This window comes from Castanea sativa, chromosome 8, assembly GCF_040712315.1.
Source record: "Castanea sativa cultivar Marrone di Chiusa Pesio chromosome 8, ASM4071231v1".
NCBI lineage: Eukaryota > Viridiplantae > Streptophyta > Magnoliopsida > Fagales > Fagaceae > Castanea > Castanea sativa.
In genome coordinates, this window is record NC_134020.1 from 23372732 (window position 1) to 23444820 (window position 72089).

The 72089-nt window shown below is 37.0% G+C and overlaps 3 protein-coding genes and 1 pseudogene across 4 annotated transcripts; 3 read left to right on the forward strand and 1 right to left on the reverse strand.

Annotated features, from left to right (window-relative positions):
- Positions 1 to 5620: 5620 nt before the first annotated feature.
- Positions 5621 to 29505, forward strand: LOC142607243 (phototropin-1). Of its 2 annotated transcripts, XM_075778667.1 has the most exons (23): positions 5621 to 5831; positions 7369 to 8113; positions 9673 to 9855; positions 12927 to 13018; positions 15816 to 16098; positions 16240 to 16459; positions 16595 to 16665; positions 16854 to 16960; positions 17070 to 17119; positions 17206 to 17310; positions 17611 to 17670; positions 17750 to 17839; positions 18351 to 18427; positions 19065 to 19149; positions 19644 to 19724; positions 19866 to 19969; positions 21415 to 21464; positions 21932 to 22038; positions 22189 to 22311; positions 27544 to 27595; positions 27875 to 27987; positions 28826 to 28966; positions 29133 to 29505. In XM_075778667.1, exons 2-23 carry the CDS (start codon positions 7371 to 7373, stop codon positions 29235 to 29237), a joined length of 3042 nt encoding a protein of 1013 aa, XP_075634782.1. In that variant the 5' UTR covers positions 5621 to 5831; positions 7369 to 7370; the 3' UTR covers positions 29238 to 29505. The 2 variants fall into 2 exon arrangements, with proteins under 2 accessions (XP_075634782.1, XP_075634783.1); XM_075778668.1 differs by lacking the exon at positions 5621 to 5831 and having other exon boundaries at positions 7217 to 8113.
- A 2412-nt stretch (positions 29506 to 31917) lies between these two features.
- On the forward strand, positions 31918 to 36782 carry LOC142607969 (BTB/POZ domain-containing protein At5g60050). The gene is made up of 2 exons (XM_075779662.1): positions 31918 to 32858; positions 35567 to 36782. Exons 1-2 carry the CDS (start codon positions 32190 to 32192, stop codon positions 36515 to 36517), a joined length of 1620 nt encoding a protein of 539 aa, XP_075635777.1. The 5' UTR covers positions 31918 to 32189; the 3' UTR covers positions 36518 to 36782.
- Positions 36783 to 41801: 5019 nt separating this feature from the next.
- Positions 41802 to 42506, reverse strand: LOC142606035 (uncharacterized). The gene is made up of 2 exons (XM_075777449.1): positions 42111 to 42506; positions 41802 to 41987 (listed from the first exon to the last, which is right to left on the reverse strand). Exons 1-2 carry the CDS (start codon positions 42504 to 42506, stop codon positions 41802 to 41804), a joined length of 582 nt encoding a protein of 193 aa, XP_075633564.1.
- An 11959-nt stretch (positions 42507 to 54465) lies between these two features.
- Positions 54466 to 59172, forward strand: LOC142606036 (E3 ubiquitin-protein ligase NLA-like; annotated as a pseudogene).
- The last annotated feature ends 12917 nt before the right edge of the window (positions 59173 to 72089 follow it).

Here is a 72089-nt window from a genome sequence, read left to right on the forward strand (position 1 = left end):
AAAAATTTAAAAGCTTAGTTTAGATGGGACACGTTGCGCTAAATTTGATTCTAATTGAATTTTAATTTAAAATCGAATTGGATTTTCTCTCAGATTTGTCTATATATATATATATGACATTTATGCATTTGTTAATCATCGAAATAACTAGGAGTGAGATTCGATCAAACTCAAAAAATGAACCTAAGTTAAAGAACATTAAAAATCCTGTTAGAATCCAAATTAGATTTTAATTAAAGTCTAATTTTTCCCATGTGTCCAATTAAAATTTTTTAATTTTTATATTAAACGAGTTAATTCAATGTAAAAAAATTAGGAGTTCAATATTTTAAAGCCATAAAAAAATCCCAATCATATGTCTAACTCTATATATAAAATTAAAAGAAGATAAAGTTTGCATGATTTTACTTTCGTGCCATTTTCTTGTTTAACTAGAAATAATTCAAGTTTTATTGGCAATACTATGAATGTGTTCCGTTGCTTACTAAGTAGAAACATGTGTGTGTATTTTTTTTTTTTTAAGTTGGCAAGTTTTTATAATTTAGTTTTCATTATAATTGAGTTGGTAAGTTTTAATAATTTAGTTTTCGTTATAATTGAGTTGGTAAGTTTTTATTGATTCTTGTTTAAACCCACCACTAACACTTTTTTATTTACTATTAGTAAGTTGATAGTTTTGAAATTTTGTGTGTTTTTTGAGTTATTGGAATCAAAGCTCACATAGGTCACCAAATAGTCCATTATCCATGTCCTAATCCAATAGTCCAATGGTCCATCGGGCTAATGGGCAGTCAATAACTCAGAATTCATAACAAAAATATATCGGAGGAGTATGAAAGATTAATCTTGAGACATTATGTAGGAATTTCTTAAGGGAACTCCCCCAACCACTAAAATATTTAAAGTGATTGTGTTAAACTTAGTTTACTAAATATATATTTTTCTAGTAGTCTAGCAACTTTAATTTAACCATTTGACATTTTCTTTTATTAAAGATAAAAAAAACCATTTAAAGTCTCAATAAAAAAATTAAATTGGTTTCCATCAACAAAATAAAAATTAAATAGATTTGATCATAAAAATTTTGAATTAAGTTTAAATTCTTTGATTCTTTCCTTATAAAAAATAATAAAATAAGATGTTAACACAAGCCCATAGATAGCCCATTAGGCCTAACCTAATAGCCCAACCCACTAAAGATAAAATGGGCATTGTTCATGGGCTGAGGTTTTCTCTTTTGGCCCAATCTGACCCAGCCCGTTAACTAGTTAATAGCCTACTATGCGCAGCCCATTATGCTCATGGGCCAAGTAAAAATGGGCCAATCTAGCCCATTAACAAACCCTAAGCTCACTTATCACATGTGTTTAGCTTCTAAGATTTCGAGCTTGGTTTCTCTTATACAATTGAGTTATTTAAGGTGCGTCAACAACAATCGGTCTTCTTTGGACCAATGTTAAGTTTTGGGATTGACTCCTAAAAATAAATACAAATCTATCAAAGCTACATGCGGCTACACACACATGCAAAAAGGATAAAGTACAAACTAAACCTCTAAAGTTTGGGGGTCTTTGAATTTTACACCATGAAATTATATTCTGTTTATATCAATCAACCCTCTGTCCATAATTTATGTGGCATTTAATGGAAAATATAGGCAGATGAGTTGTTGATGCAAATTAAATATAACTTTAGAAAATAAAAATTAAATTATAAAACTCTAGGATATAAAATTCAAATACTTTCAATTTTAAGAGTGTATACTTAAAAAAAAAAAAAAAAAAAAAAAAAAAAAAAAAAAAAAAAAAAAAAAAAAAAAAAAAAAAAAAACCAGACAAAAAACAGTCGGGGTGTCCAAAATAATTTCTCCCACACAAAAAGTGATCACGTGATTCTCAAAAAAAAAAAAAAAAGTGATCATGTATTACGGGGACATCTTGGGGCAAGGAAGAGCCCATTTCCAAGGCCCAAGGTCTTGGGTTGCTTTGAGAGTACCTCTTTTTCATATCTCACTGTTCTGAGAGTGCCCCCCGGGCCCCGAGAGGGTCTAAGACTCAAAAAGTCTCACCAAGAGAGAGAGAGAGAGAGAGAGGGTAAAAACAAAAACAAAAGGGTCATGACACGTGAACACCCTTGATGAGTATTGAGGCTACATATGAATATGATTCTGATTTATGATTCTTTCATTGAAGTGGGACCAGCATAGGTTCTAAAATTTTCAAGTGGGGTCTACCAGGAAAAGGGCAATACTTAGACCAACAGGGACTGTTGGATGTGACCCCTCAAAGCTGTGAACGGATAAGATGGTTTTTTGCAAAAGTGGTTCACGTGGCTTGTGGACCACATGTGGGGTTCTTATCAGCATTACCTATAAAACTGCTTTATGTTACGTGCTGTGTACTCGCTTCATTTTAACGCCCGGTATCGTTTATATTTTTATTGTGAAAACACACATTTTCCTACCATACGTCCCAAACAAACCTTTTTGCAGCTACCATTTGAAGATCAATCAATGTACCACTACCATGCCCACCTTACCTCTTATATCAAGTGTCATGCCAGCTGCCTTCAAAATCTTTGTTTGCCAAAGTGCTTTTCACGTGTAGTTTCAGATATGTAAAAGCATAGTACAATAGGCTTACTCATTTTCTTTCTAAAAAAATAATTCTATCCGTAGATGTTAATATATAACAGTATAAGTATAAGCCAAAAAACTTGTTCATATGAACTAGATGTTGTATTTCAAGCTGATTTTGTTTATTTTTATTTTTTAATCTTAATTTAATTAAGGGTGAATTTGCAAAAAACCACTAATATTACAGATTTACATGTTTGGATGGAAAGAAAAAAAAATGAGGGAAAAAGAGAAATATGAGAAAGGAAAGGATTAGATTTCTTTGATTTGGTTTAACGAGAGAAGAGAAAATGAATTGTCGTGGAGGATGCAATTCCCATGGGACCTACTTTTTTGTTATGAGCTCAAATTGGGCAGTAACAAACTAAGTGCATCCACACTAGTTTGTTTAAATTTTTCTGCTTATTTTACACTAAGAAATTACTTTTTTTATATTTATTTTACACAATTACTTTTACTAAATAATCACATTAAACTATCTATTTTACACTCTGTTTTAATTAAATAATCATTTTAATATTTTTTACCTTTAATTTTTCCCATTCTCTCTCATCCCTTAGGTCTCTTGTTTTCTACATTCTCTTTATTCTCTCCTTCCCTTATCTCAATGTCTCTCCTCTCTTCATCCTCTCATCTCTCAACTCCCTCATCTCAAACATCTTGCTCCTCTTTGCTCTTTTTCAACGCCATCCTCGCCCTTCCTCTCTCTCAATTTGAATTACCATCAACCCACCACTAATTTTTACCTTTTTTCTTAATCTGACCCAGCCAAGATCCCAACGTTTCTCTCTTTCAATCTGATCGGCAACAACACGAAATCACATGTTTTTTGGGTTGAAGCTTTTATCGCTTGATCTCACCCATGACCCAAACACGGGTTTTTGGGTTAAGGTGAAATGGGTCGAGATGAAGTTGGGTTGAGGTGAAACGGTTTTTTGGGTTGAGGCAAAGATTGTACTGCAATTTTCCTTTGAATTTGGGTTAATTTTTTTTTATTATAGTTTAATTTTTTGTTGATTTTGGGTCATTTTTGTGTTAAATTATAAGTTGTTGTGATGGGTTGTGGTGGTGATGGTGGGTGATGCTATGTTGCGGTGGTGGTTGGACAATGGTGGGTGGTCGATCGGTTTTTTCTGGTTTAGAGGAAGAGGGAGAGGGAGAGGGAGAGGGAGAGAAAGAAGTCAAATGAAGAAAAAATAGAGGTGAGAGAAAAAAAATACAAAATAAATGATATGCATAACTACAGTACTCGTGTATATTTACACGGTTACTATAGCAATTGTGTTAATTTACACAACTTTAAACAAGCCGATGTGGAAGAATTTTTGGGTTAAATATACAAATTTGGACGCTTTTTGTATTTTGCATTCATTGGTGTGAATGCTCTAGCAATGGGGAAGAGGGAGAGAAATTCGGTGATTTCAACTTTTATATCTTAAAATTACTAATATATCCCTCATAAATCATAAAGTGTTTTATTATTTATTATAGAGATTAAAGTCTATAAGGACTTGGTGTAAACTTTTTGGTTTATACTTTTAAATAAAGACATGACACATTATCATATTACTAAAACATAAATACATTTGATCACACAGTATAACATCTCAATAAACATCATATTTTAGTTTTTAAATAAATGGTTGATGTGATGTTATTAGGTATAATAAGATATTTCAAGTTTAAGTAAAAAGTTAATGTGACAATTTTTTTTTGAATGGTATAAAATATGAGCTTTATACCCTATTCTTACTAAATTCAGACTCTTTATTTTATGGAGAACAAATATTAAAAAAAAAAAATTCCTTTCATTTCTCTTTGGAAATTAAACAAAGGAAAGATAGAATATTTATCTCTTCTTTCATTTTTCATTTTTCATTTTTCTTTCTTTTCTCTTTATTCATTCTCTTCCTCTTTTTTCTCTCTCTTGCCTCTTCTCAACTACAACCAACTATAGAAAAGTTTATTTATTTACTTTACATAGCCACCTTAACAATATACTCTACATCTCAATCTCCAATTTACAATACACCATATAAAAATAATTTTTTTTTGGTCTCTCATAATGAAGATCAACACAACCCAAATAACCCAACCATCCCAACCCATCATAAAACCCAAAACAGCGCCACCACAACCCACACCTAGAAATCACTGGCAACAAGTAGGAACCCATAACTAACCAACATCCCACAGCCAAGTCTCAATCGAGTAACCCTTGATGCCAAACAACCAACTTATCACCACTAGAACCATCGTGCCAACATCGAGGTCAAGAACTACCACGCATTGGCAAGAACCATTGTGTCAACACCATTGTGATCTATCCCACCAAAGCAAATTGCCACGATCCACAACAAGAGAGGGGAGATAGTGTTGTTTGACTAAATAAGAAGCAATTTGAATTTTTTTACAAGATCTAGTCTTCTAATAGAAGAGCATTGTAGAAATTGCAAAATGCATAGCCGGATGTGAGGGATTTTGCTTCTCTTTTCATCTACAACACCCTCTATAATAGCCAAACTTTTTTTAAAAGATGGAATGAAAATACTTTTGTCCAACAGTAAAAACTTTCCACCTAAAACAACTGAGACTCTAGAAATATTGCCACCACGTACCTCTCACTAATTCAAGCTAAAGGGTTTTTTTTTTTTTTTGTTGTTGAGAGAGAGAGAGAGAGTGAGAGTGTGTGATTGAAGGTGAAAGGTTGGAATCTTGATAGAGGCAATTAGCCGAAATGATAAGTGATTAATTAAGGATACCTAACCCTATGATTTGCGAAATAAAAAGTGAACCGTAAATAATGCCATCCAACATCAGCTTTACATGTGCTAGGTGTCCACTCACGAGTCACGACACGCTTGCAAGTGACCATACTTTGCAAGCCTTCAATATAAGCATAAAATATCTATAGAGACTCATTTCATTTTATTACCAATGCACAATTAACTTATATTTATCTTATCCACCTGTCTGATTTGATTTTGGGCGAAAACATTAAGTGAGACATGGACACACAAAGCAGCATTGGCTAGGGAGTAACCGGTCGGTAGAGCCAGCAACTTCCAACGTGGTTGACTGGAGAAGATCATTCTCTTCTGCTCCTTCCAGCTTCTTCTTTTGTTCCTTTTCTTATTTGCCAACCCATTTCCAGTCTGTAAAATAAAGAAACACGAAATCACAACAACTACTTGAGGTAAGAGATTTAGTCAGAGAAAGAAAACAACTATTTGTTTTCCTGTATTTGTTTCCAATAATTTCATATAACTGATGATAAGTTTGTTGAAGAAGGCACATAGGAATACGTGCTAGAGCCATGTGAGGTTTTTGGTGTACAGGGATGGGTAGCGAAGATCTTTTTAACAATCATTCTTTTCTCAGTCTTTTCTCCAATTAAAAAGTCTTTCTTTTCATTATCTTCTCGTCGCTTCTCTCACTGTAGCTCTCTTTAAAAGTTAAAACCCTATCTCTTCTTTTTCAAAACTAGGAAGGGTATATAACCCTTCATATCAGCTTCTTGTCGTTGAATTTCATTATTTGTTTGTCAAAAAAGTCCAAGTTTTCCGTTCAAGTGAAAAACCAAGTCCTGATATATTTCAGCAGATCACTCAGCTTTGTTTCAGGTACTTCTATAGTTCTATTGTTTTCACTTCCTTTGATTTTTAGTCATAAACTTCAAACTGCAAACCCAGCCTTCAGTTCTGAAACTTCTTCCTGACAAGTTTTTCTTACCATTTGGTCTCTAAAGATCATTATCCAAGTTATAAAAAATCTGTGTTCATGTTCCAAACGACTTTCAAGAATCTGAAACTTTGTGTTTATAATATGTTCTACTTTCTCTTATTCTCATGGCAGCAAAGAACTGAGTTTGCACGGCTTTAATTAGCAAACAAAACTACCGGCATATTGTCTTTGCTCATTAGGTACAAGTTGTGGAAATTTTCGCTCTTCCTTTGTCCTCCCTGAAACTTGAAAACCCACCAACCTGATCTCACTAGACAAAACTACCCTCAAATATATGAGGTGCTCAGTTTCTCTCCTGTCACCAAACTACAATCAACACAACTTACTAATTTAGTGAAGGAAAAAAAAGCATGAACTGACGAAAACACCCATGAAAATATATATCACTTCCTAATCTAGTTGCTCATTAATTACGCATTCCACTTCCAAAAAAACATCACTTTCCAAAGTCCCCAATCCAGTTCATACCATATTAGCAATACCCCACCATCCACATCGCACAAAAACATGTTTACATAGGCGTCTTTTACTCTTGGTTAGGATTCCTTCAAAACGGGTCAGATGAGACAAACCCAATATGTATATGTATAGTAGCTGTCTAACATAGAGTATCCATCTGGACCCGGATATTTCAATTCAAACGCTATCAATAACAAAAGCTACCACTTCTGTTTTTTTTTTTTATACCCTTATCAAGCGAAAATTTTATGTTGTGATAGGTATATAAATATCTCCCTTTGTAATTAATTATTTCATGGTTCAGATTGAATTTTGAAACTATATTTAGTCCCACGACATTTAGAAGTGACGTGTGACATTAGCCTATCACATACAAAGTTTGTACACCATTAGATTCATAAAATAAAATCTTTAATTTGTAAAATAGACCTTTTCCGCGTTTCTAGTTTTATTCTACAACCACATCTCTTCTTCATGTTCATTACTGGTAGAGTAAAACTGTCATAACTATTATTATGAACCATTTGCAGAGATGGAAGAAGAATCTGATAAGCCAACGACTCTGATACCACCATTAACGAGAGACTCACGTGGTTCGCTCGAGGTGTTCAATCCCTCAACCTACTCCACAACCGGGCCAACCGACAACCCAGCTGGTTTCAGTTCCCATCCCACGTGGCAGAACTGGAAAGAGCCACGTGTCAGCATACCGGAACCGCCGGACCACCAGCTCTCCTCCAAGTCCAAGTCCGGCAGAGCCGAAGAAATCACTTCATGGATGGCTCTCAAGGACCCAACTCCACAATCACCACCATCTCAACTGTCACAGCCGCCGCTGACCCAGAAAACCTTGTCTGCATTCATCAACGAAAACACTTCGGTATCGGCCGAACCGGCGGTTACCGATACGGCGGCGGCACAGAGAGCAGCCGAGTGGGGATTGGTTCTGAAAACCGATACGGAGACCGGAAAGCCGCAAGGCGTGTCGGTGAGGAGTTCGGGTGATGAGGCGAGTAATAATAATAATAATAGGGCGGGTACTTCGAGAAGAAACTCGAACAACTCGGTGCGTAGCTCGGGCGATTTATCGGACGATCCGAGAGGGAGCAATAATATTCCGAGAGTTTCGGAGGACTTAAAGAATGCACTATCGACTTTTCAACAAACTTTCGTTGTATCGGATGCAACCAAACCCGATTATCCGATATTGTACGCGAGTGCCGGGTTCTTCAAGATGACTGGTTACACTTCCAAAGAGGTCGTAGGAAGGAACAGGTACATTTTTTTCTTACTATTGCTGATTACTGATTACTATTGCTTTCGCACAAACGACGTATTTTATTCACTTTTTGTTAGGAGATAGTGCGAGATATTTTAAAATTAATTAATTTAATTTTTAAAGCCAATTTAGTTTTGGTTTTTTTTTTTTTAGGAGATAGAATTTCTACCTTCACTTAATCTAAGTATATATGTCTGTCTAGCATAATCTAAGTGTATATATCTGTAAAACTCTCTCTTGGAGACTTGAATTCTGACCCTTGCTCCCACACTCCACAAACATTTATACTTGTGGAGTGACCATCACACCAAGAGTGCGCGGTGATAAAGCTAATTTAGTTCCTAAATATTCTTAATTTTATTAAAAAATTTTATCTTTTTCTATTTTAGGAACTAAGCTGGATTTAGAGATAAATTTACCTTTTTTTTTGCTTTAAATGAATTGGTTTTATTATATATTTAGTTTTAAACTTTGGTTAAGAATTATTTTTTTATTATAATTATAAATATGTAGTTTCACAGTGTTTTGATCTTTAATATTCTCTCATAAGTAGAAACAAAACACTAAAATTAATATACTTGCAATTAACTGCTTGACTAAATTATTAACTTGGTATCTAACTATGGGGGTAGAGTTCAATCTGGATCCTCAAGTATTAATTATGTCAATATATTCTCCCAACTCCCAAGTATTAATTAAAATTGTTTTAATATATAGTCTCTCAACTTTTAAAGTTAAGTCAATTACATCCGTCACTTTCATTAATATTTTAATAAATTAATAAATGGAATATACATTAAAGGGATATTGTGAAAATTGTAAGATTTTCGAAAATCAAGTTAATTTCAGCTATTAACTTTGTTAAAATTTAAATAGAAAGGAAACTCATGAACGACCTGACTTGATTTCAGAGGTTTTAATATTTTCTTTCATAATGATTTTGATTTCAAAAACTAGGAGCCTAACTGAATTTTGATATTTCGAATGAAAATGTTCATGGTATAATATTTATTTTTCTATTTAAAAAAAAAACCAACTAAGATACTAAATTTATACAAGTGTGGATCAAATTAATAAGGGTTCGGTAACCATCTATTTGGAAAAATTTTTATGAAAAATTGAAAAAATTGCCAAAATAATAAATCACTTTTTCAGTTATGCTAACAAGTGCCCTTTTTCGGTTATGCTAACAAGTGCTCTTAGGGTATTGGATAATAATGAATTTTAGAAAAATTTTGATATCACTTTTATTGGAAATGAAAAAAACTGTCAAAATATTAATTTTTTTTTTCACATTTTTTTTTTCTAAATGAATTATTTACCAATTTTCTAAGAGTATTCATTAGTATTTTTATTTATTTTTTTATAAAAAGTTTTTTAATATGGTATATTAATGTATGTCTGGAGGGCATATATTATTAAAATTCAATTAATAATTGTAACAGATAGTACCTACCAACCACCGTATTCGATTTCGAGGCTACCAAACATGTAATTAACTGTTATAACGGTAGTAGAAAAGGGGGTGTTGATAACACAAAATTGGGTGGTCCAGCCGGTTTTTACAGGGTGCAGATACGGACCCAGAGGATGTGGCTAAGATAAGGGAAGCGTTGCAGAGTGGGTCAAGTTACTGTGGAAGATTGCTCAATTACAAGAAGGATGGCACTCCCTTCTGGAATTTACTCACCATTTCACCCATCAAGGACGACACTGGCAAAGTCCTTAAATTTATCGGGTCAGTTTCTTTTCCTTTCTTATTGTTTTTACACACTTTTTTGTCTTTTCTTATTGTTTTTACTCTCTTTTTACGACAGTAGCATTAGTTTGCCGTCCCGTAGCTTAACTAGTTACCATCTCTCGGTATATTTAAAATATTTATGACTTAAATCCACACTCTCTGGTGTAACTATTGAATTAAAAAAAAAAAAAAACAAGAAGGTAAAATGCTGCATAAAATTATATCACTATGTTAGTGTGTAACTCAATGCTTACGATGTACAACAATAATTAGCGTAATAAAATATTAATGGAGAGAAGAAGGAGTTATTAGTCTTGACATTTTGCATGGGACAATGTTTCTCTCCAAACTACTCTTCAAGTTACTCTTATATATTTTTGTTGGATGTGAATTTTAAAAATCTAATAATTGAATTACATATTATTTATGTTCTTAATAGTTAACACACCTGTCAAAGTTTGTTCAAATCGGATGTTATTTACTATTTAAACAATAAACATATTTTTTATACATAATATTTTAATATAAAAATTTGAAATTTAAATAATTGTTTGATGACATAGCTATTGATTCTTAATTTTCTTAATATTTTACAAGTATAAAAGATATAATAATAAAGACAAATTTTAGCTACAAAATTGGTTCTATTACTCAATAAAATAAATTACTAAATATTTTGAAAATATAACTCTTGAATTTTATTTCTTTAAACTCTTAATACACATATCAAATTTTGTGTCCATCGGATATTATCTATTATATGATATATAATTTTATATTTTATGCATAATTTTAAATTACGAAAATTTGCAATTTAAACAATTTATTGATTATATAGCTATTGATCTTTAATTTTTTAGAAAATTTGCAAATATGAATGATATAAGAAGAAAATGTAATTTAATGGTAGATTTGTCAAAATTCACCTCCAACAAAAAGATATTGAGTAAAATTGTAGTTTAAAATTACAACCAATTTTATAGCTAAATTTTGTCATAATAAAAATATGCAATCTAACGTTAAGTTTTCAATATTTACGTCTAATAAAAAGAAAATATAAGAGAAGCTAATAAAAAAAAATATAAGAGAAGTTTAAGATGTTAAGGGTATGTTTGGTAAATGTTTTTTCTCCTTATATTCTGTTTTCAAAAACAATTTTCTATTTTTGAGACAAAAAACTTGTTTGGCAATCCAAAATGGACAGAAAACAAAAACTGTTTTTAAAACTCAATTTATGAAGGAAACTGAAAACATGCAAAGGCTGTTTTTAGTTTCTAATTTTCAAGAGTCAATGAAAATATGTATTTAATTTAATAAATCGATTTCATTTAATGAGTTACCAAGTAACAACATATTTTAGTATTTTTTATTTTTTCTTCAAAAAACTATCTTTTTAATTTCAACTAACAAAACGTGTTTTTATTTTAAAAATACAAGAAAATTATTTTTTCTATATAATCTCAAAAACAAACTTTTAAAAATAGAAAACAAAAACTACCACCAACTTACTTTTTCATTTTGCGTGGGGTTGTTTTAGTGATACTGTGTTAGACTGTTAGTTCTTACTCTCCGGCTTCCAGTTAAACTGTCAGTTCAAATTTGGTTAGATTTTCTCCTCAGTGATTAAAAAACTGAAAAAAGAAATTTACTTTTCCTGGCAACATGGCGGCCACGTCCTCCTTGTTGGCTAGAATTGTCATTTCGACAAATATTCATACATTCAGTTCACTGCCACAATTATTATTATTATTATTTTTTTCACAACCACTTAGGTAATATATAATTATTGATGAATGACAAAAGAGGTATCACTATGGGGCGTATAAACTCATATGAAAATGACCATCCAATCACAATTTATCAATTTAATAAATTGTTAATAAAGTTGGTCCTTAACATTGCTTCTCTTTATATTGTTATTTATATGATTAGAATTTCGACTAAAATGATTGACTTTCTTATTCTCTATTTAGTTTAGGCTTTAGAGATTACTGATAATTTATTACTATAACAGGAAGAGCTACAATTTTTATCCATCTAAACTTTTGAAATAAGTGACATAATATGGTCCATTACAAAATTACAATTAATGCATGGTAAACGTGATATTATTTGCCAAAAGTTTTGTAGTTGAATTGACACCTTCTCATATACAAAATGTTTCGGGAGAAAAGTTTCGAGCTACGAGATTAGACTTGGACATCTTTAGCTGTGAAACTACTCATATTTCTTTTCTTTTTCCCTCTAAATCACTAATATTTTAGTAATAAGACTTATATATACATAGAGCCTTGCTACATGCACCGAATTTTTTTTAAAAATTTTTTTTTTATAAGATAAATCCACATATGCCCTTACAATTCACCTCATGCCCACCACCATACATGAGAAAACCTACCATGCACCCCATATGAGAAGAGGATACATGCACCCAATGCATGGTAATACCACCTCACAATACACAGCAAACAGAGAGTGAAACATTATGCGAAATTTTTTGTGGCTATAGTTTTTGTGTGTATCGTCAAAATGAAAGAAACCTGTGGACTGTAGAGGCAAAACCACCAAAGGCTGGGACAACAAAGATTGCTGGCCGGACAGAATAATCTACTGTCAAAGATTAGCATGATTGATAAATTTGCTAATAATAAAGCACCATACTAACTTTGCTGCATTTGTTTCAGAACATAGCACATGAGAACTGACCAGACCTATGAAAAATAGGGGAGTGGCATCTTGTCTCATGAATGTTAGATATGTCACCCACAACCCCAATAATTGAGGACGACTTTTTTGGCCAACTGGGTCATTCTATGTCATTGTCCATTTGCAAGATTCAATGCTTTGTTGTTTAGCAAAAAAAAAAAAAAAAATTCAATGCTTTGTTTGTGATGAATATTTTCAAACGTGGCCCTAGCTATTTTCGAGTACCGGGCTTGATGGTTTCACTTATTACTAGTACCGTCCAATTTTTGATCGGCGGTGATAGAATATTGGACAGAGAATTATATGTAATCAAGCTTTGAGATGCTTATCTTTGTTTTTGTTCTTGTTTGCTGATTTGACAGAATGCAAGTGGAGGTAAGTAAGCATACAGAAGGGGCCAAGGATAAGATGATGCGTCCCAATGGATTGCCTGAGTCATTGATTCGATATGATGGTATTGCAACTATCCTAGTCCTATTCTACTTTACTGTTTCTTTCTTTCTTTCTTATATATATAGTCAGAAAAAAAACCAATACATGTAGTCTTTCTTTCTTATAATTGATTTGAGCTCATAATTTAGTGTTGGAAAATGGGGCACTTAGTCTAATGAAATTTAAGTTATCATTAAAAGTTACATTACATTCCACATAATATAAAAGTTAAAAGTTAAAACTTGTATTAATATTTTCTCTTCGTTTGTTTTGAAATAAAATATTTTCAAACTTAAAATATTTTATATGTAAAATATTTTCAGGTGTTTGATATATGTAAAATTTTTTAACCAAATACAAAAAAATCGATGGCTTAGCCACATTTTATAAAACATGTTTTATAAAAATTTGTAAAATGTTTTATCTTTAAAGAAGTGATAAAACATTGTACAAATTTTTTAAAAGGATTTTTGGTCCACGGAAAATATTTTACAAATTTAACCATATTTTACATGCCATCTAACACTTGAAAATGTGAAAACATTTTTCGGAAAAATATTTTACTTCAGAGCAATGTCTATTTTTCTTTGTGTTAAATGACTAAACTTTATTATTATTTTTAAAAAAATGACGACACTTTATTAAAAACTTTGGTAAATTACATAATTCCCCTATTATTTGAGTTGTTTTCAAATTAAACCTAAATTGATAAAAGTTTTAAAATTAAACTCAGATAAGTAGTGACTAAAAAATATCTAAATACCAAACAACAAAAAAAACTTCCATGATTTTATGAGACATTTGGTATATCATATAAGAGTTGTGAAATTATATAAATATATTAAAATAATTTACATACTCAAACTTTATTGCTAAAGTTTCAAAAAGTTTATAAAGTAATAATCCAATTAAAATTCTATTACCAAGATTTTTTAGAAATTTAAGATAATTTTATTAGTTTCATAATCTACCATAACTTTTTGTTTTAGTAATAAATTTTGGGTGTAAACATCATGTGATGTTTACACTATGTGACTCACTACATGCATTACAAGGTGTAGACATAATGTTGCCATGTGACCAATTATAAGTACATTAAAATGATTAAAATAGTTATTTTTAAGTGAAACTCTATTGCCAAAATTTAAAATAATCAAAATGCTACTCTAGTTAAAACTCAATTATCAAAAATTTTAAAATATCTAAAAGTGGATTTATTATTTATTTAACTTATTTTTAATCTATCATATATATACTATAAAAACTTAGATTTACACTATATGCATTGGTCAATAAATTAGAAGAATTTATAATATTGATTTTTTTTAGTTGTTATAATGATTATCGATTAAGTTATGCATCGCTTGACCATAGTTTTAGTTTGTACAAAAAAAGTAATTTTTTTTACAAATATCACCTTTGATTTTGGTATGAATGTTAATTTGTTTATTGGACTTTTAATTGAACAATCAACCACCTAATTTTTAGGATTGTGACAAATCAATTTTTTATTTATTAATATTTACATTAAATTTTTAAGAATTTAATCACTTTATGTGAAAATGGTTTTGCAACATTAGGTTTAAGTTAGCTTTTAATCATTTTTTTTTTTGAGGAATAGCATTTAATCACTTGAACATAAAAGAATGTTTGATTTGTACAAATATAATGTTTAGGAGGTTTATTTTTCAAATTTAAAGTTAAATTACAAAATTGATACTCATGACAAAGTCCATGGACGATTTTGCAAGAAAAAAAAAAAAATGTTTTGGCTCGGATTATCAATTACCATATACATAACTTTCTCAAAAAAAAAAAAAAAACCATATACATAATGCTTATTTTGATAGATCGTTGAAAAGTAGCACACATTTGTCTAATGAGTCATTTGGTAATAAAAGGCTGGCCATATATAAGTATAGAGATGGTTAAATAATGCAACAACTCTGTTGGTTATTATAGCTCAAGAATTAGTGTAAACTACAACAATCATTTTTTTTTTTTTTAAACTAAGATATCTGTTTTTTTTTTTTAAGATACTGAACTGAATGAAATCAGTTAATCAAGTCTAGAAAAATTAGTTTCTCAAAAAAAAAAAAAAAAAAAGTCTAGAAAAACTTGATTAAACTGAGATTAAATCTTGATGACAGGAATTTTGAGATCGCTCATGATGTGAAATACTCCATTTGTTTCAATGAAAAAATGGAATCTTGGGAAATGGAGGGATCCATTTGAGTTTGTAATCATAAATCTGCTAAATGGGACACAAGGCCACAAGCAGCCCCCAAAATGAAAGCACAAGCTAACTTCAACTATTCTGAAAAACTACAGATTTTATTTTCTCAACTGGTTTTCCTTAATTTCGCCACAAACATTTTCTAACTTGGTTTCCTAATATGTAATCCAGCAGTAGCCCAAGAAATAAGCATCAGTTTGATTGTAGAGATCAACCAAACTGTAAACAAACTTGTTATTGTTTTGTATCTCTCAATGTCTGTGCATTGATTTATTACCATCAAAGAAATAGTAGCATTTTCATTAGAATATGAGATACTACAAGAATTTTAAGATTGCCAGTATTGGCATAATGTGAGAGGACTAAGAAGGGTAAAAAGGAAGCAAGATGACGGGTGTATTGTCATGCTACTTCCTAAGGTATAATAATTTTGAGAGTGGTAAGGCATAACATTTGCATATTGGTATACAGTTTTGTTTCAAGATGTAATAAGTTTTTCATAATTGTTCAAGATATGCTTCTAAAAAATTAAGTACAATGATTTTAGACTTGATTGAATACTCTAATATGCTGTTTGTTGCAGCTCGTCAGAAAGAAAGAGCTACTAGTTCAGTAACTGAGCTTTTGCAGGCGGTGAAGAGACCTCGTGCATTCAGTGAATCAGCAAATCGTCCCTTCATCCGAAAATCAGGAGGTGGCAGGGAAGAGGAAGTGGAGAGAGCTAATCAAGTTCTAGCAAGGAGAAATTCAGAGAGTGTTGCTCCACCTAGAAGGAACTCACTTGGGGGTCCAAGAATTTCAATGCAGCGTATCAGTGAGTTGCCTGAAAAGAAAGAGAAAAAATCTGGTCGCGGTTCTTTTATGGGGTATAATCTCTTGTTATGAATGACTACTACAACTACTATACTTGCAAATTGTGTTCTCATATTTAACTTACACAATTTTTATCACTGCCTTTGTATAACTTGTGAACTCTTTTTCGTGTTCGCCTTCTATTCATTATTCAGGAAAATTAAGAAAAGTCAACCCAACAGTGATAACTTTGACTCTGAGTTTGCTGTCCACGATGATTGGAGTGATGAAGATGATGATCATGAGAGGCCTGACAGTGATGATGATAACACCAGAAAGAAGGAAATGAGAAAGGGAATTGATCTTGCTACTACACTCGAACGTATCGAGAAAAACTTTGTCATTACTGATCCAAGGCTGCCTGATAATCCCATTGTGAGAATCCTAATTAAAAGTCATCTCTCTTTTGGTCCAACTACGTTATTGTTGATTATGTTGTTTGGATTTCATTTTGCCCATTGGAGATGAAGATTTACGACGTTTAGCGTTTCTTATTTTTCAAAACTTCAGATTTTTGCATCTGATAGCTTCCTAGAGCTTACAGAATATAGTCGTGAAGAAATCCTGGGAAGAAATTGCAGGTGCGCCACAAAACTGTTTAATGTTATGTTTTCAAAATATGAAAAAGAAAAAAAAAAAAAAAAAAACTATTCAGCAGTACCAATACCATACTTTCAAAATGGAATAATAGGGAGTACTCTTCACTCTACTGCATTTTCTTAATCGAAGAAGATTCCACATGCATATATATTTTGTTTGGATTTTACAGGTTTCTACAAGGACCTGAAACTGATCCTGCAACTGTGAGGAAAATTAGAGAGGCCATAGACAACCAAACAGAAGTCACTGTCCAGCTCATTAACTACACGAAGACCGGTGTGCTAAATTTTTGCAATTTATCTACTCTATACACAATCCTTATATGAAATACTGTCTTAAATAACTTTTATCCCCTCCTTAATAAACACCTTCGCCCTCAATTCAGGTAAAAAGTTCTGGAACTTGTTTCATTTGCAACCTATGCGTGACCAAAAGGTACACACAACCTTAAATATTCTTCGCAAGGCATAATGTGATGTCTATGAGACAAATTTTTATCAGAATCTGTACTTGTTAACCAGGGAGAAGTACAATATTTTATTGGGGTACAACTAGATGGTAGTCAGCATGTTGAGCCACTTCGCAACTGTATCCCGGAAGACACTGCAAAAGAGAGTGAAAAACTGGTCTCTATTCTGTTCACATGCTTTTTTTTTTTTTAATATTATTTCTTTCCTATGTTTTTGAATTTCTCTCAGGTGTCAAGCTTATGTAAATGTCAATTTAGAGGTCTAATACTTTAGCATTGAATATGAAAGTTTTCTGCATACAGAATATTAGTTTATTAATATTGTTTCTTTTGTTTGGAAGAATGGAAATTCAAATTTCTTTTATGGCCAAATATGCATGTCGTATATAGTGTCAATTACTAATTATTGGAAATTGGTTGGTTTGCGGTAACAAATTTATTTGTCGTCCACCCTCAGGTCAAATCAACAGCAGAAAATGTTAATGAGGCAGTGAAAGAACTTCCAGATGCCAATTTGGTAATGTCCTACACTTAAACCACATGTTCTGAAAAGCTTTTGGGTGCACAATTATGAGAAGGGATCTTGATATCTGCAGAAACCAGAAGATTTATGGATTAACCATTCCAAGGTAGTTCATCCAAAACCTCATAGGAAGGACACCACCTCTTGGAATGCTATCCGAAAGGTATTTATCCCTGTAAATAGAGTCACTTGATCTTATAATGGCAAAGTTATAAAGTTTTTTTATTATTACTTCTTCAAAATAATTCAGCATTACTGTTAACAAATATAGGGCACAAACTAATGAAATTGAGAAAGTAAAAAGTACCAAGTCACTGCTTCTCAAATTTTTTTTTTTTTCACTTTATAGCACATGCCACATCTGGAATATATGTTCTCCCTTGTCTCCATAAATTATAAATTTAGAAGCTATACTTTAAATTTTCTACATTTGGTTCTGCATGCTATCATTTTGCTAGAAACGTTTGTAATTTATAGGTACATGCACGCATCACATTCAGCACATTTTACTTCACTCAATCTGCACTTTGCAGTCAGTTGATTAACAAGATAAGAATGTGCGATAATTTTTTCTGCATTCCTTGTTATCTTAAGTATTTCAATTTCTGTTCATCTCTTTTCTTGAATATCGTGTATATTTTTTATAGTTTGCTTACATAACCCTTATTTTGCAGATTCTAGATAGTGGAGAGCAGATAGGATTGAAACATTTTCGGCCAATAAAACCCTTGGGATCTGGTGATACTGGGAGGTTTGATCCTTTTTTTCCAATCTCCCCCTTAGTTTTACAGCAATAATAATCCTGGTATATATAATATGAGTCATAGAATATTAATGCCTGGAGACATAATTCGTATGACTGTATACTGTTACAAGTTACAACAAGCCATAGAATAGTAAGATATATATAAACCCCCATGACACCACAATATTAACTTCGACTTGTTTCTGATTCAGAATTGTTCTTTGACTTAACCTGCACTTACTGTGCTATTAGAATGAGGTCAAATCTTTCTTTCACTTCAAAAGCACTGTCAGTAGTATCACCTCAACTGTTTCGACCACGAAACAACTCAATGTAGTGGATGTTCATAACTGGTGTTGCTATACGCTATAAGTTGCGAGTATAAATGGCTGGTTTCAATAACTAAATCTAAGTAGTTTGAGTTAATTATCAGCTACCTAAAATTATTTGTAGGATGAAATTGTTTCTAATTTTGCTGAAAATGTAAGCTGAACTCAAAATTGCTTGGTAATCTTGCTAAGAACTCCTTTAATGATATTTACTTGATTTTTGGTCTGTTGCTGACTTCTTTTCCCCTCTTTTTTATCTTAACTCAAACTTCTATGGGTCGTGGAAAACTTTTGGCTTGTGACTGGCATGACAGTGTGCATTTGGTGGAATTGTGTGGAACTGGCTTGTATTTTGCCATGAAGGCAATGGATAAAGATGTTATGCTCAACCGAAACAAGGTATTAAAATTGATTAAATGCGTATTTCTTTTGCTTTCTTGCTAGAAGTCTAGTATACTTGTCATCACTTCTGCTTGTGACTAAACATGCCCCACCAGAGCCTGTTTTACATTATGTACTATTTTAGCTATGCGGTCTTCTCCTTCAACCCATTTTTTTTTTACCAACTGATTGAATTAGACTTTGAATTTTCAGCTTAACACATGCCCTACATTCTGTCACCCATTCTTTTATGATCCCATCGCATCTACATGTAATTACATAATTGAACTGGAAGATATTACCATATCATCAGGTCTTTTCTTTTACTTTTATAGCTTCAGTCAAAGGGACAGAGAATTTTACAACAAAAAATGAGCCAGCATTCTGATATCAATTTTTTTCCCCTGTATTTCTCTAGATGCTGAGTAATTTTTTATTAGTAATTCATAGATCATTTAGTCACAGCACCCTTCCTTATGTTTTACACAACTCCCTTCCTTCATGTTTCACAGGTGCATAGAGCTTGTGCAGAGAGAGAAATCCTTGACATGTTAGACCACCCTTTTCTTCCGGCACTGTATGCTTCATTTCAGGTTAGAAGTCCTCTATGACTCTTAGTACTGTATGAGACTGTTTTAAATGGAGAAACTGTTATGAGCTGCAGGAGCTAAATTGATTATTTGGTTAACAAGTGTAATAGAAAATTAGTTCTATTGATGGCATTTACTTTGCAGACCAAAACTCATGTTTGTCTGATAACTGATTACTGCCCTGGTGGAGAACTCTTCATGCTTTTGGACAGACAACCCACAAAGGCCTTGAAGGAAGATGCAGTGAGGTAAATTATTTGAAAGATAATTGCAAAACATTCCCAGCCAGATCAAACAGAGAGGAAAGGGCAGATCATAGTGCACAGATGTTTGAGAGCTTTCTATGAGAATATGACAATAGACTCAAATTATTGTTCTTCTAGTTGTGCAATCGGTTCTCTAAGCTTATTCCCTAGCTTATATGTCATATGGAAACTGCTTCAAGATCATATTTTCTTTCCATATCTGAAGTGATCCTGTTGTGATTTTGGGCTAGCAGAAGCAACCACATAAATAACAATATTTAATGTGGTTTGGCTAACTCCAAGCCTATATCAACAGGCAACAGCAACCAACATCCACAATCAATTATTCTCAATCAAAAATCACAAAGTAAACTCACATACTTACATACTCACACAGAAAACACTCACAACATAAAAAAATCTCTCACAAACACAAACTAACTCACAAGAACACAATCCCAAAGCCCTAATACTCTCAGTAACTCTCACACAAGAAAAAAAGAAAAAACATTCAAACTACTCTTTGAAGAACCCACTCCTTGTTCTTCTAAAAGTTTTCTCCTTTCCTCATATGGGAGGACTCTTGGGCAAAAGCCACCAAACCCTTTGCAAAAATGCTTATTTATAAGGTTCCAATTCTATTCATTGATGAACAATGAATACCAATTACTTTTTCAATAAGAAAATTTTCTTCCACACCAAGGAAACCCTTTTTGATCCCCATTCTGTAGTCTTAGTGTCTTAACATTTGGATGCCCAGGTTTTATAAATGAGAGAGAAATTCTTATTCAGCAGTGACTGAGAATCATTTCTAATTATGATGGAAGAAGATGGTAACTTCAGTTCAGTATGTATATACACATTTTTGCTTCCTTCTTCCTCTTCTTCTTCTTCTTCTTCTTTTTATTTTTTTTTAAATTTTTTTGGTGGTGTGTTTGGCCACTCTGATTTGGCTAACTTAAAGTGTTGGTTTTGTGTGTATGTATATGAATTTTTTTATTGTTAGGAGTTTCTGAAGTTAGAAACCGATGAGGGCCTTGCAGTATGAGTACTATAGATCATGTGCTTGCATAAAAACAATTTTTTTTGCATGTATTCACTCTTTCATCGGAGACTTCATGGTAATCTTGAAAGTAAAACTTACACACTAATGTTCTGAGCTTGAGCATGATGTTCAAATTTGTAAATAATACCTAAAAACTATTCAAACAGATTTTGATTAGTACTGTTATAAGTTGCAACTAATTGTTCTGAGAAATGCCCTGTACTGATCACTTAAGAATTGTTGTGTAAACATGAGAATGAAGAATTGTTTTTGTAAACAAATTCATTCTCATGGTAGTTCTTTCTCCGCATTATTTCCTATTAGTCAATCTATCAGGGTCATTATTCCCCTGACTTGTTGCTAAGTTTTATTCTAACTGACATGAAATCATTGATGATCGTAGATTTTATGCTGCGGAGGTAGTCATTGCATTGGAGTACCTTCATTGTCAGGGTAAGCTAATATTCATTTTGTATATCTTCTTTTAAGTATAAGTGATGATTTTCCATAAGTGAAAATTGGAAAACACATTCTCAGTTAACGAGGGATTTGTTGAAGTAACTCTATCTGAGACGGTTGACTAAAATAATACTTTATCCAATAGTTTTCAAATCCCATAATCCAGAGTATTTTTCTTCTCCACATGAGACTGTCAACGTGAACCTACTGATCACTGTGTGAACTTTTCTGTGATGCCTCCTGAAGTTTTTGCTCGTTCGGTCATACCTGCATAATGATATTTCAGATGCACAAATGATTCTAGTTACTACCACTTATGCTACTGAAAGCTTGCCAGCATATTTAATATGCAGTTTCTGATCCAAGTTTTGATGCACGAGTATTTGTGAGTTTAAAAAGTGCGAGTAATGCATACTTGCATCTTCATACTTTTACTGAGTCTCTTTCTGATTTTCTTACAGGGATAATTTACAGGGATTTGAAGCCGGAAAATGTTTTACTCCAGAGCAATGGGCATGTGTCCTTGACAGATTTTGATTTGTCATGTTTGACATCTTGCAAACCACAGGTATTCTAGTTATCAAATCTTGTTTGGCATAAATCTTCTCAGGACAAGGGGAATAGAGATATTTGAAACAAAGGATAATATTTGCATGGATCCAATATATTTTGAGACACATTAGAATATGTATGATGGATTGGTTGTGTTTTTTTGCAGCTTTTGATTCCAACTATAGTTGAAAAGAAGAAGAAAAGGAAAGGTCAACCAAATCCAATTTTTATGGCTGAACCTATGCGAGCATCAAATTCTTTTGTTGGCACTGAGGAGTACATAGCTCCGGTTTGTCAACTTTGAGCATATTTGTTTCTAATATTATTATGGTTGCTGGATTTCAAGATTTGCATGTTGCATATGTTTATCTTGAAGTAATTGCACAAATTGTTGCAGACAAAAATGAATATGCATCTATTGTTGCATTTTGAATTATTTTAGAAGTTCAAGTATTGAAATTTTATGTCGGAAGAGATGTGAAAGAACTCACCAGGAAAACTACACTGCTTTTTCTTTTTTCCTTCTGTTGGAAATAAAACAAAATATTGATGGGCCTTTCCTCAGTTACTCTCACAAATATTCACACACTACTTAGTGTGTAGAAAAGACTCACACTCACAAATTAAATAAAGAGAGAGAGAGTGGAGAGGGAAGAGTTAGAACTCTTTAAAGTTTTGTATTTCTCTTCAACTCTTGCTTAGAATTTGACGGATGAATGGGTTTATATAGTACACCATCCAACCTTTAACTCTCACTACATTTATTTTCTAACTCTTATATTCATAAATCTCACACATAACTTCAATAAACTTCCCACTACATTAACTTATGAAACTCACTTATTTATGAAGGATTAATTACAAACAAGTTTAACTTCTAACATCCCCCCTTAAACTTGTTTTCTTGATTACTCCAAGTAAGGCTCGCAGCTTGTTGAATGTGTCATACTTGAGTGGTTTAGTGAGTATATCTGCAACTTGATCATGTGACTTCACGAACTCAAGATGAACTTCTTTTCTTGCAATACATTCTCGAATAAAATGATACCTTGTGTCGATGTGCTTGCTTCGGTCATGAAAGACTGGATTCTTTGCAAGAGCTAGTGCAGACTTATTGTCCATAAATATCTTCGTAGCTTCTTCTTGAAACATTTGCAACTCTTTCAATAAACTTCTAAGCCACTTTGCATGACAAACAACGGAGGTAGCGACAACGTACTCAGCTTCACAAGTGGAAAGCGTCACGATTGGCTGCTTTTTGGACGTCCATGTAAATGCAGTATTACCCATATAGAATACAAAACCAGTAGTACTCTTTCTATCATCCGTATCTCCGGCCCAATCACTAACACTGTAGCCAACAAGTTTAAAATCTTTAGAGGGTGAATACAACAGTCCATAATTCAGTGTACCTTTTAAATAGCGAAGAATTCTCTTGGCAGTCTTCAAATGAGTCATCTTCGGTGCTTCCATGTAACGACTAACTAGTCCAACGCCAAAAAGAATGTTTGGTCTTGTGCATGTTAGATACCTTAAACTTCCGATCAAACTTTTGAAGAATGTTGAATTAACCTTCTCTTCATTAACATGCTTTGACAACTTCATTCCACATTCTACAGGGGTGCTAACTGGATTGGAATTTAACATCTCAAACTTCTCAAGAATATCATTTGCATAACCTTCTTGGGAAATAAAAATCCCATCCTCCATCTGCTTCACTTCAATGCCAAGATAATAGGCCATAAGTCCAATATCTGTCATTTCAAACTCCTTAGTCATTGCTTTCTTGAAGTCTTCAAACATACTTGGATTGTTGCCTGTAAAAATCAAATCATCTACATACAGACAAACAATTAAGATATCTCCATTTGTATGCACCTTATAATAAAGCGCATGTTCATGTGGGCATTTAAAAAACCCATTAACACAGAAGTATTTGTCAATTCTACTATTCCAAGCTCTTGGTGCTGTTTTAGGCCATATAGAGCTTTCTTTAACTTCAAAACTTTATCTTCTGCCCCTCTACAACATAGCCTATAAGGTACGCTCAACATAAAGTTCTTCCTCAAAGGTAGCCATTCAAAAATGCGGATTTTACATCCATTTGAAACATTCTCCATTGATTCGAGCTGCTAAAGAAATTAGCAATCGTATAGTTTCCAAACGAGCAAGCTGGGCAAATACCTCATCATAATCAACACCTTCTTTGTTGACTATACCCTTACACCAACAATCTTGCTTTGTATCTCTCTACCTCTCCTTTTGCATTCTTTTTCAACTTGTACAACCATTTTACACCAATTGTCTTCTTTCCAGTTGGAAGAGTTGCAAGCTCCCATGTATCATTCTTCTTTATTGCCTTGATCTCTTCATCCATAGCATTTCTCCATTTTTTGTCTCGCACTGCTTCTTCAAATCTGTAGGTTCACAATCGGCAAACGAGACAAAAAAGTGTTACATCATCGGTAATCTCTGTTGAATCATAAAGATCCTGGATACTTCTCATTTTTCTTGGTCTTTCACTAGAACTTCCTTCTAGTAAAGATGATGATGATGGACTTTCATGAATAGGAGATGATGCTGCTGGTGATGGAGGTGGAGTGGTAGGCTCTTCCTGAACTTCATTCGCTTGATCTTCCTCTTTAGATAGAGGAAAGAAATCATACTTCTCCTCTTCTTGGGTACTCCAATCCCATGTGCCTTCTTCGTCGAATTCCACATCTCGACTAACAATGACTTTTCCAGTACTCGGATTATAGAGCTTATAGCCCTTAGAGCTTGGATCATAGCCTTTGATAACTTACTTCTTGCTTTTATCATCTAGCTTGGATCTCTCTTGATCTGGTACATGTGCATATGCAATGCTCCCAAACACACGAAGATGGGAAACTGTAGGCTTCTTCCTACTCCAAGCTTGTTGTGGGGTTTTTCCTTGTACACTTCTTGTGGGGCAACGATTGGACAAATAGATTGCACAATCTATAGCTTCAGCCCAAAATTCTTTAGGCATTTTCTTGCTCTTCAACATGCTTCTGGCCATATTAAGAATTGAGCGATTCTTTCTTTCTGCTACACCATTCTGTTGTGGTGACCTTGGAATTGTTAAAGGGCGGCGAATCCCATTTGCTTCACAAAATTCTTTGAATTCATTTGATGTGAATTCGTCTCCTTTATCAGATCTTAAGGCCTTAATTTCATGACCACTCTGCTTTTCTACAAATGCCTTAAATTTCTTAAATGCACCAAATGCTTCAGATTTCTGCTTCAAAAAATAAACCCATGTTTTTCTACTAAAATCATCAATAAAGAGAAGAAAGTAGTTACTTTTACCAAGTGATGATGGCTTGATAGGTCCACACACATCAGTATGAACAAGTTGCAATGGCTTGGTTGATCTTGTACTAGCTTCTTTTGGAAAGCTTTTCCTTGATTGCTTGCCAAGGAGACATCCTTCACAAAGCTGGTTAGGATGCTCAATGGAAGGCAATCCTCTCACCATCTTCATCTTTGTCAACAACTGTAGTCCTCCAAAGTTTAAATGCCCAAATCTTAGATGCCAAAGCCAAGAAGAATCTTTAAAACAAGCCTTCAGACATCTAATAGCATCAGTTTGAATATTTAACAAGAACATTCTATTTCTTGTCATAGGCACATTAGCTATCACATTATTTCGATGATCCCTTATTAAGCAACTACGCTCTTTCAACTGGATATCATAGTCTTTCTCAAGAAGTTGTCCTAAGCTCAAAATATTAGTTTTCATGCTTGGCACATAATATACATCAGAAATAAATTGATGATCTCCATTCTTTAAACGGATAAGAATTTTACCTACCCCCTTCACTGAAACTTTGGATGAGTCACCAAAGGTAACACTCCCGACCACCGATTCATCAATCTCCATAAACATCTTTTTATTCCCACACATATGGTTGCTAGCACCAGAGTCAAGATACCACGCACCATTTTCTTCTTTGCCTTCTCCTTTGTATGCCAACAACAAAGTCGGCTCCACTTCTTCATTCTTATCTTCAACATAGTTAGCTTTCTCCTCAATAGTGTTAGCGGCATTTTTACATTCAAAAGCATAATGCCCATACTTTTGACAATTATAACATTTGATATTAGACTTATCATACCTTCTTTTATATGGTCTTGAGAAACTTCCTCTTCCATGATCTCTTGTGGATTTTGAACTTTGACCCCTCTCTTCATAATTGTGAGAGTTTTGACCATTTCTTCCTCTAGATCCTCTCCCTCTACCACGTCCATGTCCTCGGCCTCTTTGGCTACTTTCACGCCAACCTTTCTCATTCAAGGTGAGCTTTGCTTGTAGGACTTGCTCCAAAGGCTCTTGCTTCTTCTTATTAAGCCTTTCTTCATGGGCTTGTAATGATCCCATGAGTTGGTCAATGGTCACTGACTCCAAGTCTTTTGATTCCTCAATCGCCACAATGATATAGTCAAACTTAGAAGTTAATGACCGTAGAATTTTTTCTACCACACGGACATCATCCAAGTTCTCACCATATCTCTTCAATTGATTTACAATTGCCAACACCCTTGAAAAATAATCTGAAATAGATTCAGATTCTTTCATGTGCAAACCTTCAAACTCGCCTCTCAATGTTTGAAGACGAACTTTCTTCACTTTATCAACTCCCGTTAGAGAGTTTTTAAGAATCTCCCATGCTTGCTTGGATGAAGTTGCATTTGCAACTTTCTCGAACATAGTTTCATCCAAGCCTTGATAGATCAACGTAAGTGCTTGTTGATCTTTCTTTCGAGCTTTTTGCAAGGCATCCTTTTGGTTTTGGGTCAAAGATTCTTCATCTTGTGACTCCACATAACCTTTCTCCACAATCTCCCACGCATCTTGGGATCCGAGCAACGCCTTCATTCGGATACTCCAATTTTCAAAGTTTTGTTTGGTAAGTCGAGGAAATTGGAATGACACCATCCCATTAGCAATAGCCATTCTCACCACGAACCGATTGGCTCTGATACCACTTTGTTGGAAATAAAACAAAATATTGATGGGCCTTTCCTCAGTTACTCTCACAAATATCCACACACTACTTAGTGTGTAGAAAAGACTCACACTCACAAATTAAATAGAGAGAGAGAGAGTGGAGAGGGAAGAGTTAGAACTCTTTAAAGTTTTGTATTTCTCTTCAACTCTTGCTTAGAATTTGACGGATGAATGGGTTTATATAGTACACCATCCAACCTTTAACTCTCACTACATTTATTTTCTAACTCTTATATTCATAAATTTCACACATAACTTCAATAAACTTCCCACTACATTAACTTATGAAACTCACTTATTTATGAAGGATTAATTACAAACAAGTTTAACTTCTAACACCTTCAACCATCCTCTGCCACATTGTGTTGTTTCTCCAACCTATTGAGACAGTTCTTTCTTGAGGATCATCATTTTCATTTTTTCCTCAACTTAGGTGCCAGGTTCATTTTTTCTGTTATTGAATGACCATTACCTTTCACTTTCTGGCAGGAAATCATAACTGGGGCAGGCCATACTAGTGCGGTGGACTGGTGGGCTCTTGGTAATTTTGTTATTTTATTAATGAAGTGAGGCAACATCATAAATGCATAATTTTGCATCAACAATAGGTTTTCCTACTTGATACACCAGCTTTTTCTTTTTGAAATAACTATGACTCGGGGGGTGGGAATATCAGAAAACAAATGGGAAAAAAAAAACTCCAAACTGTAAAAGCTTAAAGTGAGAAACTAATGGTACTCTTCAAAAAATTTTTACCAAGAAAAAGAATTGACATATGAAATATATTAATGGACTTTTTCAAATGACATCATTTTCTTAGGCATTCTTCTATACGAAATGTTCTACGCATATACACCATTTAGGGGAAAGACAAGGCAAAAGACATTTACAAATATTCTTCAAAAGGATCTTAAATTTCCAGGAAGTATACAGGTGAGATCTTGCTACTAAACTCTTTTCTCCCCATTAATGCTTAATATTATTAAACTGGCATATCATCTTTCTAAAACACCATCTTGAAATTATTCAAACATACAATTATGGATATCATGTGCTTTTTCCTTGACTAAGAAAGGAAAAGGAAAGCAGTTTGCATTAAAGTCCCATGCTTAAGAGTGTCAGTTAGAGGGACAATGAAACCATAAGGACAAAGCATGAAGATTCTAAAGTTTCATTCTAGGTGCTATTGGAACCTGTATAGAAACCTAAAATAGCACGGTGAAAAACATGATCATCTGACTTTGAAGAATGCTCATATCTTCTATTAATTTTATGGATATTCAATTCTTGCCCTTTATGTGGGTTACTCCATTCCATTATTCCTGTCATCATTTGGCTTTAGCATGTGGATTATATTTATCCATCAGTGTTTTAGCTCGTGATAAGATTGTCAATTTGACTAGTTTATGACATACTTTGCATGATTGTGAAATTAATCTTTTGGGAAAGGATAAAGAAAAGGGGGTTTCAAGGAAAACAATTAATAAAAGCAAAAAAGAAATACTTATATATGCTTCAGGGCATTTGGAGAAGTCTTCCTAAATCATTGAGAGCATTTGATTTAGTAGAAGCAGAGTTATGCAAAGAAACCAAAACATCACACTACATACATTTTATTTGATGTCTGCTCCAAAAATTTCTCTTTACCAAACTTCAGTCCCAGCTATAGACATTGTGCATGAATGTGGAAACTAACTTAAGGTGCATACAAATACTATGGTTAGAAAGCAAAATTTAAGGCTTGGTGTTGAGAGAATTTGGTCTATTGCAGGTAAGTTTCCATGCAAAGCAGTTAATGTACCGATTGTTGCACAGAGATCCCAAAAACAGATTGGGTTCTCGGGAAGGAGCAGATGAAATTAAGCGTCACCCATTTTTCCGGGGTGTCAATTGGGCTCTAGTTCGCTGTATGGTAAGATCATAAACATTTAGAGGCATGAAGTATAACTGCTGGTTAATGGATTCAGGAGATTTTAAACTAAGTTGGATAGTGCTAGCTGTTCTCTAATTTCCATATTTGTATTTTCTTTGATAGGAATTAATTACTAACATAGATATATATATATATATATTTCCAGAACCCTCCTGAACTTGATGCTCCACTCTTTGGAACAACTGAAGCTGAGAAGGAAGCCAAAATTGTGAATCCGGAATTAGAGGACCTTCAGACGAATATTTTTTAATAGGTTTCGTCTGTGCTATATCATGATAAATGTGTCTCCATTTTTCGTTGGTCTTATTAATTACCAGTTCTTTGTTATCTGCTTCAAGAATGGAAACACAGATAGAGGTTCTCAAGGGCTCCTTGTTCTATTGGGGTGGAGTTGGATTTTAATTAGCCGGTGTTTGGAAGCAGCTATAAGGAGGGAATTAAGGTTCAATTGTATCCTATGTAATTAATGCATAGTGTAATTTAATCCCAGTTGGTTTGAACTAAAATTTTTTGTCTAACTTGAATTATTCAACTTCTCTCTCTCTCTCATGCTTTCCCTTGCCAATATATATTCTTCATTGTATTTTGGTTTGTTCATCAATCAACGCGTCTCAATTTCTCAACCATGCAGAAATAAAAATGACAACTTTCCTAACCTGAATACTTGTCCAAAAAATCATGGTTTCAAATACAGCATGCCATCCAAGAGAATCAATATATGTACATGGTTTGTTATGATTAAGATAGGCCTATCCAAAACTGTGAAAACAGTTTTCTTCCGGAAAAAAAGATTCCTTGTCCATCCGTATATGCCTGTAAACTCATTAATGCTGCGAAATATTATATGCACAATGAAGTGTATTGCTTCTGTCCTCAAAAGCCTCCTAGAAAATCATTGCAGTTTGTCTCTTGCAAAGCTTCTCACATAGTCACATGATCTCTAATCCCCAACAAACAGTATAGCAGAACATCATTTAATGGCTCTAGCTAGTACGTACTTTGATTTCCTCTTTAAGTTTGTCGGCAGTTTGAATAATCATGCAATCCAAACTCTCCTTCACGTGTCAAAATCTTTGTAAATGCAGTATGCCGTACCATCTCAGGCAATATCACCTCATACATCAGAGAGGGGAGAGGTGTCATATGGGTTTACATCTCCTTTATCAGAGCCACGAGAGATAACATTTGATTTGCATAACCCAACAATACCACCCTACAATCAGGGCCGGCTCTATTACGAAAGCGAATGATGCGGCTGTTCAAGGACCCTGAGGGCCCTCAAGTAAAAAAAGACTTCTAAATTTTAACTAGAGTAATTTTTTTATCCTAAAAGTATTAATTAAGCACAAATATAAGTTAATAAATAAAATAAAATAATATTTTTATCAAATGAAATATAAAGAAAAAGAGAGAAAAATATTACGTCCACAATATTTTTCATAACAAATTTTAAGTGACAGACTGTTATTGGTTGGCAAAAAAATCATTTTAGTAGCGGGTTAAAATTAAAACCAGTAACAATTTAATACTTAGGATTTATTGTGAAAATATTAGAAAAAAAAAGCAATATACAAAATTTTACAATATTTTTCACAACAATTGAGTTGACAAACTTTTACTTGTTTTTATCTATACCTATCATAAATATCATATTTTTATTACTACCAATCTGCCACATCAAAGACTATGAAAAGATGTCAATTTTTTTTTTGTGTTTATAGATTTTTTGAAAGAAAAAAAAAAATCTATGTGGCTAATTAGTAGTTTTGTATCTAAAACAAGATGATAAAATCTAAGTAATATTAAATTTTTTTCTCAAAAAAATTCATATTAAAATATATAAAAAGTTTCAAATCACCTAAGCCGCTCCTGCCTAAAATTACATACATTAGCCCTATGCGATCGTCCATGTCATCTTGCTGTTTGTCATAATCATTGTGATATCAACTTGCACAGGTACTCTCTCAAGAAAATCACAAATTTTGCAATTATTGTTAGCGCGCGCGTTAGATTAGATCAAACATTTCCTCCCCGTTAAAAATTACATACATTTTATGATTCATATTAAAAATGTTATAAATTTAAAAAAGTAAAATTTTAAATCACGTGACAGTTCTTATACATATTTGAACCGTGAAATACACTCTCGGTCTCTCCATTCTTATTATTAGTCCTCCAAGACCTACATATTTGCTTTTCGCTTGTCTGATAATGAAGTTGCTGAATCCTGATTAGTGATTACAGTAGTAGGCCAATCAAAAGTCTTGAGACAGCTGTTTAGGTCAAAGGTGGAGACCACTCGTACCAGTAAGATGCAACACATGATGGAGATTAGTATTATTGGCGTGCAACTGTGCAAGTGCAACAGCACCTAGGACCAAGCCCTGTAAGCACTGTCAACTCCACAAATAGTGCAACCGAACCCCATAATTAAAACCTCCCCAAAAACCCTGTTAAAATTCGATACATCATCTAATTATATAATTAAAATATACAAAAATAGCAATCTAAATAAGGGAAAATGTTGCTGCACATCACCTGTATAACACGGTCTTATACACATCTCAAAAAAAAAAAAAAAAAAAAAAAAAAACCTAAAATCGTACCTTGAAATCACAATTGGAGACTGTTTTAGTTGTTTTTTTTTTTTTTTGGTGAATATAAAATTGTGTAAAATAGTTACTGATTTAACAATGATCCTAAACCCATAAAAAGCATCCAAAGACTGGGGTCTATCTTTGCAGTAGTTATGCACGTGGATGCAATCATCCAGTCTCTCCCTGCATTTCTTTTTTCCTAAGCAACTGTGTATATTACCTTTTCCAGTCTAGGTAAATATAATAAAAATAAATTTTCATTTTTTTATTTTATTTTATAAAACAAACACACTTCTGACAGATCCAAAAACCCCCCACACTTTCTTGGATTCCCTTTTCCACTCTCTCTGCTCTCTACTCTACTTTCCCGGGAAAAAAAAAGAAAAGAAAAAACTTTTCTTGGATCTAAAATTTCTCTTTCTTTCTTTCTTTCTCCTCCATTGCCTTCCCACTTCAATTCTGAACAAAAAAACTCTCACTTCTGCTCTCTCTCTCTCTCTCTCTGTTTAATTTCCGAGAAACTTTCATTTCATTCATTTTCCCTCTCTAACTTTCCCGAGAAAATTCCAATCTCTGTTGCTTCCCTCTCTCTCTCTAAAGATTGAATGGCGGCGGCGGCGGCGGAGAACGCATTGAAATCAAGAGAGGTATCGGCGATGATAAAGCAAGGCTTCATCTCAGACCACCACACGCTCTCGTTTTCACCTTCTAGACTACCACCTCCACCGCAAACCACAAATTCCTTTCCTAGGGTTTACTCTCCTTCCTCTTCTCCACCACCACAACCACAACCACAACCAAAGCCAACACCTCCGACTCAGTCCTACTCTCAATCTCAGTCTCAAACTCTCTACGAGATGATGTCGGAGGAGCAACACCGCGAGTCCAAGCTCTCCGACGACAGACGGCGCAAGCTCCACCTCCGCGTTTCGAAAATCCTCGACGAAACGCAGACGAGGACGACGTCGTTCCGAGACCGAAACGGCACGGACGGTTCGGGGTTCGGTTTCGGAATCGGAAGCGGCGGGGACGTGAAGGTGTCGGTGGTTGGGAGGGACGGGTTTCGAGTGACGATGGAAATGCACAAGAGCGTGTTGGAAGAGAAGAGCCGATTCTTCGACGAGAAGATAGGGGTGGCTCACTACGTCGAGATCAGCGACTGTGATGACGTGGAAGTCTACGTGGAAACCCTAGTCTTGATGTACTGTGATGACTTCAACTTGAAGAAGAGGTTGATGGGCGAAGACGTGTCCAAGATTTTGGCTGTGCTCAAGGTAACCAACCGTATTATATTAACTAACTGCAATTACCATTTTCATATTAATGTAGTTTATAAATTGATGTGACAACTTTAATAAGATAATAAATGAATATTTGATTTTTATTTTTTATTTTATTTTTAGGATCAGTGACCCGCCAATCTGTTTTTTAAGAGTAAAACTACAAATTTCATAATTGCTAAATTGGCATGGTATTATGGATTCTAATGTGGTATGTTGTAAGATATGTTATAATCAATTGCTAAGGTGGTATGGTCAATGTTGTGATTGGTATTAATAAAAGTGGTAGCTAAGGTGGCATGGTGTGATTGGTGTAAATAAAAGTGGTATATAGTTAACATATATGAAAGTGATATAATTCTGATCACAATTTGTTATGTGGAATGTAAAAAAAATAAATGAAAAAAAAAAAAGGAAAAGTTAACAATACTCTAAAGGCATCAATTTAAGAAATATTTTTTTCTCTTTTATGGAAAAAGAAAAGGATAATTTTTTTTTGACAACTTTTTATATTTCTCATAAAAATAATGTAAGTGCACAATTGCACCTGGACCCAAAGACAATTATGGGCTCAGGCCTAATGAACTTTAAACAATGAAATTTGTAGAGTGTGGACTTCAAATCTAGATTAGAGATACTGAGAACTTGATAACAGATTATGGTGTGCAAACACTTGTAAATAATGAATGATAATTGCAGATGGACCTCCTCGGATGTGAGCCGATAACTACTTTTGTATTATTTCTCTTTCTTTCTTAAAGATTACAATTCTTTTCCCCCCACTTGGTTACAGACTGTCCCCTAAATACTTCTTTTCCTGATGTTTTATCCACGTGTTGCTCAAATTCCCTCCCCTTCTAGATATTTCTTCTCTTAGTGCCTTTAACCAGAAGTTTCAGTTCTACTGTTCAGGGGTTACTTTCCCATTAATGCGGCCAGGGAGGTAGGTGCAGAGTCTTTAATGTGGAGGTGGCAGCTTTTGCTCATGATATTTTTCTAACATCGGTGTATCTAGAAGGTTCAGGGTTTCCCCTCTTAACCAACAGTATTTCCGGAATTCTGCCTTGACCTTCGTAGTAAATCTCCGAGTTCTCTTGGGTCTGTTCGAGGAGAAACTCATCCTCGGATGTGTTCTTGAACCCTCGGCGTATGGGCCGATTCGTAGTACTAACAAATTCTTAGCTCAAGAACAGATCGGCCCTCCTTGCTAGAGCCCAAAGGCCGAAATGCCCGCTTAGGTCCTTTTACTCCCCACAAATAATATCAAACCTAAAATAATATATAAAAAAGTGAAAATTTTGTGTACCTATCTTTTGTACGTGGTTTCTAAGTAAATTTCTGAAGGGATATTTGATTTTGGGGTGCTGATGGCTATGTTTGTGGGGTATGGCACGACACAGCAATATGAGCAATTTCTGAAAAAATATAACATGAAATGGCTGGTATAGCACCAATATGACGCCGGTATGACATAGGTACCACACCTTAAATGAAGTGTCCTTGCTTCTTAGGTTGTACCAAGAAAAGGGAAGCACTTAGAATTGCCTAGAGACCTGTCTTATGAAGTGGAGGTTTTTGGTTTGTATGTAACTTTAGCGTGTTGTGACTTGGCTAATACTTGAACATGTGCAATCCTTCCATCTCAAAGGTAGCAAATAATTACAGGGATAAATTCCTAGGAAGGTTTGGTTTTACATATACCATGTAATTGTTAGGACCCAATACCTCATGGTAGGAATCTTGAGACATAAGGACCATTAGACTAACCCCTTGTGGTTGTGAAATGCTGTCATATGAATTAAGAAGCTAGAGCGTATTCAGTTTGTGGGAGGCAAGGTTGAGTCCACTACTTTCAGTTTGATGTGAATGGTGATTTAGATATGGGTGGATTGGTTCTAATACTTTGTTTTTTGTGCTGATATTGTTGCTGGAAATTGAAGAAAATGGAGTGGAGTTATATTTGCTTGTTTGTTTGTAGATGATTTCATTTTGTTTTTCAAAGGAATTGGGTCTAGCTTTGTTTAAGGGTTTGGCTTTAAGAAGTGTTAAATCAGGACACTTCAAGTTATATGATCACTTCGCCCCTTCCTCCCCGTCCCCCTTCTCTCTCTCAAAAAGAAGAAAAGGGAATTGAAAGGTTCTCATTTGGTACTGGACCAGAAAGGACGAATCTGTAACTTGGAATGTTGAATTTTACCTTTTATGGATCCTTCAGGGACTAAAATCTTCATTAATATGAATTAGATTCATTTTAATGGCATAGCATGTTGAGCCTTTTCTTGTTGCCAAACAAAGCTACATAGAAGATACAATTCAAAACTTAGATTACTTGTGATTTTCATTGATAATTTTGGAAAGGAGGAGAAGAATAATTTTGAAATGTGGGAACATCCTATAATCTTTATTTCTGTGTCTCAACAGTTCATAGACTAAAACAGTACTGTATATAAACTTCAAGCTTTATGTATTCTCCTTTCAGTGGCTATGAAGAAAGTACCGTCCATAAGATTTAAACTTTTTATTGATTCTCAGAAAAACAAGAAAGCAAGGCACCGTCCTTTTGCTTTTGCAAATTCAAACTGCTTATACCATGTTCATATCATCTGAATATGGGACTGTAAAATCTCTCTTTAGTTTTTTCCTCACTGCGGTTTTTTTTTGAGGAAGACCTCACTGAGTTTGTTGTAGTGAAATATTTGTAGGTATCTGCAGCTATCATGTTTGAAGCTGGGATTATATCATGCTTAGAGTATTTGGAAGCCATACCATGGTCTGAGGATGAAGAGGAAAAAGTCATATCTCACCTCAATAAACTTGAGCTTAATGACTCTGTCACCGAAGTTCTGCTGAGGGTATCATCTGAACCTTCTACTTCTACAAGAGCTGATGACATCTTCTTGAGATTGCTGACTGGTGTTCTGCTAGCAAAAGATGATAAAGCTCGTCGAGAAATGAAATCTCTGATTTCTCGATTACTAAGAGAAGATGCAACCAGTGAGAGCAACAGGCTTGATGTCTCAAAGGATGTTCTTTATCATCTTTGCCATAGATGTCTTAGTTCTCTTAGACTATGCTTATCTGACGCTACAGCTGTGGATGAGAATCGAGATCGAGGGGTTTTAATGGGTGAAATAGCTCGAGAGGCTGACAATATGCAATGGATTGTGGATATTCTAATTGATAAAAAAATGGGAGATGAATTTGTGAAACTATGGGCAGATCAGAAGGAGCTTGCAATTCTCCATTCAAAACTTCCCATCATGTACAGGCATGAAATCAGCAGAATCACTGCACAAATTTGTATTGCTATTGGGAGAGGACATATCTTGGTGCCCAAAGACACCCGATTTTCTTTACTGTCCACATGGCTGGAAGCCCTTTATGAAGACTTTGGATGGATGAGAAGGGCTTCTAGATCAGTCGATAAGAAACTGGTTGAAGACGGCTTAAGCCAAACAATTCTTACACTGCCATTGCCGCAGCAACAGGCTATCTTGCTTAAGTGGTTTGATCGATTTCTTAACAAAGGAGATGACTGCCCCAATATTCAGAGGGCATTTGAAGTTTGGTGGAGAAGAGCCTTCATCAGACAATTTGCAGCTGAGCAGGACACTTCCCAGTTGCAAATTACTGTTTGTGATTATCCAAATTAAAAGGTTTGTTCCCCGTGTCAAAAAAAAAAAAAAAAGAAGCCCAGACCACGTGTGTACATAAGAAATGACAATTTTTTTGCTTGTCAGCCGAGTCTTTTTCTGCTTTAATCCATTTTGATTTCTGATTTTCTTTATAGAGAAAAAAGAATATCTGAAAGATGCAGTGTTATATAGAACAGTTTATGGTGAGAGCCCTGGAAACTAGTGAAAAATGTATAATGATTAATGATGCAAATCTATGCCTTGAGGTTTTGTTTGAGCTCCATTATGGCTTTGCCGTGGTTGCACATTAGAAAATAAAGGTTAATAGTCCATAATCGTTGGATGATGATGTCGCTAGTTTTTTTTAAGCAGGAAGTACACAGAAATATTAATTTTAATTTAGTTTATTGAGTTTTACAGTCATTTGTATGTTTTTTGGTTAATTATATTTTAGATATCGGTAGTTAATTATATTTATAAGTAATGTTATATAATTTCTAGAGTCAAGTGTTTTTGTAATTTAATAATTGAGATTTTTCAAGTCATTTTGAACTAGGTTTGTTTAGTCAATTAGAATTAGAATTAGGGTTTCCTATATAATTATAATATTGTAATCCTAGCAAAATAGATTATCTCGAGATTCTCATAATGACTTGGTACTAATTTCGCCCAAATTCTAATTGTTGATTAGTAGAGATTCTCCTTTGCTTTGTGCTAACTCCAAACAAACCTAGGAATTGACTCTTATGTTATCTTTTATTTTTTGTAGCTTATGTAATTTTTTAGACTTCAGAGATTTATTTTAAATTTTTTTTTAAAAATTAGGTTATTAATTGACATGGCATAAATTAAATTGATATGACATGATTTACTACTCTGATATGCTCTACTAATATACTCCCAACAAAGCTGAATTTATCTAGGTGTGTTCCAAATATTGATGTAAATTGTCCATTGTGTAATTTTGAACCTAAATATTCTCTTCATTTGTTTACTTGTTGCCAAGTAGCTCAAATTTTGTGGTTTGGTTGTGGCTAGGTTCTAAGAATGTTGAACATTTCATTCTCTGACCCATACTAGTCTTCTACATTAGATCACTGTTTTCAGAACCGGACGAGACCGAGGGGTCGGACCGTGAAAACTGGAAACCGGGATGAAAATCGGTTTTTTAAGCATAAAGAATCGTATTTTTAGCTAATTTCATGAACCTTTAAAACCGGAGTTAGATCGCATGAACCGGTATCAAGAACCGAACAGTCCAACCCCTTAGCATATATATATATATATATATATATATATATATATATATTTTTTTTTTTTTATAAAAACAACTTAATACAATTTTATTCTACTTAATTAAATTATCCATCTCTTACAAGAAATAAAAAAAAAATTATAATTAAAATCCTTCAAAGATATTCAACTTTACTTCAAAAATTAATCATAAATTTTAATGTTTTCATGGTTATTATTTTATTTTATTAACTTTCTTATTTAATTATTAAATATATGCTTAAAAATCATTAAATTTTCCTCACATATATAGATATATTAGTCAATTTTGCTAGTTTTATAAATTTAATATCTATATTTAGGCTTTAATTAATTATTAAATTAATTATGACATCATCACGGTTCGACCTCGGTTCAACTTCGGTTTAACTTCGGTTCAACCTCAATTCGACCTAAAAAACCTTGAACCTCTCCCTTTTACGATTCAATGAACGATTTAAGTTTCAAAACCTTGCATTGGATAAAGGACCCTTAGGGTCCATTTAGAATTCGCTTATTTTGTTAAAATTGAAATTTTTTTATTGAAAGTACTATAGATAAAAGTCAAAGTTAGTTGAAAATAGTACAATAAGACCTATGAATAGTATCAAAAAGTGCAATGGGACCTATAAATAGTAGTAAAAATAAGTTAAATAGTAAAATAAGTTAATAAAAATAATTTTTGTTAAACAAACACTTAGGCTGAGTTTGGATACAGTGGCCAGCGTCCAGCGTCCACGATTCTGCGTTTTTTTTTTTTTTCCTTCCCAGCCGCATATGTTGACCAAGTCTTCCGTGAACAGTGCATTTGTGCACTGTTCACGGACCCACAAATTTTACTTTTCAGCCACTTTTTCATTAAAAATGGGTCCCGCGGTACTATTCACACATTTTAAAATTATTTTGTTACAGTGTTTTCAGTTTTCAGCAATAAGCTCTATCCAAACGGACCCTTATTATGACACCTGAGGATGAGAGGTCCCCCTAGTATCCAATTATCACGCTTCTCATGCATTTAAATAGTCATTTACCACCAATCTGAAAAGCTTTCCAAATATGAGATGAAGTTTTAGAGGAGTGGATATCCATTAGGGTGTTATTGGGAAAGTACTGGGCTTTAAGGAATTTGGCTCATAGAGTGTCTGGATTTGTCCATAAATGCCAAGCTTGGTTCATAAGTAGAGCTAGGTTCCTAGGTCTAGCGGTAACAATATCAAGACCTCCACCCTCTTTGGGTTTTGTGATCACTTCTCAAGATATTGTATGACGAGTGCGATGATGGGTAGAGTCTCCCCACAAAAACTACGATTTAATATATTTATCTCTTTACAAGTTTTTCCAGGAAGTAAAGTAGTTCAAATGGAATAAATAGGAATTGTATTTGTTGTGGATTTAATCAACATAACTTTCCCAGCTACAGATAAGTACCTAGTTTGCCATCCTTCAATATTTTTTTTTTCTAATTTTATTAATAATAAATTGGTACAAGCTTGCCCTCCATTATTACGAACAATGACACCGATGCCCGCCAAACTTGAGCGACGAAATACCGCGGCATCAAAATTTACCTTGAAGCAATGAGGATCCGGAGGGCACCATTGCTGCATGGGAGGTAAAACGGGGTGGGACAGGCTCCTCGGTCTGAGCTTGAAGAAACTCTTGCAGATAACTCCCTGCTTTACTGCATATGCTAGACATGGGAAGAGGAGGGCAACCAAATTGGATTGCATTATGCCTATTCCAAAGGAATCACTCAATGATCACAAAAATCTCTGCTCTAAACTCCTCTCTGCTAAACACAAGTAGCTCATTGAAGGAGTTGGGATGTGGCAGTGCAGTTTGGTGAAACCATTCCAACGAAGACCAAACTCGTGAAATGACTTCACAAGACCAAACCGCATGAAGAGAATCTTCAGGAAGAGCATTACACAGTGCACAGCTTGCACAAAGGACAATGTGACGCCGATGAAGGTTCACCATTGTTGGCAGAGCATTATTACAGATTCTCCACACAAAATGCTTTATTTTGTTGGGGACCCGAAGCTACCAAATGCCCTTCCAAAATTTTTTCTGGACTTTTGGATTAGAGCCACCTGAACTAGAAGATGTATCACAGGAAACCAACATTTTATAAGCACTACAAGTAGTGAACATACCAGACGGCGTGTGTGCCCAAATAATGCGATCATTGGGGCATCAAATGCTCAAGGGAATTCCTAAAATAATATCAGCTTCATGGGGCAAAAACATTTGCTGCACAGCCTCTGTTTTCCACGCTACTCTGTCCTGATCAATCAAGGAACTAACTTTCGCAGCCGAAGCTAAAGAAGGAAGGTGTGAGATGACTAAACAATTTGCACGTCCAGGCAGCCACCTATCCTCAATTCGCACAGCCTCCCCTGTCCCTATGCGCCAAACCATCCCTTTTCAAATCACATCTCTAGCATCAATTATACTCTTCCATGCGTAAGACCCTGAACTTGAATATTTTGCATCTAAGATGGAGCAATCTGGAAAAAACCGAGCCTTAAAAACTTGATGACAAAGAGAATTAGAATTATTAATCAATCTCCACACTTGTTTAGCCAATAAAGCATCATTAAATATTTCGATTTCTTTGAACCCTATTCCACCAACTTCTTTAGCTTCACATAATCGCTCCCATATTACCCAATGAGTTTTCCGATGCTCTCCACTATACCCCCACCAAAATTTGCAAATCATGACTTCTAACTCCCTAACAAGCCCCTTAGGGAGTTTAAAGCAACTTATGGTATAAGTCGGTATCGTCTAAATTATTGACTTGATCAGAACTTCCCTACCTGCCTGAGACAAGAGTTTTTCTTTCCACCATTGGAGCTTTTTCTACACCCTTTCTTTGATGTAGATGAAACTTTGTTTTTTTGCCCTACCCACCAACGCCGGCAAACCTAAATACTTTTCAAACTGGCGGATAGATGGGACACCTAAAACCTGTTGAATCTGGACCTGTACCTCATGAGGGGTGTTAGAGCTAAAAAATATATTAGTTTTCTCACGATTAATTTTCTGGCCTGAACCCCTCTCATAGATAGCTAGAATATCAAGAATTTTTTGACACTCTGCTTCTTTAGCACTGCAAAATAACACACTATCATTTGCAAAAAATAAATGTGAGACTTTTGGGCCATTCCTACAGATAGCCACCCCCCAAATATGCCCTCCACTTCAGTTTTATTCAACAATTTTTGCAATCCCATGGCACACATAAGGAAAAGGTAAGGCGATAGAGGATCACCTTGGCAAAGACCACGACTAGGTTTGATATTACCAACAGGTTGCCCATTAAGAAGAACAGAATAGGAAACCGAACTGATGCAAGACATGATAAGACTGACCATCCTTTCCCTAAGCCCAAGATGCCTCATAGCTTGCTCCAAGAATTCCCATTCGACCCTATCATAGGCCTTACTCATATCAAGCTTAAGCACCATTTGACCCACCTTCCCATTTGTTTTTCTTTTAAGATAATGAAGAGTTTTAAAGGCCACAAGTACATTATCCGAGATAAGCCTACCCGATAAGAATGCACTTTGAGATTCCAGAATAGCACTAGCTAGGAATTTTTTCAGCTGGTTCACCAATACCTTAGAAATCAATTTATAGACTACATTACACAAGCTAATGGGACGAAAATCAGCAACTCTTTTTGGGTGTTTTACTTTTGGAATTAGGGCAATAAAGTGGAATTAAGTGACTCTGGCACCACATCGGAATTAAGAGCATTAAGAACCATAGACGTTATATCTCCACCCACAATATGCCAACAAGACTTGCAAAAAATAGGGGACATTCCATCAGGTCCAGGTGTAGTAAGTGAAGCCATTTGGTCAAGAGCGAACCTAACCTCATTAGCATGGAAGTTTCGGCCAAGCATCCCAACATCCTCCTTAGATATGGCCCGGTGAATGCCACTCAGAATGTCAACAAAACCTGAAGGATTGGATGTGGTATAGATGTCCTTGAAATAATTTTCAATAATACCACCCATTCAGCTCTCATCTTCCCTACATTCCCCATCACTATCCTCCAAACCAACAATGAAGTTTCGACGATTCCTTTGATTTACCCTACAATGGAAAAACCGTGAGTTGCTATCTCCTTCCTTAAGCCAAGCATTCCAGGAACGCTGCTTCCACATGCATTCTTCCCTATTTTTCAACCTTTGGATCTCTTCCTACAACATATAAATGCTCCTCGGGTTATTTCTATAACTGCCACATTCTTCAGCTTCTTTCAACTTTTTAAGCTTCTTATTTAAGGAATTATGGACATGCCCAAAACATTTTTTGTCCCACACCTTCAAATTGAGTTGACTAGCCACGATCTTTTGATGAAAGCTCCAAACCGATTCAGATACAACTTGTTCACCCCAAGAATCTTTAATCACTGATTCACAAGATAAATCTTTTAGCCACATTGCTTTAAACCGAAATGGTTTGCCTTTCCTATAGAATCGCTTGAATTTAGAGTCTGAACAAAGCAACAACGGTTTATGGTCGGAATGGAAAGCATCTAAATGATGAATACGGGAAGTGGGAAACCACAAAATCCAATCAATGACAGCTACACCTCTTTCTAGCCAAATCCAGGTATTTTGATCACCCGGTCTACAGTTACACAAAGTGAAAGGGTAACCATTGAAGCCAAGATTTTTCAGTCTACAATAGTCCAAAGCATCCTTGAAACTCTGCATTTGTCGCTCCGGTCTATCCAATCATCCTAGTTTCTCATCTGCAAACAAAATTTCATTGAAGTCACCCACGCAAACCCAAGGCAAAGATGAATGGTGGCACAAATCTCAAAGTAAAGACCAGGAGTTTCGTCACCCACTCCTTGGTTGATAAAAGGATCAATGTGATGATTGGAAAAAGATTGAACATCCACATCAAAAATCCGATTTCCAATACAAAGCAAGACCACCACTTGAATTGACATAAGGAACAAAGAAAAGGTTAGTAAAGTGTATCTTTCTACCAACTCTTTCTAAAGTAGATTTATCAGTTTTGGTTTCCATTAAGAAAACCAACTTGGGATCTTTTGTAGTCACTAGGGCAACTACTTCATCCTCTGTCTGTGGGTTCCCAAGCCCACGACAGTTTTAGCTAAGGCAATTCATTGTGACCGGTGGTGCACGGACATCAACCACCTTTGAAATTTGGTCATCCTCCTGACTACCATAGTCCATGCATTGCTTCTTTCCCTCTATCTGTACGTCTATCTCCATGCACATACCATGTTTCCCAAAATCATTTTTCTCCCTCTTAGACTTGGTCCCACTAACCACTTTAGTCCCTTGCACATAATTTCCCACCTCACGTGCTAGTCTCTTCCACCCCCTTGTAGATTGTGGTGTGGGTTTAAAATTGACTAAAATATCACCCAAGGGGCTCGGGTGTTCAGCATTCAACACAGGGGAACTCGTGGCAGCATGCTTTTCCACTAGAACTTGGTAACTCGTGGGCTCCTTGATGGACAGGTTGAAAATGTTTATCTCCAACCTCACTGCCTGAGACTTTGAATACTCCCTACAATCACTTGTCGCCATGCTTTCACTATCTGATGTGCAACCACGGCCTGCCTCATCAATTGTGGGAGCCACGGGTTTGGAGACTACTGCTTGTTTCACTCCCATGCAATCCCTCTGTTGGACAAAACCCGAACCTGCCATGGAGTTTGTTTGAGAAGAAACCCCACTCGTAGTACCATGATCTTGGGCTTGTCGTTGCTTCTGTTTCAACCAAGGAGCTTGATTGCGAGCAACTCTCGAAATCACAGCCACTGACTTCCTTGTAGCTCTAAATGCATCTGCCCTTAACCAATCACCATATTGTTGGTCCTCCCTTCTCAACTAACCCATATTGCACAGCCATACCTCACATTCTCTGTCCCTATGACCAACTCTCCCACACCAATAACAAAAATTTGGAAGTCGCTCATATTTTAATCCCACCCATCCCATGAGTTTGCCTTCATTCCAAAGCTTTTAGCATCGAGGCAATGGCCGAGAAATATCGAGCTTAATTCTCACCCTTAAGAACTCATCCCCTGTTCCGTCATCCTCAGGGTCGGCCACCTATAACACTATGCCCAATATGTTTCCAATAGACTCACTGGTTTCCTAAGTAACAAGGTCTGGTAGTATATTATGAATTTGCATCCAAAAGGTAGTGTATGAATAATCAAGCGAAGGCGCCGATTCGACATCAATAGCCTTTTGAAAGACCACTAAGTTTTTTTCATACAACCAAGGTTCAAATTCAAGCACTCGTTCCAGGTCAAGGATATCTTCAAACTCAAATAGCAAAATATTGTCCCCAACGTCCCGAATCTTAAGTTCTCCAATAGGTTTCCACAAGGGTTTAAACGTGCGAGCCACGACATCAACATTTAGCACTCACTTTGTGAGAAACTTACCTGCCAACCTATGGACAATCAACTCCTTCTATCGTGATACTTCTGCCCCACGTTCTTCTTCTTTCGACAAAGAAAACCTCGCTCACATCTCATCTAACCCAGCCATGATACCTTGTCCAACAGAAACCACAACCACACCACGTTACCAGACTCACAAAACCGTCCATCCTATCAGTCTCAAAGGAGGCTGAAGGGTGATAAAAACCTAGACTAGGCTAGGTACAAAACTCTACAAGCGGCTTGGCAGAGGAAATCCCTAAACCCTAGTCGACCAGAGAAACTCTTATTTTCGAAAGTTTATTTATTTAGAAATATATTAATTTTAGAAATTAATACACCGATTACTGAATAGCTAAACCATAGGTATAACTATTACATTACAGTATTTATTATAGTCTACCAAATATACCTTTAGTAAATAAAAATATATCATCTGCAAAAAAACAAATGAGATATTTTTACCTAAAACAAAATAGGGGTAATTAATCAATTTCAAGTGGCTTCTTCTAACATGATAGAGAGTCATTCAAGGCATAAAATAAAAAGATAGGGAGATAAAAGGCAGTAACTGTTGGTAGCGAGAAATAAGGCTTCTTGATTTCCTAGCTCTGGCCAGTAAGTGCTGGTAGCGAGAAAGGGGAGGCTTCGTTGAGAGAATGACATTATGTAAAGGCTTGTTACATTCTCTTGAAGTTCGAAAGTTATCTCGCCAAGGTTAATAAACCAAAAATTGGTTGCGGGAAGTTGGCAAATCAGTGGTGAAGTTCCACTATCGGAGTTCCCATTTGCAACGTTGCTGCTTGGTGGTACATTCTCATTCAGATTTCGCTGGTTCCTCAGGTAAGGGTTTGACCTTCGCGCTTGAGCTTCTTCTTTCCTCCTCAATGCTAGGTGAGATAGAGCTTGGATCCTAGTTAGTTGTAGGTTGTTCGTCTCTGTTACTGAGTTCCAAGATATCATCATGTTTGGAAGGGTTGGAATATGCATGTAGGTTATTTGGAATGCTCATGGGGGATTGAGAAAGATTGTAGTTGGGGTTGGTTGGAATAGGTAAGGTAAAGTTCTGGTCAGATGAAGGTGCTATGGGGAAAACTGTTTGTATGGTTTTGAGAATAAAATGTGGACTTTACATGTCCTACGGCTTGGATATTTAAATTTGAAGGAGCAGTGCATGTAACATTAGTAGAGATATTAGTTGTCAGTTGGAGTATCTTGCATAAATGCTGAGTGTGATTGTAAGTTCCGTGGCTTGTTTGATGAGTTAGCAATTATTGCCACCTTAGTAATATTATTTTTTTGAAGGTAATAATTGTTTTTTAATCCTAGTCAAATTCTTATCTTCTACACTGGGATTCGCTCTTGGAGTAAATGGAATTGATTTGGGTTTGTTTCTATAGGTGGAGTTATAGTTCCAAGTGTTGTTCTCATGGGCCCTGTATGATTTAAGATAAGTTTTGGTGTCAAATCCCTATTCTTTGCAACTGAGTTAGTCTATCCTTCTCTTGAATGTCCACATGGATAATTTCGCTTGGTTGTCACTAATTTCCAATCGGCTTGTTTGGTTAATTTTGTCTCACTTTTTGCGGGAGTTTCGGAGTGTGTTTCACTTGCCAAGCCCAAATTTGATGGTTTTATTAGAGCAGGCAAATGTAGCGTGGCCAATTCTGTCACAAAGGGTGCAGACTGCAGAATATAGGGATATTTTCTTATACAATATGCTGTCAAAAATTTGCTATTTCGATGCGTTTTAGGAGTGGTTTATGTACCCCCAGTTGTATACAAATTCTAGCAAATTTGCCTCGAGTTGCACTAGTAGTAACATTATCTATCCTAAGCAGTTTACCCTGTTTATTACCAACATTGGTTAAATACTCAAGATGATAATATTCAATAGGAGATGTTCAAGGCGAATCCAGACGGCCGTAGTTATTATTTTAGCTACGGTAGGATGAATGTTTGTTTCCCACGGTAGGACATGGAGGTTTGCTCACCCACAAACCATGGGCAATCCTCGAGTGCATGTTGGTAATCTTGTAAAAAAGATAAATTTTTTGCTATATAGAAACCATACCTGATGTAAATGAGTTGGATATTACCTGAAGGTCGCCATATACTTGCTAACCTGTTTTGGAGAACTTAGATTATCCCACCAATTAGAGGATGATGCTATGCTTCCATGGTGTAGCCAATTTAAGTATGAGCTTCGGAGAGAGAGAAAGTTCCATAAAGTCGTCGTTCATATTGGTTTCTATTTTTTGTTGGTCCTCTAGGATTGATGTCCGTCTCTTGGTCACCCTCTAGCTCTTCTCTAGATTCTTCATCTTTACTTCCATATTTATCTCAATCGGTAACTGTCATCTCATCTCTTAGAGCCTCACTAATTGCTTCTGCATATGTTTTATTCTTAAAGTTGTTCATCAGGAACTTGTTTTATGTAGGTTCAGCTATTGGGTTGTTGTCCATAGCTTCTTTTGTTGGCTATATTTCAACAATTTATTTTTGTGAGAAAAAGAAAAGGAACAAAACACAGATCTAAGAAAAAATAATAACACAAATAGATGTACAAGATAATAGTTATAAACAAACACTAAATATATATAAAGAGAAATTTACAAATAATTAAAAACTCACAAACTAGATGTGTGAATGATGAACAAATCAGATCAAGTCTTGTGTTTGACACAATCTTCTTAAAGTAGATTTCGCCCCTCACACAATCACTGTGATGCTTTGAGACTCATGGACGTCTATCTCCCATGATAAAATGATCTACAACACGAAAACGAAGCATACAAGGTCGTGCTCTGTGAACTACTCAATGTCTCTTGCTCTCTCTTTGACACAGAATGGATGCACAAAAATTCTCTCTTGAGAGTTTTTTTTTTTTTTTTTGAAAAACATAGTTTTTTATGAATGAGGGACTATGCAAAATTATACATTACTGAACAGGTACTCTGTTTCAGTAATAATTGCTGTACACAGACTAACTGACTCAAAACGTAAAATAATAAAATGTTATTATTTGGTTAAGTAGGCCCAGTCCACATGTGCCAAAAGCCCAACCCAATGTCCAACTCATGAGCATATAAACTCATATATTATCTATTTCCTTTCATATGTGGGACTCAGGATTTTTACCACTTTTAATCGCATCTTCAAGTGAACATAAAAACATCAATTTCTTATTCACTCTATGCTATTTTTCCAACATCTTCTTCTTTTTTTGGATGAACTAAAAAATAATTAACTTAATAACAAAAAAAACTTTGATTATACAAGGGCTATTACAGTACACTAATACAAACAAATAAAATAACTAGAATTCTGAAGGAACTCACTCTTAGCAACCTTGAGTTCTATCTATAATCTTTTTCGGTCAATTTTTAAAAAGTTTCAAATTGTGTAGTACAAAAAACTAACGTAGCTAATCGACCCGAAAAACCTCCCTCAGATATCAAAAAGCGGCAAAGGCTTTCTCATAAATCCTCGATCTCAATCTCATTAGTTATTAGTTATTAGTGCTTAATTCTTTTTGGCTTTTAATATTGAAACGGTGGAAATGCTAAAAGACGTAAAGAAGTGAGAGAGAGAGAGGCGTGGTGCAAACTCAAGTAATTAGGTTGGAAGATTGTAGAGAAACTTCAAAGGGAGGTGCCATTTTGCAAAAGCTTAGAGCATAACACATGTCTCTCGTTTATTGGATAGTTATTTTTGCACATTTGTCTCTCGTTTGGATTCATATCCTATGCAATACCTAAATTCTCAGCCATAGAATTAATCTAATGGCTTAAATCTTTGACACCTCACCAAATAACAAAAAGACTATTTTACCCTTAAAAATTTTCACAGCCCGCCCACTGTTTTAGCCTGCCCACTGCTTCTGGTAAGTCTAAGTAAACTTTCATAAAATCAAAAAAAAAAAAAATTCTCTCTCTCTCCCCTGCGCAGCTGCCGCTCTCTGCCTCTCCTTCAACACATTCTTTGTCTCTCCTTCAATCTATTGTCACAGCAGCCCCCAGCTCATCCCCAAGCACTAAAACTTAGCATTTGAAACCAAACCCCCCAAACACTCACACACCCTCTTTCTTGTGTGTGAAGTTGTCCCAAGTCCTAACTCTCATGGAGTGAAGGTCTCTCTAAAGCAATGAAGCCATTGGCCGGATCGGTGGTTCCGACGGTACTTGGCCATTGTATCGTCGAAAAATCCCTAACATCCCCTTTGTGACATCATCCGACTCAAGGAGGTGAGTTCTCTCTTTTGTATACATTGAATCAAAAAAAAAAAATTTTGGGGTAAAAGGAGAGTTGGGTCAGGGGTCAAGATAGTTGGGGCTATTGAAACCAAAGCTCTTGAAATTCTGATTTTTATTTCCAATCGGTCTTTTGGCTAATCTGTTGGATTCTACAAAGGTGCTGAATTTTATAAAGGTTATTCGTTGCAAAATTTTAATTTGAAAAATTGTCCATAAATTGCAACTGTTATTTTTAAGGAATAATCATACATGCAATAGAGAACTCTCACAAATGGGCTTTATGTTTGATTCCTTGTTTCATTTTTATGTGCCTTCAAGATCTTCTTGACTTTCTCTTGTCTTAGGCTTAATGTTTTTTTTTTTTTTTTTTTTTAAATTTTTAGAATCCACCTCACAAACTTTTATAACTTTGGCTATGAAAATCAACCTGAAGTACATTTGCAATCTTTGGTGGTACATCTTCCATCCAGATTTGTAATGAAGAAAATGAAATTGCTCGCCTCGCAAGTGAGTGAGCTACATTATTACAATGCCTCCTTACATGAGAATAAGAAATAATGGAGAACTGAGAGGCTAAGTGTTGTATATCATTGACAATATGACCAAAATATGAAAAGCTGTGCGAATTAGATTTCGAAGTGTTCATAAGGATCAGTGAGTCACCCTCCAAAACCCCCTTATTGAGACCGGTTTCCAAAGCCAACTCCATTGCACACCTTGCTGCCAACGCCTCAACTTCTATGGCTGTATTGGGCAGGGGGATTCACTGCGCCAAGGACACCATCACTTGCCCCTCGCTATCTCGGATTACCACGCCTATTCCTACCTGATTCTCTGCCTTGAAAAGTGCCCCATCAAAGTTAATTTTGTACTGTTGGTGTGCTGGGGGCTGCCACTAAGTTGGAGGTCTTCCAACAGGTCCCACCTCTGTATTATTATGCAGCAGAAATTCCCTTAACTTGTTGCGAGCTTGCTGCACAAGGTTTGGGAGATTTTCACAACTTTTCCCCACCCTCATGTCATTCCTTCTCTTCCATATAGCCCACACTACCATAGCAAACAGGTCTGGGACCCTATTCTCCGCCATAATACATCCCATGAGATCAACAAAACTCGTCGTTTGCCGTAGATGGCGTTAATGTTCTTTTTCTTCTTTACTAAAATCGTGTATATATATATATATATACCTATAATGACAGCCAACTTTGTGTGTACCTGTGTTTGTTTTTTTAACTAATTTTTTTTAAGGTAATTGATGAGTGCAGAAGAACTTATTAGAATTAGAATCAATTGCGCTAGAAGAGACAATGAAACTGCAAGCTCTAAAACATCTTTGTGGTGAAAATTTTGTTCTTAGCTTGATCATATTACCTTTTGTTTGTTTTTGTGTGTTGTGGACCTATGGTCCAAAAATGACTACTGTGTTTTCATTCTGGAACCTTTAAAGAATTTCCATAATGATTAGATGCCATTCTGGATCAAAAAAGTTCTATTATAAGGGGGAATAAATTATGTTTTGGGAAGCCATGGTACTTTGTCTATTGTCATCCTGTAATCGCCATTCATTTTCATTATTAATCACTTGAAATAAAACTTGGCTATAGCTCCTAAAAATGTGGCTATAGGACGATTCAACCTATAGACGCATTTTTGGCTTTAGGCCAGGACCAATGGCCGAATTTTTAGAAATGTGGCTATAGGACATGCTCTAGCCGTGTTTTAAAAACAGGGTTAGAGCTATCACCTGTAGCCGTGTTTTAAAAACGCAGCTATAGCCCTTTTGTTTTGTTTTGTTTTTTTTTTGAATTTGGCTATAGCTGTGTTTTTGAACTCTATATTTAAGTTTAGAATTTAAAATAGCAACTTTCAATGGTAGAAAGCACACAAAATATTACTACTGTAAAGTCTGTAATTTGTAATAGATTATACATTGATACACAACCACCACACCAATTCATTACTATAAAGACTCAAACTTGGCTCAAACTAACCTTGCACAAGGTTCAAAATTTGGGCAAATATGGGTCAAAATTACAATTTGATAAGCACCCAGATAACTTTTAACGGAGAAGAGACTAGTAGGACTAATAAGTACAAGAATGGTGACATAGACATGAAAGGGTGACCAACAAAGTAAGAGCACCTGACCAATTAAGATGTCCTAGAAACCCATTAATTAAAGTAGGAAAAGCAAGTGAAAGGGAGGAATAATAGGAAACCAATGAAATTGGAGGACTTGGAAAGAATGTTTCTACAAGGAGTTATTATTTCCGATCATCCAATTCTGAAGAATTTCCATAACCCACTCTCCCTTTCACTCTTGCTCCATTATTCTGACCCTCTCCTCTTATCTCTTTGACTCCACAAAAAAACCAACTTTAGTACTTATCCGCAAACTACATGAAACAAAGACATAAACAACAAAAAGCACCACCCCCCCCCCCCCCACACACACATACCCACCCACCCAAAAAAATAAAGGACCTCAACCTTGTAGATCTTCAACTAGGCAAGCCAAGACTAATAAAATTTTACCGTCAACCTTGTAGATCTTCAACTAGGCAAGCCAAGACTAATAAAATTTTACCGTCAATTATGAAAAGAAATATACCTAAGATATTCAACCATAGTATGGAATAAAAAAATCAACAACTTTTTTTTTATAAGTAAAAATTCAATAACTCTTGCATTGCATGACCCTAATGCTAGAAAGACAAAAGTTAAGTTGTTAACTTTCATGATTGTTAAAAGGACACCCCCCACCCAAAAGTTTTGGATCGTGCATCTACTATTCATACTAGCAACAAACCTATACAGCCCACAGCTACTTTAAAATTAACTCTCCACTATACCAAACACATCCTATAATTGTATATTCCTCCATGACTAAAAATAACATTCTGGGTAATTAGACATGAGGTCCAAAATTAATACTATAAAGCAAGTACAAAAACACAAATAGAAACACATGCACACATAAGGATAAACAAATAAACTACTCAAACAGACCTACACAACATGTGCACGCAGACAAAGAGCTACAAAGGAACTGTTTACTAACCTATTTCAAAATAGTAGTCGCTTTTGTCATATCCATGAGGGTCAAATACAACTTTACTAAAGCAAGACCCTATTTGATCAATATCTTGATACGTCATTGTATGCACTAGGAAGTCAGGGTTCCCGTAATCCTTCCTGTGGTGTACCTCTGTTTTGAAGCTTTTTCCACATTTCTTGTAATCAAGAAACTTATTTATTTTCCTTTGCAATTACATGAGAGAAAAGAAAAGGATAATAAGAGTAAATAAAATGTCTTATATTTGAAAGCAATAACACCATACTTGTAATTTTAGTACTTTATTAATCCAAAATTAGCATAGAACAAAATTTTTTATGAAGTATTAAGCACAAATGCCTAAGGGGCCTAGATGGATGAGAAACTAATTGAGATGGGTTCAATTAAAGATTAACTTAAGGAAGATCAATTCAGACTTAAAAGTGAGTACTGAGGCTGTAAATCCTTTAGATGATGATATTGCAAAAACTGACACTATAAGCACAGATCATTCAAAAGCTTATAAAGGGTCTTGCAACAATTTTACTCAAAAAGAAAGGAGAAAAAAGAAAAAAGAAAAAAGGGGGGCCTTACAGAATATCTCTCTTGACCATTCACCAAAACTCTGTGCAATGTGGACCTGAGTACATTGAAGAAGATTTTCAGAAAAAGGTAGCAACAAAAAGAGAGTTTTTATCCCAAGTGTTTCTCTATAGGGCCTCTCTAAACTCTAAGAGGATGCCTTAGTAAAAAAATGCATGTAAAAGACAGCAGCTAAGATTGGATAGGAATTCAATAGAAGAAGCTTTAGAATGCACCTACAAAGAAGCGATTCACAGAAATAGAGGGAAATTAGTAACTTTAGATTGAAATTCTGACCAAAAGGGATGCAGAGGTCTTGATTTTTGCTTAAATATCTTAAGGTTCTCTCAAGCCAATCCTCAATCAACATTCTAGTGTAAAAAAATATGTCACAATCAAAGCAATAAGCCAATACCCATTGGTGAATTTCATTTGAAGGTGTCAAATTCAAAAGTTCACCTATTTTCTAGGTAGCACATGGCCCTGTTTCAGCTTTAGTGACCACATAGCACTACTACAGATGCAAAATGGATGCAATAGATCCCTTTTTTATTCCTTCCCTCTCTAAAAGTGCCATGATAGCAGCCTAAAGCAAACTTAGGCCCGACAAATCTAATTATCCTCCACAAATCTAAATTATTAAAGCTATAAACTAATTATCCTCCACAAATCTCTTATTCTTTGTTTTCCTTTTAATTTATTTTTTACTCTTTGGGTAATTTCCATAAGCACTAGGCACACATACAATTCAATTCTTGTGGCTTGCACTGCTAGATACAACTCATACGAGTAACATCCGCACCACGAGATACAACTCAAACAAGTAATTATTATTATTATATTTTTTTTTTTTGTGGATAATTAACTCATCTTTAGTCCTTAACCAAAACAGAACCAAAAAAATTGGAGATTAGCAACCATCTATATCACAATGTGCATACTAAAATTTACAATTGAGCACATCTAATCAATTACAACTACACATAATCACATAATTTTCAGAAACCCTCCTGGTAGAACAGCCAACAAATGTAAACAATAGCAATGAAATTTATCAAGAGCTTGCAACTTACTCACTTACTCACCAACTGACGTTCTTGCTTTCAATCCCACAGATAGTGAAATTTAAACTCTCCTTGACCATTCATTGAGCTGAAATACCAATGCAAATGCACCTACAATCACATTGAAAGCACGCAATACACAAAACCACAAATTCAATTTTGACATAGCATTTCAAATTCAAGAACAAAAACCACAAAAGTTCAAAATACTTAAAGCGAATAATAGAGTATGGACAAAATTCTAGTCCAAGGAAACACAAATTGATCAGAAATAAGTTTTTAAAACTACGAAATCAAGAGAAATAGAAAAAATACCTAATTGAAGCGTTTGGATAGGGAAAAGTGTGAATAAAATAATAGTACCAGTTTGGTGAAATCAGTTTGATGGTGATGATCTTGATGAGGAAATTAAAACAAAAACCGTAAAAAACAGGAAAAAAAGACCTAGTCAAGAACTCTTTTTGGTTGCCTAGAAAATAATAGAAAAATAGAAAGGTTTTGAAATTGATTAATAGCCATGACCGCAAAGAGCTACGAAAGGGAGCGATAGAGAAAGATCGATATATATATATATATATATATATATATATATATATATAGAGAGAGAGAGAGAGAGAGAGAGAGAGAGAGAGAGAGAGAAGGATAAAAAAAATTTAATCGTAAAAAACTACATGGGGAGATCGAGAGAGGTCCGAGTGAGATTCAGAGAGAGGTCCGAGTGAGATTTAGAGAGAGGTTGTTTTGTTCCTGCCAAGAAAACAACAAAATATCAAAATCCCATGAAGCAAATCCCTTAAAAAAGTCCATTTAAACCCAAAATCGAAACCCTAAATTGAAAATCGAAACCCTAAACCCAAAATCGAAACCCTAAACCAAAAATCGAAACCTTAAACCAAAAATGGAAACCCTAAAACAAATATCGAAGCAATCAATTTAAAAAACTTACTATTAGTCGGCCTTGTGAGTGTCTTGAGTGAGATTGAGAGTTGGAGAGAGAGAGGGAGAGAACTAAGGCAACGCCAGTGATGGAGGACTGGGCTTTGTCAGTGTTGGTGAGTAGGATCGGTGGTGGAGATTGTTGGGAGTCGCTTAGGGTGTTCAAAGGGCTTAGACAATTATTTTTTTTGGGGGTAAAAATTAGAGAGTAGCTTAGGGGTATTTTTTAAAAAAATTTATACTCGGTCTTGTAGCTGCGTTTACATAAACGCAACTTCAGCGGTGCCTATGGCCACGTTTGACTCTTAAATGCGGCTTTAGAACAGACATATGAAAATAAAATTTCAGATGGGTCTATAGCCGCTTAAGCCCACCCCGAAAAAATGTAGCTGAAACACCAAGAAACGAGGCTACAGAGTTGATATTAGGCTGCGTTCAACGCACGCGGTTATACTTCTGGTGTTGTAGCTGCGTTTGGCTCAAACACAATCTATAGCCGCATTTTTGAAAATGTGGCTGAAAAAAACGTGGCCTAAAACCCGCGTGTTTTGTAGTGAATTTTGGTAGATAAATACTGATTTAGATTTCAACATCTTAAGTACAACAAATGAGACTAAACAACTTAAGGATTCCTAATTCCTATTTTTCTTTGGATATTTGCTGTATGCAATGGAACCTTCTTTCCGTCTCTTCTCAAGGAAATGTCTGAAGTAGTAGGTTCCTTTAACAAGCATGCACAGAGATTGCTTGAGCAACAACTTGATTCTGGCTTTAATAAGTGCTTTATGTGGTTCAGAGGCAAGCGACAAAAGAACCAATATGTTACTTTAATCCAAAAGGAAAGGAACTAGTTACTTATGCACTAATAAATGCCATTGCAATTCGAAAAATACTAAAGAAATATGACAAGGTATATACATATCCTACTCTGTGAATTGCATATTAATTTCAGGATTTGGTTTTATAATATGGCTTTTGTTGTTGTGTATAAATTTACCTCAATATCATTTTTGAGCATAGGTTCATTACTCTAAGCAAGATCAGGCCTTCAAGACACAAGCCCAAAGCATGCACGTTGAAATCCTTCAGAGTCCCTGGCTTTCTAAGCTCATGGCTTTCCGCATCAACTTAAGAGAAAGCAAGATCAAATCTAGAAATGCACCTGGATTTTTTGAGGCATGCAACCTCACATTTAATGATGATGGCAAACCATCGCTTACTTGTGAGCTTTTTGATTCAGTCAAAGTTGACATCGATTTGATTTGTTCTATATGCTTGGTAAGTTTCAATTTTTCATCTTTAAGGAGGAAATGACCAGCATATTGCAGTGGGTCCTCTTGATTAGGATTACTATAGTTATCCTTGTCTTCTTTTGATTCTTGATATCATATTTTGAAGCGAGAGATGCAAGAAGATTGCTGGCTTTGATACTTATCCCATCAGCACCTTCCTAAAGTCTTCATGGGTAGCTGTAAGGCTGAAGGTTACTGTTCAGGTATCACCTCCACATTAATGCGGCTAGGTAATTAGCTACAGAGCATTCAATGTGGTGGCAGCAGCTTTTTGCTTAGATATTTCTCATTTCTCTTTTGTCTCATTTCCATCTAATACTTATCCTTACCAACATTATTGTCTAGTGCCTTGTTCTTGACAAGAAGTTGGACTTCTTAACCTCTACCCCACTTAGCCGTGGAGGTGTTTCTCCTCGGACTACACTCCCAACTGCTTATTGACTAGACTTCTTCCACAGATTACTGACTTGTATGCTCTCGTTAGTATCAACTTGTTCTCAGACAACTTGATGTCCTCGGACACAACCTACGGCCCAATATCTATTTCTAGGCCCTTTTTCCTTACAATATCCCCTCAAAATTCCGTTATTTTGCTCCTCGGAAAGAAAAAAAGGGGTATTTCGGCCTTCTAATAGCTATCCTTCCCATTCTTACATCATCCCTCTTCTGTGCAGGTGTCTTTTCAACTGCCAAGAAGCACGCTCCTGACGCTTCGGCATTCGGGACGCGTCTGCATTTATTTCCTACCGCGCCATGTTCCCCACGTTCTACGGTGTGATTGGAATCCTACGGTGGAAAATTTTATGGGGATTTGGGCGAGAACTGTCTCACTTATTTTTCCCACTCATATATAAATTGCTCAAAGATTCCGACTTTTCCACTTTTGCATCTTCAATTCTCAAGAACCAGTCCAAGGAGCCCTTCTTTACTTTTGTAAGTTCCCCTTGCATGTATCTATTATCTTTTATTTTTAAACATGTAATCTCTTTGCCTTTTCAAGACATTATTTAATGAAAAGTTGTTAAACCCCTTTATGTTTATCATATTTATGTGAAACAAAATTTTATTTCATTCACGATCCCTGCTTAACTGGTGTTGACATAAATAACTACTCTTTTTGCTCAAAATGCAACTTTGTCCTCAACCTTGACAGATATGCATATAACTTGTAACCTAACTCCTACAATTTATGCATTTGGAAATGCAATAAGCCAACTTTCTAGGCCATTAATATCTAATATCTTGCAATTCAACTTAAATACTCGTCTTGCGTACCTGAGGTGTATGGCTCAAAAGATTGTGTGTGGTTTAAAGATTCATCAATGACTTCCAGTATATGCGGGGAATTGACTAACCTAAGGCATTTGGCCCGATGAGCGTGATTTTGCGAAATTAGGCTTATTACTCAAGACCATATCATTGAGATATTTACAAATGCTTTAAGTGATGCTCAGGGGCATCTCTCTAGTTAAATTACTACAATAAGAATCTTAGTTACCCATTATAGACATATCAAGCACTAATTTACCCAAGATACGTGGTCTAAGGAGCCATACATGACCGATGTTTTGTTTAGTACTTAGCCTAAAAAGCAAGCATTAATTTACCCAAGGCATTAATTTACCGGGCATAACTGAGGTTCTGTTTAACGCTCAGATAGTCCTAGAAGTATTAATTTATTCAAGGTATGTAGTTTGAGGAACCAGGCTTGACCAAAATTCTATATAATACTTAGAGAAATAAGAAGTATTAATTTACCCAAGGTATGTGGTCTGAGGAACCAAGTATGACCAAGGTTCTGTTTAATACTTAAAGAAATAAGAAGTATTAATTTACCTAAGGTATGTGGCTCAAGAAACTAAGCATGACCAAGATTCTGTTTAATACTTAAAGAAATAAGAAGTACATAGTATATAATAAATAGAAATATAAACATGGCAGGAATGCCTTTTATTAATAATAATACATTCGTAGGTTATTTAAATTCTATGGGCGTGGTATAACATTTTGTTGAGGTCTAAAAAAAATCATGATAAAAGGCCCAAGCAAATGGCACATCCGGCCAACCCATGGGGAGCAAAAGAATTGAGGAAAGGAAATTGGGCTTACAAAAATAGGAAGGATGATGGGCCTAAGGCCTTGGATTCGTGAAGAGGCAAGGCTTAGAGTCCATAATACAAAGGAAGAAGAAAAAATAAAAAAAAGAAGTCAGCCCCCCAAGATCAGAAGAAAGCCAAAGAAAGACCAAAAAAGAGAGCTGGGCATGGACGTCGGAGGCTGCCTGGGACCTCTGGGTGTGCAGCATGGCTAAAGGAGGATCAAGACAGTTCAAAGAGGGATCAAAAGGCACCAGGAACGAGAAGCAGGTGGGTCCTTCTCGAGGCATTTGGCGATGCAGCACAAAGCCTGAGGACTTGGAGAGCAACGACTCAGGAGTAAAAAGCCAGTGCCTCAGGGAACAAAAAAAAAAAAAGAGATCCACGAAAGGAAATGGCTGGGGAAACCTTTGGTTTGACAGAAGAAGACTCCATTTATTGGGAAAAATGACAAAAAGGAAGGGGCGGCTAAAAGGGGGTAAGCCTGAAAAGAAAAGAAAAAGAAAAAGGGCTTGGAGAGAGAACAAAGCTATAAAGGTTCAGCTCCCTTAAAGGCACCTCGGAATAGAAGGTCAGCAAGATACTTTTGAGAGAAAAACACCTAAAGAAGGGAACTATGGAAAATAAGGAAATGATTAGTTGTCAGAAGGGCTGAGACAAACAGGGGGCTCTAGTACCCAGAGGGCCAAGGGGGAAGAATCAATGGTACCCCGAAACCCTAATGTGACACTATAAAAGGGACGAGCGGCCAACATTAAGGGTAGATTCAGCAAGGACGAAATTAGATAGAATCATTAAGAAAAAGGCTTTGTAAAACTCAAAGAAAAATTGGGAAATATCTCTCGATATCCTAGATACAGCCACTATAGCACATGCTTGGATTCAAAAGGATTCAAACTTTGCAAGTCTTAGAGGCCTAGAGAGTCGTTTAAGTCTGTAATTTTTGAGCTTATTTGAACCTTGTATTAAGTCTTAGTGAGCTCATTGTAATCCACTATTAGGAAAACTAATGAAATATTTCCTACTGATTTGAGGATCCCGAGCAATTATTTTATTACGTTTGTCTGCCTTTGCTGTTTTCTTGTTGATCAATACGTATATTTTCGCTTACTAGTGTATGTGTATTGCAAGAGTCTCACCATGTGCATCACTTGGTCTGTAAACAGCCCATTTTAGCTGCGGTAGACCAAGCCTAGTCCCTTCAAACTACAACTAGAGAGTCCGGGGTCCTTGTTTAAGCTTGGGCCTGGATACTGACTGAAAAGAGACTCTCACATTTTGGCGACTCCACTGGGGACTGGGAAAAGGAGAGGGAAGAAAAATTCCCTTCGCAGAGCATGGCTCCAAGAGCAAGGAATAGCAAAGGTACCAATGTACCACCCATGGCATCTGAACCCGTAGGAGAAAACGAGGTGGCCTCCAGACAAAGGAACGAGGCGCCTCTGGTATTACAGGAGGTTGTATCAGGACAAAGGCATGCAGGACAGGAGCCAGACCCCATGGCTCGAATGACGAAAATGCTGAAGGATTTCCAGCAAGAGATTCGCCTCCTTAAAGAGGGTAGGATACAAGAAATCAGGGATAATGTTCCCCCTATGGTCAACCTGGACAAAGCCCAGCCAGAAGGAGGATCAGCAATAGGAGGGAGAGCCACCCCCAATACCTGACGCTGGCAGATGTTAATGCCCTGCTAGAGCAGGAAAGGGAAAAACTCTCAAGGATTCCCAAGCAATTTTCTCGGGATCCCCCATTCCCACCAGAGCTCCTCGGCAAGCCATATCCCAAAGGATATGAACCCCCGAAGTTCCATCCTTTTGATGGAAGGAGTGGAAGCACTGTGGAACATGTGAGTAGGTTATACATACTATGGGCCCCTACGCAGGGGACCGAGAGCTATGCCTAAGGGAGTTTGCTAAGTCCCTAGTAGACAGAGCATACACGTGGTACACCATGCTTAAGCCTGGGTCCATTAGAACTTGGGACAAAATGATGGAGACGTTCTGCACGAAGTATTACCCAGGCGAAGACAAGGTCACCTTCCAAAGCCTTTAAATGGTGCGGCAAAGGCCAGAGGAAGACCCTGTCCAGTTCATCAAAAGATTTGAAGATGTGTCTCTAGACTGCTACGGAGACCATGAAGAAAAAGAGCTCATGGAGACCTGCATATCCAACATGCTCTTCAACTACAAACTCAATCTCGAAAATCTATGCATAACCCAGTTTGCCGACTTGCTACAGAGAACTAGAAGAACAGCGCAGACTATGAGAATGAAGAGGGCACAGTACCCTAGGCCATGACAACATCAGTGGGAGAGAAAAGGAAGAAGCCTGACGGGAAAATATTTGAGGAACCACCGTTGATCCTATGTACCGTGGAGGAATTGAACCAAGTCCTGGATAAATGGATTGGAGATGGAGTAGTCAGGCCATTTACCGTGTCCAGGCCACTGACTGAAGAAGGGAGGAAGAACCCCTTGTTTTGCAAAATTCATAACTATGTCAAGCACTCCACCAAAGATTGCTAGACCCTCCGTAGGCTCTTTCACAAGAAGCTAAGAGAGGGAACCTTGGAACTCACTCAAAAGGAGCTAGAGGTGCAAAAGAACCCTCTACCCAACCACAAAGGAAAAAGGGGTGGTGGCTGTGGCGATTCATGGGAACCTAGCAAAAGCAGAGGAACCTGAAGGATCCTTCCACCCAAGCATAGTCAAAACTCTCCAGAAGAACCCTAAGTTCAGATCGCTATTCAACCAGCTGGGATTTGGACCAAAAGCAAGAAGGGTGGCCACAGAATCCCTCATGAGTATAGCAGCAGATTCGGGAATGGAATGTTTCACAGCAGAATCCCATGCCAATCGAGCTTATTTGGAGACCACCGACACAATAACTTTCACTGACGAAGATATGGAGGTTGAGCATCTAGACCATTGCAGACCCCTTTACCTAATGGCCACGATAAATGGTGTCCAAGTCAGGAGGGCATTAGTAGACACAGGGGCGTCGCTTAATCTCATTGCTCTAAGTACCTTGGAAGCCGTGGGCCTAACCAGTAGAAGGATCCTAGGAGCCCCCATGGAAATAACAGGATTTGGAGGGTCGGCAGAATCAACTGAAGGATATGTGTAGTTGGCTCTAAGGGTAGGACCTATAGTGGCCCTAACAAGATTCCATGTGATTAATTCGGAGGTATCCTACCATGTACTGTTGGGACGTTCTTGGCTCCACAAGCACCGTCTCATTCCCTCCACCTGCCATCAATGTGTTAAGGGGATATTGACTGGGAAGCCCGTAAGGATCCCTGCCAATCATAACCCTTTCAGCCAAGGGGAGGTGAACTTTGTAGAAACCATGTTCTATGATGAGCTGGAGCCGAATGATGAGAATCCCACACCAGGGACCCCAGGAGTGCCTATCCTGGAAGAAGAGGAAGGGGGTAGTACCCATGATCTAAGAAACCTCTTGGAGAGGAAAAGGCAAAAGAGGAAGCCCAGCTCCTCAGGATCCCGAAAATGTGTTGTAGTGAGAAAACCCGGAGGAAGGGTGATTTATTGTTTGTGAAGATGCACGGGGCCTGAATGCACTATGCAGGAGGGTCCTGGACCACCAGATTGTATGGTCGCCCAAGAAGAAACCCCTAAGGAACTAATTCAGGAGGCCCAAATTTGACTTGAAGATGAGCTAACAGAAATAAACTTGGGAGCCAAGTTGGGATCCCAGAAGCCTGTTTTCATCAGCAGCCAGCTAACAATGCAAGAAAATGAGCAACTAGCAGCTCTACTCCAGAAGTACATGGATGTGTTCGCATGGACCTATGATGAGATACCCGGTCTAGATCCAGAATTGGTGGTCCATTCTCTCAATGTGGACCCAGGAGTTAAGCCAGTAGTCCAACCAGCAAGGGTCTTTCACACTAATGTAGTAGCTCAGATAACCCAAGAAGTTAAGAAACTGCTAGCAGCTGGATTTGTCAAGTCCATCCAACACCCTAAGTGGCTTTCCAACATAGCACCTATGAAGAAAAAGAATGGCCAAATTCGCTGCTATGTGGACTTCCGCAACCTAAACAAGACATGCCTAAAAGATGAGTTCCCTCTGCCCAATATTGATCTCCTTGTGGATTCAGCCGCAGGGAGCTCCATGTTCTCATTTATGGATGGATATAGTGGGTACAACCAAATCCGTATGGCTGCCAAAGATGCAGAAAAGATAGCGTTCAGGACCCAAATCGGGAATTTCTACTACACTGTGATGTCCTTTGGCCTAAAAAATGCAGGGGCTACATACTAGTGAACCATGACGGCCATCTTTAATGACGTGATACACAAGGAGATGGAAGACTATGTGGATGATATTGTGGTGAAGTCAAAAACTAGGACAGGACACCTCCAAGTGCTCAAACAAGTTTTTGAAAGATGCAGAAAGTACAAGCTATGCATGAACCCCATGAAGTGTGTCTTCGGGGTGTCCGCTGGGAAATTCCTCGGGTTCCTAGTGCACAACAAAGGTATAAGTGTGGATCCAGCAAAAGCCATGGCCATTGCCACAATGAAGAGGCCTAAAATGGTAAGGGAGCTCAAAAGCTTCCTGGAAAGGGTTTCCTACATCAGGAGGTTTGTGCCAAGACTGGCTTCAGTCACAGGTGGTCTATCCAAACTGTTGAAAAAGGGGACTGATTTCACCTGGGGAATTGAGCAACAGGAAGCCTTCCAAAGGATCCAATAGATCATGAATCATCTTCCCACCCTCCAAGCACCAATACGTGGACGACCCCTGTTGTTGTATTTAGCATCCAACTCTCAAGCGATAGGAGCCCTACTAGCACAGGAAGATGATAACGGAAATGAGCACCCCATTTACTACGTGAGCAGAACACTTAAGGATGCTGAAACCAGGTATCCCAGGATAGAGAAGGCCTGCCTAATGGTTATCTACGTGTCCCAAAGGCTGAAACGATATTTCTCGGCCCATCATATCCTTTTGGTGACTAAGTCTCACCCCATAAAGGCGCTCCTCCATCAGCCTCTCTTGACAGGAAGGATAGCACAATGGTTGGTGTTGCTTTCTTAGTACGACATAAGCATCAGGACCCCTAGGGTTGTCAAAATCCAAGCCATAGCAGACCTGCTAGCCCAGTTTCCTGGGAGTGAGGAATGTTCACTAAATGAAGAGATCCCCGGAGGTGGCAGTGATAGAGCTCCTAGGGAAGAAATGGATGATGAGGTTTGATGGGTCAACAACGGCAACCTCAAATGGACTGGGAATTTTATTAAGTTGTGAAGATGGGGAAACCCTACCCCTATCCTTCGAACTTGAGTTTTCCTGCTCAAATAATGCCGCTGAATATGAGGCGTATCTAACCAGGCTGACCATAGCACTCGCTATAGGAATAAAGCACATGAGGGTTTTAGGAGACTCTAATCTTGTAGTCTCTCAGGTAAAAGGTGATTTTGCATTAAGAGAACAGAGTTTGGCAGCCTATAGGACCTGGGCGCAAAGGCTAGAGCAGGAATTTCAAACCTTCAGCATCAAGTACACCTAGAGGAGTGAAAACAGGTTCGCCGACGCACTGGCCACCTTGGGATCCCAAATGTCTGTTAAAGGGAAAAACACCTTGATAAGGGTGAATAGGCAAGAACACTCCATCATAGAAGTCCTCCGAAGGATGTTCTCCAAGGAACTAGAGTAGCAAGATTGGAGAAATGAGGTTAAAGAAAAAATAAAAGGGTCAAGACATGCGGGGAGTATCAAAGAGCTAAAAGACTACACTATGATAGAAGGGGAACTATATAGAAGACTGCCCAGAGGGATCCTATCTTGGTGTATCAATGAAAAGGAAGGGAGGCTGAGATTAGAAGAACTGCATAGCCAAGCCTGTGGGGTTGCAGAGAAGATTAGTCTATACAGAAGAATGCAGCGCATGGGGTACTATTGGCCCAGCATGAACAAAGAGGCAGCAGCTATACAGGAGAAATGTCAAAAATGTCAACTCTCGGTAGACAAGGAAGAAAGCTACGCCTTATTTGTCACGGAAGATTGGAGAACTCCATTTATGGCGTACTTGGCTCAAGGGATCCTACCAATTGACAGGACATTAGCCCACCGGCTCAAGAAACTTGTAGTCAGGTATTTCTTACAAAATGGGATCTTATTCAAGAAGGGGTATAGCGGGGACCCCCTGAGATGTCTGGGGCCAAAGGAAGCCAGAGAAGTAGTCAGAGAAGTCCATTCTGGTGATTGTGGGAGTCACCCAGGAAAAAGAAGACTACATAAGCAGCTGCTATTATTGGGGTACTATTGGCCAACAATGAAAAGGGACTCTGAAGAACTAGTCAAAATTTGCCATGCCTACCAAATACTTGGAGATGCAATTCATACTCACCCAAATGTACTGCAGGACATGACAACACCATGGCCTTTCCACACTTAGGGGCTTGATCTCATAGGGCCTATAAACCCTCCTTCTAATGGTTACATATGGATCCTGGCGGCCACCGAGTACTTTACAAAGTGGGTAGAAGCCATCCCTTTGAAAAAGGCCACTGGAGCAGCTGTAACAAACTTCATTCGAGAGCACATTATTACAAGGTTCGGGATCCCCAAGAGACTGATCAGCGACAATGAGACCCCGTTCATAACCAAAGACATGAAGAGCCAAACTGAGGCGTACTGCATCAAGCATGGAAGGTCTACACCATACTACCCACAAGGAAATGGCCAAGCCAAGGCCACTAATAGGGTGATACTGAAAATCTTTAAAAAGATGAAGCATGAGTATGGGGAAAAATGGAGTGACCACTTGACAGACGTACTCTAGGCATGTAGAAGCTTCATAAAGACAGCCACAGGATTCTCGCCATTCTCCCTAGTCTATGGGACAGAAGCCATCAGTCCTGTGGAGTTAGTCGTCCCTACACCAAGGGTAGTACTCGAAGAAAACCAGGGGGACACCGAGGACATAAGCAATGAAAAGAGACTGGCAGATCTAGAAGGGGTAGAGGAAGAAAGAGAACTAGCTAGGAGAAGAAGCCAGAGGTACCAGCAAAGGATGACTAGGGCGTACGCACAAGCGATACGCCCAAGGGCCTTCACTGAAGGGCAGTTGGTACTGAGGGCAGCAGAACATGTAAGAAGAAACCTCCCAAGACCTTCCAAATTTGCCCCAAAGTGAGAAGGACCCTACATCATTAGGGAAGCCCATGATAGTGGGTATTACTATCTCACAAAGGAAGATGGGACAGTCCTAACAAAGCCCATAAATGGGAAATGGCTGAAACAGTACTATGCGTAGGAAGACAAAGCTCTCAGTACGTCGGGACCTTCTTCTTCTTTTTTTCTCTTCAGACAGCCAAGTATTTTCATCTTTCCTTTTTCTTACTTTATCATGAATTTTGTTTAAGTAGCATTATCCAGGAACCCATGATTAAAAAAAAAAAAAAAACACTCTGGGTTTCTCACTGTTTTGACAATTCTTTTGTGTTCTTCAAAGATTGGCAACTACGTTTTGATTCAATGAAGCCTCTTTTATTTCCTTTAAATTGTAGTCAAACTAAGTACTGTAAAAAGTCCAAACGTAGGTAGACTTGAGGAGGATACCTAGACCGATGCAAAAACTTTGGCATACGATCCAGGACCCACATCACAGTTATGAAGGAAAAATTCTGGTTTTGTATCTCATACAAAACCCACAGCGGAAGCAACGAACTAGGATCTATTTCATTCATGATTGATAACGTGCACAATGTAAATTTCAGAATTTAAGAATAAGATAGCGTACCTTGGTGTGGAGAAATTCAAAACAAAGATTAGAAGCACTTGGGAACACTTTTAATCTTCACTCCAATTCCACTTTACGCCCAAGATGTGTGGTCTCTCAATCAGTTTTTCAAAGGGAGAATGAAAGTGTGTCTCACACTCTCTCACACACCGTTTCTTTTTCTTTTCTAATCTCTTAAAATAAAAATTCTGTATGTTTCTCCCTTTATAACTAACTGATTATCTAATTGGGTTGGCCTATTGGGCCTTTCCAATTGGGCTTTAGTGTGTGGCTTGAAGTGAGACCAAAAGGGACCAATAAGACACTAGCTCCAATGGGCCTTGGGCTTTTCCGTCAACTCTTGACAAGTCCAAAGTTACCATTAATTATATTTAATACCACTATATAAATATAATTGCACTCTAGGCCTTATTAATAAATTATATCCCAAGACTTTATTATACATGCAACCCCTTCATAAAATATTCGTAGTAACACAAAGTCATAAATGTAGACTGCCACTTTGTAAATTACTACATCTTATTCTTGAGTACCCGATTTAATCCTTTAAAGTTATTCATTATATATTTATGAAATCCAATTTCATAAATATATACTTTAGTAATTTCTTACTAAAGTGGTTAGGCCTAACTCTCTGAATAACTGAAATCATTAAACTTATCTCAAGGGAATATTTTATATCTTCATCAAGAGACTATGAATTCCATCTTGAGAATATATGTTCCATCAATACTAAATGTGGCTGCCCAACATACTGAGGTTTTGACCGTCACTTCAGATCTCACTTCTGGTATATCAAAGCAACCTACACTTCATGATCAAGTCCATTATTTTCTCAGGATTAAGAGTTCATGCAAATAGAAGTCGTGAGATTTATTATTCAATTGACAGTCATTAGGAGAATAATAAATCTCACAGCGGTCCTGTTCAATATGTCTTAACTCTTAAAACATATCAACATATCAACTAGGAGACTCCACTTCCATGATCAAGACAAATCATCTTAGTTGATACGTTATAGTCTTCGCAGATGAAATGCCCAATTTCATCACCGACTACGAACTATAAATTCTGAGTTTACAAAGAACTTGTGATTTACATCTTCTGTGACTTTTCACATAAATCACATACAATGCATCTCATGGACTATATGATAATGTCCCATATTCATGCTACCATTATTTTAGATAATAATAAAATAACTTTATTAATCACAATATTAAGTCATACATCATGTCATACATAATGTCATACATAATATCATACATAGCATCATACAATAGGATTTAAGGGCATTAATCCTAACAAGTTAGTCCAAAAGTACATGACCTAGGACTGCGGGTACAACAAAAAATATAATAATAAGTACCCGGGATACCTAGCCCAGTATTTGGCAAAAGGAAACCTACCTGGTTCATGATTTAAGACTTTCTCAAAAAAAAAAAAAAAGAGGGCGGGAGGAGGGGGGAAAGGACCTAATGTACCCAATTTAGCACTTGAGCAGTAAAGTAATTACTAGGGTACCTGGTCCAGGCCCTACGGTAAGACTCGCAGGGGCCATGGTCTAGGACTCGATATATATAAAAAAGGGGGAACAACAAAACAATATACAAAAAAAAAAAAAAGGAAAGAGATAAATAGATCCATATGCTATTAAGAAGCAGAAGCAGTCCTAAACAAAAAAAAAAAAACAAAAAAAAAAAACAAAAAAAAAGGGAAAAGAAGAAGACAATACAAATGCAGATCCATACTACAGAAAATGGGAAGAAAAGCCAGAAACAGTGTTCAAGAAAGGTAAAACTTATACAGCCCAAATTGTTTTTTTAAAAAATATCTAAAAGGAGGAAGGGGCTAAGAAAATAGGCCGTTCAGCAAAGAACTGTCTGGAGAAATGGCAGGGACAGCTAAAGGAGATAGAACCCTTTGCCTTTTAGCCTTCAAGTCCTGCAGGATCTTGTGAGCACGAGCTAGAGCCTCCTCGGCAGCAACAATCTCAGCATCTATACTCCTGGAATAGCATATAGGCCAGTAAACGCAAATGCTTCAGCAGAAAGGATGGGTTGAACTTCACCTCTAAAAGATCCTGCACCACTCCCTTCCATTCTAAGAGCTTCTCTTCAGATAAGGAGTCAAGGGAGGAATTCCTCAGGGAGATTAGCACAGCACACAGCAGCTCCATCAGGATGTTACCTAGAAACATACCTCCTCTAAAGCCACTGGTGAAGTCTCCATAGACTTTGAGCAGCCCCTCCAGCAATGGCAGACCCTCCATAGGCACAGAGAAATGCAAGAAGTTGCCATAGGAAGGCCCAAAACGATGAAAATGGCTCGCAGGAAGGTTGTTAAGCTCCAGAAGATCAAAATAGGCCAGGAAGTCAGGAAGTCCCGGGGTAGAATCTGGAACAGCAGCTTCTAAAGCTTCCCTCATCGATACATCTCCACTTATGAGCGCTAGAGAACTCTCAATATTCTGAATACTTTGAGGGGTCCTTACCCGAGAGTCAGCGATCTGAGCAAATCTTGTAGCCTTCTTAGGAACCGTGAGTTGAGGATCTCCAACACTTGTGTCAACACCTTCAAGAACAAGTGTAATTCAATAGGGAGAATGGAGCCAAGAAAGAAAGAGGCATAAAAAAAGGAAAAAAGGCAAAAAAAGAAGAAGAAGGGAGAGCACCTGTGCTGATTTCCTGTGGTGGAACTTCCCCCTCTTGCTCTTCTGATTTCTTGGAGGACTTTGTAAAAGAAAACGCAGCACATTGAAGAAAGGGTAAGCAAACCTTAGCAAAATGGCTAAAAGAAGGAAAGGATGCTAGGGGCTTCGCCATAGGAGAAAGAGGCAAGGGGAAAGCACAAAAGGAGAAAGGAGAAGATAGCACAGTAAAGGGGGATCAACACGCACCTTTAGAACCTTCTGATTCCAAAGAAGGAGCAACCTCAGGGGCAGATCGAGCACTGGTTTGACCTGACAAAGAGAAGAGAAGAAGGGAAGTCTAAAAAAATATATATATGTAAATAAGGTCAAGTGTTTTATAAAAGAAGAGTTGGGGCTTACCTATTTGAACGGATGGAGACGCACCCCCCAAGGGTTCTTTACTTAACGTAGGATCAGGCAACACAGTTTTGGCAGGACTAGAAGTCTGCCCAGGCTGGGGGTCTTGGGAAGCAAAGGGTTGAGGGGCTTCAGGATCCCAAGTAGCCAGAAGAGCAGCAGATGGAGTGGATTGGAAATCCCGCATTAGCTGCCCGGTTTCCTCAGTTATGTCACCACCAGAGGCCCCCTCTTCCACGCCTAGAAAACCAGCAGAAGAAGCAGTAACCACTACTTCTTCCAAAGTCCTGTCCGCCACAGGAGGGGACACTTCCACCTACAAAATTTAGGTATAAGTATGCAAAAAAAAAGGAAGAAGAAAGAGAGAAAGGCACAAGAGGGACATACCACGTCATCACCAGATGATTGACTCCTGCCTTTCTTGGGGTCTGACTTGCACTTGGACTGCAGGAAGAAAATGGTCAAGCATCAGTTAAAAGAGAAAGAAAAGTGCTGCAGCAACAATGACAAACCACCATAAGAAAAAAATAAAAAATGAGAGAAGAAGGAAAGAGGCCTTGCCCTTCTCTCTCTCTACAGAACCTCCAATGGTCTTTTGTTTACTACGGGTACGCCCAGAGGGTCTTAGAGGAGATTGGGTTACAAGATCAAAGGATCCCAAAGAACCTTGGACTTGAGAACTCACAGGAACCTGAGAGAGAGAGGACTCTACCTTAGTCTTTACTCGAGACTTGGGGGCTAAAGAATGCCCAACTTCTTTTCCCACTACAAGGGAACTCACTCTCTCAGGTTCCTCAAAAACTACCAACTGCTTCTAGGAACTCGCAGTCTTTCTCTTCTTGGTTTCAGAGCCAATCTCAACTTCTCCTACACCTTCTTTAAATTCAGCTTGCTTGACCTTCTCCTACTTAATCTTTTTCTCTTTGCCTTTACCCACGGGAGTAGCAGCCCCAATTGCCTCTACTGCCCCTCTTTTAATTGGCACTCTTGAGGAAGCACCAACAATGAGGTCACATCCTAGCCACTCTTCTGGAAAATCCTGAGCATAGCACACCCAACCACCCTTGGAAGCATGCCACTTCACGAACCCTGTCTTGCTACTTACGGCAGCAGATACAATACCAACAGTAGGGAAGGACAAGTGCTTATTGAATGTTGAAGCAGAAAGAATAGCAGGGCTAGGAACTTTCCCAATTTTTCCTGAACCCACATAGGCAATAAAGGACTCTTGTACTCTTCTCTAATATCCAGCAAAACCACCAGAGGCAAAGACTCCCCTCTGAGAGTTGGGCATCACAAACTGAGCACTTCTACGTGACCAATAAGAAAAGGCCTGAGGTCTTAGGAACGGGTCTAAAGAAGGGAGGGAAGGTACTACATCCTTAAACACTGGAGGGATATCCTAATCGAAGCCAAACAGCCGGAGTACTCGGTGTGCTGAGTAATAAGTGTACCTGAGGCCACTCAAGGAGGGCACTGAAAGCCACGAAGGACTGACACAGGCCAAGTAGGCTAGGCTGCTTTCATCACCAGGACGTAAGTCAAAAGTGTTCCCTGGAGAATTAAGAAAGGAAGCTAATACAGAATCACAAGCAAACACGTGGTTGTACTCTCGAGGAGATCGCCACTCCAAGTGCCCTGCCTGATCAAATAATTCGACCAGATTGAGACCACCACCTTTCAAACTAGCCCATCGAAAGACAATGGGGTGACTATCAGTAGAACTACAACATATACCTTTAATTGTATCAGGGGATCCCTCAAACTTGTCTTTTACAAATTTCAAATTCCTACACTTGGCTAAAGTGACCAAAGAACGGTCCCACATAAATACGTGGAGAATGGCATAATGGAGGGATGAGGTGATTACATAGCAAGAGTCGCCTTCGACCTCGTCTCTATGAAGCAGATCCAGTTGAGAATAAACATGGCCCAAGAACATGGGGGCTAAAGGATACCGAGCACCCCGGGCCATCTTGATCTCCAGTGGGAAGAAAACAGATTTAACCCCATACCTAGGGAACTCACTAAACAAGAATTTGCTGAGCCAGAGTGCAAGGAACCCAACTCGCCTGATCTCCTTATCTTTCTCCCGCGAGAGATTCATAACCTATCTGCCCATTCTGGCCGGTTTCCCACTAAGAGAAGCAGCACGCCCACCAAAATAGGCATATAACCCGTCTTCCACCTCGAGATCCTCGTCAGAAAGATTGATGGCAAAAGGACTCTCATCTCCAAACACTAGAAGGAGGAAGTTGTTGACCACATCTTCCAGGGTGATTGTAAGCTCGCCAACAGAAAAGAAAAAGGTATGAAGGGAAGGGCACCAACGGTGTACCAAGTGCTTGAGACCCTTAGCATCTCTGAAACCTTCAAGATTCCTAGAAATTGCCACTGCCTTCAAGACTCCAGCGCGCTCCAGGCAACCCATGAACTCACCATCAGAAAGTTCTTTGTCCACCCAAATGGGCCAACCAGAGATTCTCCCCAGGACAAAATCAAAGAAGATGGGGACCACCTCACGAGATCCCTGCCTATTCTGGAGATCTAAAATCTCCCTTGGGTCTGGTACTTGAACGGAACTGGCAAAACCGGCCCTACTAGAGAATACCCAGGCATGAGAAGATGGAGGGACCTCACCATGAGACGCCCTAGGGAAGAATAGGCTTGGAGTGTACCAAGGGTCCCGTAAAGGGAAGGCAGGACGCTCTGTGACTCCTTGAGTCTCGTCCTGCACAGAACTAGAGGAGCCCTCGCCTTCAAAAGGGCTGGGAGTACGCTCCCTCCTTTTTAGCGATGAAGAGGAAGCCATCGGAGCAACAGGCGTGATGGAAAAAGGGAGGTCGAAGAATGGAGAGCACAGGAATAAAAAAGATAGAGGGGCAGGAAGGCAAATTAACTAACAGGAAAGAGATAGGCTTGAGAATGAAAAACTCTGAAAAGAATATATATATGAAGTAATCGCAATAATGGCACCAAAAGCAATTAGGGAAGACAATATATGGAAAGACGCGCCAGTTGCCAAATTTAATTTCAAGGAAGAAAGTTATTGGTAGTTATTAATGGGAGTTATAGGGAACGAGAAAAGTGGAGGGAGGAAGTTTTTTCTTTACCCACTTCTTTCTTTTTAACTGCCACATCCCGTATGAAAAGGGAGGAAGGTACAACGTGCAAGGAAGACCAGGATACTCAAAGTTAGCAGTAAGTCAGGGCCCTAAAAGAAGAAAGAAGGGAACCCGAGGGTGGTCAAAGTAACAAAGAGGGAAGTTCTACGGAAAATCAAACTCTACGTTACTCACGCGTGGGCCGCAGGCAACCCACGAGCTCGGGGGGCTAAATGTTGAGGTCTAAAAAAAATCATGATAAAAGGCCCAAGCAAATGGCACATCGGGTCAACCCATGGGGTGCAAAAGAATTGAGGAAAGGAAATTGGGCTTACAAAAGAAGGAAGGATGATGGGCCTGAGGCCCTGGATCCGTGAAGAGGCAAGGCTTAGAGTCTATAAAACAAAGAAAAAAAAAAGAAGTCAGCCCGCCAAGATCAGAAGAAAACCAAAGAAAGACCAAAAAAGAGAGTTCAAAAAGGGATTAAAAGGCACCAAGAACAAGAAGCAGGTGGGTCCTTCTCGAGGCACCCGGCGATGCAGCATAAAGCCTGAGGACTTGGAGAGCAACGACTCAGGAGTAAGAAGCCGGTGCCTCGGGGAACCTAAAAAAAAAAAAAAAAGAGAGATCCATGAAAGGAAATGGCTGGGGAAACCT

Excerpts from the sequence above, each read along its gene's own strand:
- LOC142606035 (XM_075777449.1), bottom strand. The coding sequence starts at position 42,506 with ATGCAGAGTTTCAAGGATGCTTTGGACTATTGTAGACTGAAAAATCTT. Across the intron at positions 41,988-42,110 it reads CTAGTCAACTCAATTTGAAG|GAAGAGATCCAAAGGTTGAA; the intron begins GTGTGGGACAAA and ends TATATGTTGTAG.
- LOC142607243 (XM_075778667.1), top strand. The coding sequence starts at position 7,371 with ATGGAAGAAGAATCTGATAAGCCAACGACTCTGATACCACCATTAACG. Across the intron at positions 13,019-15,815 it reads GTCATTGATTCGATATGATG|CTCGTCAGAAAGAAAGAGCT; the intron begins GTATTGCAACTA and ends TGTTTGTTGCAG. Across the intron at positions 19,970-21,414 it reads TTGAAGGAAGATGCAGTGAG|ATTTTATGCTGCGGAGGTAG; the intron begins GTAAATTATTTG and ends TGATGATCGTAG.
- LOC142607969 (XM_075779662.1), top strand. The coding sequence starts at position 32,190 with ATGGCGGCGGCGGCGGCGGAGAACGCATTGAAATCAAGAGAGGTATCG. Across the intron at positions 32,859-35,566 it reads AGATTTTGGCTGTGCTCAAG|GTATCTGCAGCTATCATGTT; the intron begins GTAACCAACCGT and ends AAATATTTGTAG.